At 44.3% G+C, this 72,089-nt stretch overlaps 1 protein-coding gene across 1 annotated transcript; it reads left to right on the forward strand.

Moving 5' to 3' along the window:
• Positions 1-783: 783 nt before the first annotated feature.
• LOC147896535 (uncharacterized) lies at positions 784-60,506 on the forward strand. The gene is made up of 4 exons (XM_087381276.1): positions 784-4,390; positions 9,832-10,025; positions 40,748-40,983; positions 59,063-60,506. Exons 1-4 carry the CDS (start codon positions 1,251-1,253, stop codon positions 59,801-59,803), a joined length of 4,311 nt encoding a protein of 1,436 aa, XP_087237402.1. The 5' UTR covers positions 784-1,250; the 3' UTR covers positions 59,804-60,506.
• The last annotated feature ends 11,583 nt before the right edge of the window (positions 60,507-72,089 follow it).

Raw genomic sequence — 72,089 nt, forward strand, 5'->3', positions numbered from 1 at the left:
CCCCATTGTCTTCACTAAAGCCTCCCTGGGGCAGGCCAAAAACAGATTTTCCCAACCCAAGCTGAGAGGGCCAAAAAATGAAGATGACAGTAATCAAAGAGTTTGATAGTATTCAAAGAGTTGAAAATGAAGGTTGATGTGATTCAACGATGACGGTGAATGTTTGAATTCTGCAGGTATCAACGCGTCAATCAACTCCTTGGAAGAGTCGCAAACCCTCCAAAATCCTTCTCGCTTCTTTGTAATTGCAGCGAGAGGGAGGCGGCTGCTCAAAATTGAGGGAAATATCGAGAGAGAGCTCTCGAAATTCGAGAGAGAATGTATAGACAGAGCGGCGGAGATGCAAGTGACGGCAAAAGTATGGATTCTAGGTAGCGATAGAGGATGTAGTATGGTGGTGAGGAACGAGCAAGGACGAGGATGTATGAACGCGTCGATCAAAGTTCTTCGCTTCTGTTGCATGATACCCTGCAATCGGAGAGATATAAGGGAGGCGGCTGCTCAAAATTGAGGAAAGATCCACAGAGAGAGCCCGGAATTGAAGAGAGAATTTATAGAGAGAGCGACGGAGATGCAAAAGTGACGGCAAAAGAACGTGATTCTAGGTGGCGATCGAGGATGTGGTAAGGAACGGGCAACGAGGAGGATGGGGTGGCGGTGAGGGCGAGGGCGGCATCCCGAGGAGAACGATTTGAGAAATTGACAGGCATATTGGTCCATGTGCTGGTGACACGGGCATTCGCCATCGCCAGGATCTCTGCGCGTCTTTGAAAATTGCGGTCTCCGCGTGAGCTGCTTCCAGCTGTGAAGCTTCCCGGTGTCGTTGGTCGCCCAAAGCCAACAATCACCGGGGCAATCCGCGATCCGCAGGATTGGCAGCAGCAGCAGCGACAGAAACAACAAGAACCATCCTCACGCTCTCTCCCTCTCCAGGTATGCCTCGACGCCCTAGGCTCTAGCCATGAGCTCGCGAAGTCTGATTGGAGGTGGTGCGACTCCAATTGCGAGAAAGGCCGCAAGTAGAGCCAGGAAGGAAGGACTGGGTCGTTGTTGAAGGATGGGGAAGATGATGTTGCAGGTCAGCTATGGTGGAACAAGAGCAAGAAGGAAGGCATGGGTTGTGATTGAAGGAAGAGGAAGGAGACGATGTTGGTGAGCTTTGGTGGTTCGCAGAGCAGCAGCACAGCCGTCTCCTCGTCGATGTTCGTGTTCGTAAGATCTTCTCATCATCTGGGAATCCTTGCAATTCCATGGCTTCGCCTGCAAGCGCTCCTACTTTTGCACCCTCTCTAAATTACCCGCAATCATCCAGTCGGAAGGAAATCATCACGGCAGTGGTGGTTACCGCTGCTGTCACTTTGCTCATCGCTTTGGTCATTTTTTACATATATCAGAAGCTCAGGCCTCGACATAAGCTGACATCTGAGCACTCCTACAGTTCCAAGTACAATAACCCTCTTCTAGATACCAGCATTCGCAGTCACGTTGGGAAAGTCCAGGGAGATGAATCCGCCATCCTTCCCGAATCGTCAGGCAAGGCGGATGGCACTTCAACTTGGTCTGCTATCCCCCAATATAATCATGACATTCAGGCGTTCAAGAGGGAAGGGCGCCAAGAGCTGGGGAACCCGGAATGGATAGGTCCCGTTGGTTTTCGGGCTTTCTCGATGCCAGCGTCTCTAACAAAAGCACTTAAGGTCACCACTTTTACTCTGCCAAGCGATGTTGGAGCTACCGTCACCTCTAAATCAGTTGTAGCTTCGTCTCTGGCAGTCTCATCAACCTTACCACCTCAAAATGCGACTGCCTCTCCTACCCATACACCTCTGTCGTCACCCCAAAGCATTTCTAAGGCATCCGCCATTACAATCCCTTCCAAAATACTGGAAAGTCCTCCACCAAGCTTACCACAATTATCCGAACACCTACCTGCTGGAGAAACTCAGTTTTCTATTTCAAAACAACCATCATCCGGAAGACTTCACCCCCCTCATTCAGCTGCTCTTTCTTTCACAAAGGCTGCTTCCTCGTCAGAACAACTGCCTACTTCAGCAACTGACATTTCTATTTCACATCAAGCATGTTCTATGATGCCGCACCCCGCCATTGCTGCGTTTGCCCCGGGACAACTGCCTGTCAAATCTGAGGTTCACATTTCGCAGCAAGTACCATCCGTGAAAATGCATCCACCTTTATTTACATCGTTTTCTTCTACAACGGCTGCTGAACTTTGTCCTACTGTTGGTGGCCTTGCTTCTATGGGTGAGGCTGAAGTAGCTGCACCATCCATCATTGGTGGCATAATTCCATCCACTGAGCTGTCTGTGTTGTCATTTTCTGCTGATTCCTCCACCTCTAGGCTACGGCCAGCACCCAGAAAACCTCATCTTACTTCCTCAGTCTTCTCTTTTACTACAGCTTCTGTGCCACCGCTCCCTCTTCCTCCTGCACTTGTTTCAGCCGCCATCGTTAAGGCTAGGCGAACATCCCCCTCTCTTGAACCACAGTCTTTTACAACGGTAACTGCTGTTTTGGCTAGTCAAGCTTTTCAAAACCATACAGCACCACCTTCTTCTCCTGTGCTTTCTCGGGAACCCTCCCGCCGACTTGTCTCCAGCGATCAGCAGCTTGCTGCTTTGGTCAACAAGACTGCTCAGATGTCTTTATTACATCCCTCTGGATCTGATATTGCTGTTTTACCTAGTCAGGCTTTCCTGCATACATCTCCAGATTTCACATTTCCCCCCTCCATTACTGGAAAGTCTCATGATCCACCCATGGTTGTTTTCCCTTCTTCGGTTGATGATGTGCAGCTTACTTTGACCACAGCTCATGTGCCACCGCTTCCTCTTCGTACTGCTGTTCCTGAATCTGCTGGTGACACCCATATATCACTGCCTCTCACATCTGCTTTGGCCAGTCTGACTACTCCAACATATAAATTACCACCTCCTGCTCCCATTCTATCTCAAGAGCTTTCACAACGACTGATTGCTCCTAGTCAGATTGATTTCACAGCTTTGCCTAGTGAGACTGCTCAGACATCCTCACGACCTACCCCTCCCTTTGCTAATGATGTTTCCTATAGTCAGGCTCCTCAAGCATGTGCACCACCATTTCTTACATCTGCTGGAAAGTTTCCTGTTGCACATGCTTCAGCTGCCATTGCTAGCAATGCCCAGCAAACATCAGATTATCTTGAGGTAATTCATGCTTCTTCTGCTGGCAAGATGTGTTTTTTACCACCTTTTACATCATCAGTGGCTTCTCACATACGTACAACAGCACCTTTTGCTTCTGTTCTATCTCGTGACCCTGCCCAACAACATATGTCACCTAGTGCGGCTTCTCAAGGACATACATCACCACCTCTCACAGCCCCCTTTGTTTTCACTGATGAGGATTATGCCCCTTCCATCGTTGTTTCAACTGCTTCAGCGGATGAGGCTCAGCCAGTAGTACTACTTTCGGCAGCTGGTCAGGTCTCCTCAGTACCACCCCTTCCACCACTGCGGCCTCCACCTTCCGAAATGAAAACTCATGCCCAGCTAAAGGCAGCATCTGTCGTGTCCGAATCTAATGTCACAAAGGGAGGGCCCCCTCCCCCTCCCCCTCCCCCTCCCCCTCCCTTTAGTGCACACCGTTCACCTCTGCAACCTGTTTCTCCTCCCCCACCTGGCACCAAGGTTGCTACACCTCATACTGATGTTAAAGGGCCATCACCTGCACATCCACCTCCACATCCACATCCACATCCACATCCACATCCACCTCCACCTCCACCTCCACCTCCACCTCCACCTCCACCTTTACTTGGCACAAAGGGCAATTCAAGCTCACCTTCTTCCCCTCCAGTTCCTGTACCTGTCATAAAGGGCCCTCCTCATCCATCTGCTCCTCCTCCACCACCACCTCCTCCTATACCCAGCATGATAGGCTCTCTGTGCCCTCCAATGCCTGCTCCTCCTCCTCCCCCTCCTTTACCTGGCACTTCACGTCCACCTGCTCCACCACCTCTTCCTGGTGAAAAGGCTCCTCCTCCTCCCCCTCCTTTACCTGGCACTTCACGCCCACCTGCTCCACCACCTCTTCCTGGTGGAAAGGCTCCTCCTCCTCCCCCTCCTTTACCTGGCACTTCACGCCCACCTGCTCCACCACCTCTTCCTGGTGGAAAGGGTCCTCCAGTACCACTGGCTCCACCGTCTCTTGGTTTAAAAGGTCCTGCATTTCCACCTGCTCCTCCTCCTCCTGGTGGTTCCAAACCTTCTCAAGCGCCCCAAGTTGTTTCAGTTCAAAATCCTTTAAAGCTTAAGCAGTTGCATTGGGACAAAGTTCGGGCAGATCCATCCCATTCGATGGTGTGGGATAAACTGAGGACAGGCTCTTTTGAGTGAGTATTTGGTTGTTTTAATGCTTGTTCCCTCTATTCTTTCTTACTCCTTATCAGGTATTGTTTGTTCAAACTTAAATATATGTGGGTGTGTGTGTGTGTGTGTGTGTGTGAGAGAGAGAGAGAGAGAGAGAGAGAGAGGCCTATGGGACAAAGTACATCAAGAAAGGGAACTCATACAAGCCTTTGTGGGCTGAAGCAATGGGCATGCTAGGGCCCTTTGTTGAGTGCTATGCTAAGCTAAAGAGCTCAAGAGCTCAAACGCAAAACTGAAAACTGAAAACTGAAACTGAAAATGCAAAACCTAGTGTCGTGGTGACTCTCTGGTGGGCTGCAAAGATGTCCCGAATTTGTGTCTATTGCGTTGTCTCTCGTTGTGGCAGAGGACGTGGTCTTCTCAACCTATGTATCCAATGGGTTATGTCAAGAGTGATGATTTGTCTCTGGCAGTCTCCTCTGAGGAGAGCTGAGATAGACCGGATTTCGATCGTGTGTGCTCTGGTCACTCTCTGTGTTGTGTATGGTCTTTGTGCCTCTAGCTTGGCAGCATCGTGTCATCTTTGATCCACACTACCCCCATGTCAACTAGCTCTTCCTCCATCCCACTATGTCGTGGAGCTGACTCAAATGCATAGCCGTGACATGTTGCTGTGCTCGGTCACCTCCTGCTGCTGTCTGATCTATTGCAATAGTGTCTCTTTGTGCTGTCGCACCTCAATTAGATAGAGCCCCGTGCATACGTGGTCATGGAAGTGGATCAACAGTGAGAGTGGACCAAAGTTGTGCCCCTCTTGAAAGAGACAGTGGTATCGTCCCCGAAACCTCATAGTAGGTGGGCAGGTACACAAAAGTACTCCTATGTCTTGACCTCCCTAGCTTGCGTAACCTACAGATCCCCTGCTCTCTGGGTTGCCTATAGAGATGATTTCCCATTGATGGAGTCCTCATGCGATCACAAACATCACCATGAATTAGCTGCAATTTTCTAGAAGCCCGAACAACACCATCCTTTGGAAAATATAAGCTGTGCATTTTACAAGAAATGCAACCCTCTCAAACATGTTCTTGGGAGCCTCCAAATGTGGGAATTCATCAACCATCTGATATCTTTGTAAAAGAATCGACATGCCCAAACTTGGCATGCCACACCTTTGCATCATGCATGGAAGTGGTAGAAATAGTAGCAATACAAGCATTATGCGACTGCTTCTCAAAAGTACCAAGTTGAAACAGTCCACGACAAAGAGTACGAGACATTACCAAGGAACACTCATTTTCTCTATCGCAAACTATGTAGTTATCATCTTCAAAAATGACACGATATTTCCTATTTGTGAAAGAGGGGATAGATAACAAATTCTTATCGATCCCAAGAACAAACAAAATGTCATGAAGATGGAGATCAGAGCCATCAACGGCTGTGAGCAAGATCTCCCCGATTCCACTAACATGATACGAGGCATTGTTGGCACATAGCATAGGGCAATTTGTCAAATGGGTCCTTTCTAGACGTTATGTGCCTAGTTGCACCATTATCAAAATACCATGATCCTAACAGTAACACTGGGATCCACATACCTAATCTCAGTAGCACTTGGAGACGCCACTTACAAAAGTTCCTCTTTTACCACTACTAGTTGAGTTGACTCCTCTGACTCTGAGCTGGTGACATGACCACAATTGCTCCTGGAAATCGAGATTTGTACACAAGCACAAACCACGAATCATAGAACCACAAAGAGAGGCGCAGGCATGGTCACCACCCAACTGTGACCGTAGAATCCGAGCACCCCTGAGCCACAAGTTGGGCTGCTGGCACGAACGTCTACATCCAACCAATCAATCCACAACCTCTTGGCGTCCCATACCACCAAAAAGAGTTCGTAGGGCCTCAAGACTGTGCTGGGAATCCAGCCTATGCTAGAAAGCAAGTGCGCATCAGGATCCAGACCAACAGGGAAAAGCTAGACCTGCTCTGACTTGCGTGAATGAAAACTGAACCCCCTGGTCCCTTCATATAGGCTTTGGCCCATTGCCTCTAAAAATAGCTGAAACCCTAACTCGTCCAGCGATCTCTGAATAGACAATAGATTCGCCCCCTGATCTCATAGTAAACGGGGCATTTGAAGATGAAATGTTCCTCCTACTCAACCTCCTGTAGGCTACACAGAGTACAAAAGCGCCCCTCCCTGGGTAGACCCTCTACTCGGCCACTCTCAATGCGGAGCCTATGTGAAGAGACCCGAAGTTGCCCAATCGAGATCCTTAATGAATGGGGTAAATGAACCCGTGTATACCCTGGTGAGTCAATAAACCCCTCATTGGAGATATGTAGGCAATGATCTTTGTAGAAGCTAAGCTTCACAGGGAGCTCAGCTGGTTCCAACCAGGTCCAGAATGCGTGTAGCTGTAGAAGATCCTCACGTATGACCTGGTTGACCTCATGATATTGTAGTGGGGAGAATGGCGCATCAATGTTGTACTGGAAAGGAGGAAGTCTATCCATATGTAATGCCAGTTGCTCAAACCATCTCACTGTGTGTGCATACCAGCATCTCTGGTCACCGGCCACAAATAATGCCATGGAGGAGGATAGTGCTAACCACGGTAGTCTGTTGTGACCAGAGGTACGATCTCCGTATGCCCTAACTCGATATAAGTGGGTAATGACCTGGAAAGCTGCATCAAGCTGCAATGGTGAAGACTCAAACTTAGCCTGAATGATCTGGTGAGGTATTGACGGCTTATTCTAAATCATCCGTGATAGCATAAGAACCTGTAGCCGCTCCACACAAGCCCATTCCATAACTGTGAGGCCTGGCCCCCAACAAGGGCTGCCATACATCCCTGCTGGTTGAACCAAGGAGTCAAATAGAAGACATTTGGTCCAAGGGTCCTGAAAATGTGAACGGAAGCACTACCTCTCCAACCTAGCTAAGGAGCACACCCTCTGCTCAGCCGAGCCTACATTGCCAGTCTCATGGTGAAAATGGGTCCGGAAAAGATAACCCCTAAGTATGTATATGCTGAAACAATCTCTACCGGTGACCCGTCAAAGGTAAATCTCTCCTGATGCACACGACGCGAGATTTATTGAAGATCATAACCTTGGTTTTACCAAGGTTGGCCTTCAAATCATGCGACTCATAGAAAGATTATAGTGCATCGAGATGTCTCTGTAGCCCCTCTGTTGAGGATGATAGAAGTATTGCATCATCTCCATATAGCAATATCTGAATCAGAGTGCCAGCAAGAGAGCATCCCGTCCCCCCTAACGTCTGCATGACTGTCTCAAGCTCATCGATATAAAGGCCAAACAAGGTGGGTGATAAAGGGCATCCTTGTTTGACCCCAATCGTACTCGGAATCTCATCTGTCCATCCAGCCCCTGTCCGAACCCTGCTTGAGACTCTCATAAAGTGCCATAACTGCCCAAATGACCTCTTGATCATAACGCAAGTCCTGCATGTGTTTGATGAGGCGGGCCCTGGGAACGCCGTCAAAGGCTTTGCAGAAATCCACAAAGCAACAATAAACCCTCTGTCTCCATGCTTTCGCCTCCTCAATGATACATCTGAGCGGTTTCATGATCATGTTGGAACCCAGCTTGTCCATATGCTCTGAGCCCCCGCATCTCTGCAAATCGGCTGACCTCAGAATCAAGGACGGATGCATAGATCTTGGATATGGCATGCCCAGTCATAATGGTCCTGTAGTTCCTGGGGTTCATGGGATCCCCTGCCTTGTGGATAGGTGAGATAGTGTTAAGAGTCCAAGTGCATGGGAAGCTGAGACAAACGGCTTCATTAAATAGATTTGTTAGGATCGGGGCGAGGATATTAATCCCATCTGCAATGAATTCAGTGCATAGACCCTCATGATATTTCGCTTGGCCATTACGAAGCTTCATCACCACATCCTTAACACCCCCCTTAGTGAAGAGTGTATGAGAAGTAGGGCAAGGAATGTGTGACATGTAAGGAGTGGGCTGATCAGGGATGTCGTATAAGGTACATGCATAGTCCTACCAGTATTTGTGAGGGGTGAAGGGGACCGCTTCTCTAGGAATCTCGCCAAAAGTCCTTGGAGTTTTTACTAAACAAAATGTTTAGTAATTCCTCCTTGTTTTTGCGGATAAACTCCTGTTTCTTCTTGCGAACCAATCGACGATACTCACGTATCGTGTCAGGTTTGGTCGGAAGATTATGTTTGGTCTCGAGTTTGAGTTGGCGGCGTAAAGTCTTACATTCATCATTGTACCAACTGTTGCAAGGGTCGGTCCCCAATGGTGGTGGGCGGGTAGAGCGAGTAGTGTGAGGAAAGGCGTGAAGTGCAGCTTTATGGAGTGAACCGGTGATCAGGGCAGCACGATCCTCTAGTAGGGGGATGAAGTCAATATATGTGAGGAGAGTATAAAGGCGTGCTGTGTATCTAGGTGAAAGACTACGATCGAAATGTATGTCCTGAAAAGTGCTGTGAGTGATTGGAGGAGTGAAGGGTATAGCGAGGTGGGGTGTAGAAACACTAAAGAAGAGATAGGTATGGTCAGCCCCAGGGGGCAGTGGCGCGATGGAAAAGTCAATGATGTGGGAGGCAAAGGCAGGGGATCCCATGATATAGTCAACAACACTGGAGCCCCCTCCATGAGGGAAGCAAGTAAAACCACCCGAGGATGGCCATCTGTCAAGACCATTATAAATAATGAGTTCGTGCATCTTGCCGAGATCAAGGAATGCCTGACCATAAGATGTGACCGGGGCTCACCTATCTGCTAACACTCGCAACAAGCCTGCATCCTCTAGGTCAATATCTGGTAACATAATAGAGCCATCTATGAAGTCAAGGAGTGATACATGACGTGCCCCTGTCGTCGCATTGAAGTCCCCAACCAAAAGGACTTCCCCTCCGCGACTCGAGAAATCAACGATATCCTGATAGAGGGTTGCGAATGGTGATGTCTCAGTCTCCTCTCGGACGTCTCAAGCAAAGTGTGAGGTCTGGAGGGGATAGTAGCATACTACTATAAACAAACACGGTAACATCACACTGTATATGTACTTTTCATGGGTTTTAGATATTGTGCTAGTCTTGGGTGTGGATGCTTGGTTAGGGCCCCACCCCTTCATGTTTTCTCGTCGTATTTGGTTTTTCCGATCTGATAGATCCTTCGGTCTTTCGTAAACTTTCTTGCTTTCTTCTCTCTCTCTCTCTCTCTCTCACACACACACACACACGCGCGCGCGCGCGCCCTGGCGCACTTGCATGCATGCACTTATAAATAGGCAAATTGTTTTACGAATAGTTATTATATTTTCAATGTTTTATGAGCTCTCTAAAAATCATATGAGAATTTCCTAAAAAAAGTTGCAAGAGTAATTTGTTATGTGGGCATGAATTTCATTTCTTTTCTTTTGAGTGTGTAAGTTTTCTCTTCATTGCAGGCTAAATGAAAATGAAATTGAAATGCTTTTTGGCTACACTGTAAACTCTACCTTAAAGAAGGAAGTTGCGAAGTCCTCAATGCTAGCGAAGAAAAAGGGAATTCTTGATGCAAAGAAGTCACAAAACATTGCAATTCAATTGCGAGCTTTAAAAGATATTACAACTCAGGATATTTGTGATGCCTTGCTCGAAGGTAAGTTTTCTTGGACATATGCCCTTGTGAAGCATTAGTTTTTTTGGATGGGCTTGCCAACAAAAGTAGTGTTTGTCATGTGTTTCCTTGGTCCTCTGTTTGATTGGCCGATTTGTTGCTAATTGAAAATAGTGTGTGTGTGGTGTTGCATATATATTTATTAACTAGAATTTCTTCAAGAGGGGTGGTGTGGACCTACTGAATCAAAACCAAACATTTGCATGCTTGATTCACTTTAGTCCACTCAAATTAATTGCATGAATGAGAAATTAGCGCTTGGACAAGATACTCCTAGTTGCTTAATAAACATGATGTCGGAATTAGTGATTAGTGTTCTTATTTTACTCTAAGTTGCCATCCACGTTTTGTATGTAACTAGTTGACTTCTTACTTTGGGATTAGCCGTGATTACGTAGGCATTATTGGTACATATACCTCTAAGTCAGCCAAGTTGGCCTTTTGTGTTATGAAAGCGGAGGTTAAAGTTGTATTATTTTTCATTGGGATCAAGGAGAATGGTTAATTTGAGCTCAATTTATTGCTTCCATTAAGATTTTTAAGAATAATCTAACAAAAGATCTAGTGTATTTATAGAATCCATACCAGTGTGCCACATGGCACGAAGAGAGCACTGTGCATTGACCCTACCCATAAGCCATGTTATGCCACCTTTGAGCTCTAGAAAGTCTTGAAGATGAAACTCAAAGGAGCTCATGTTTGCATTATATATCCAAGGCTATGATATTCACATTATTGTATATGGGATTGCATATCCATGAGTTGACCATCGCCTATGAGCCTCTTTCTGCCCTCTTTTAAAGATTTGGTCCATAGGGTCCGAAGTGCATACCATGCTGTGAGGAGGTGGAAGCATGTGTCCTAACCTATCAAATTGTGATTGCTCACATAGGGCCAGGCCACCAAACACAATGTGAGCACCCACACAAGGCTAGGTCACAAGTTCAAGATTAGTTGTCAATGAGACAGTTGACACACATAGAGATTGAGTTGATCACTGATCACATCAATTGTCATATGCCATTGACGTAGCGAAGCCACATGCGAGGCCACCATAACCAAGTGGAGGTCAAAAGCTCTAGAACAGTCCACCAGCGAGAAACAATTGCCATGAGTCACTTGTGGCTGCCACCAACACATGTGTTGCTAGAAATACCATTGTTATCAAACGTTTTGCCAGAGATTTAGTACATGGCATGCATGTGTGCTACCTCATGTATATGCACAGTCTTGTTGGTACTGCCTGCTTTGATACCACTTGTAGAATCCACACATTATTGTTCCACATGGAATCAAGAGGGCACTGGGCTACACTTCGTCCCTATCCATGCTATGCCACCTTTGAGCTCGCAAAAAGTCACTGGAGGGATATAAAGAGGGGCTCATATTTGCGTATATATCCAAGGCTACGATATTCAGATTATGGTATAGGGGATTAGTTGATCCTCTCGTCCACATGTTTACGAGCGCCTAATGGCTTCTCTCTATCCATTTTTACATATTTGATCGTCCCCATACCATACAATGCCATGAGGAGGTGGAGATTGATATCCCCAACAATAAGCCAGTATTTCAAATGGCAATTTTGATTCTAAGGTGGATTGCCTCCCACATGTTGAAAATGTAGTGCAATCAAGTTGTCTTTTAAACTATTTTTTGCTGTCTAGATCCCGTTGATTTTTTGCCATATGATGCAATTTGCTCACCCCTTAATAGATCCTTTGATGGAGATTTAAAATACTATCTAATAAGCAGTAAGAACGAACATAGTTTCTTTTGAATGTTTCATTTGAAGCTTGCTAAAATCTAAAGTTGAGATTTGTATGGAGGATTTGTGTACTTGATGCTTGGTGTGCTTGAATTTTTAAAATAATTGAATATAGAAAGTTGCCAAATTGCTTATGGATTTGCCATTCCCTGATTTTCTTCATATGTGGATTTTTAATTTGTGATAGTGTTCATAATGGTTGAATCTACCTTGGGTCTTTTGCAAATAGATGAGAATTTTACTAGTAGAGGTTAGTATACATAATGGGCATCAATTAATTCATATTATTTATCCTAATTCATATTAATCTCCCCAAGACTGGGCCATCTATTCTAGGTAAATTGGTCAGGGAGGAGCTCTTTATTAACTTATTCATGGGAATCAAGGCTAGACACCTTAATGGTGGCTACTGTAGTAGATAAGGTCTTTGATTGTTAGGCTTGCAAGAGTTGTTCTCTTGATAGTTGCTTTGTTCATCCTAGCCCATGTGGATGTATGGAGGTGCTTGTTTTTTGTACACTGATGTCATAGATCCATTTTATTTCTGGATTTTGTAAGAGTTAATTACATCCTTGCCAAGCCAAATGCTTATGTGGGAAAGCATAAGCAAATGGATTTAGGACATGAAGGGAGCATTGATGATGCCTTGCATGCATGGCATTCGCACATCTTGACAATTGCATTGTTTGCTAACTATTTGGTGCTTCATAGACCATATATGTCAAGGGGTAGTTTTGAAAGCTTCAGCATGGAAGTGAAAGACAAGCTCATTGTACACAAATTCAAAGGGGGAGCAAGTTTTCTAAGGAGTAAGCCATATTGAAGGATTACTTGAGTTTCCTCGAGATCACTTGTGGAAATGCATTTGTAGATTTGCTTCCAAAATTGTTAGAGAGCAAGATGAGATATCCTATGCAAGACATATGCTGTCTTTATTTTCGAAATCCCATGGTACCCATTTTTGATCCCTCGATGATTCATCCTAAGTTCAAATATGTGAGAGTGTATGATTTGACCCAAAGAGCTTTGTTAGGAGTATAGTAACCATTTTGGAGGCTCTCACACTTTGCTTAGAAGGTCCTTGAAAGAAAAAAATAACAATGCTGCAGTTAGTGATTGCATTCCTATTGCTTGTGAGATGAGTGCCTATTGTTGTCTAAGTACTGGGGAAGGCCGAGAGACTTGCTAAGTTGCAAAAGCCTAAATAGAGTGGCAAGCAACGACTTATTTGGGCAGCATACAGTGCGAACAATTTGTGCATTTAATGGTGACAAGAAAAGTAGGACAACCCTTCTCTTACTATACCTTGAGGTCATCTATGAGATTTAAAATACCACATGGAAGCCCTCTACAAGATTGGATCCAAATGTAATGGAAGTCCTCTACAAGATTGCATCAATACACGGGAAATGTATTTGGAGAATGAAAAAGTTCTTATGAGCAGCCTTATTGGGACCTCATGAAATGGAATTTGAAAATGAGAGTTTTTATTAAACACCTTAGTACAACGGGTTATTTTGTATGGCTGCTAAGCATGAGAATCTGGCCTAGCACTAGAAGCATGGAAAAGAGTTGGATCTATACAAATAGGCTTACAGTTGAGGAACTGGGAGCCAGAGCTCAAACTCCTTATCCAATGTTGCTGATAGAGGTAGGAATGTTAGCTAAAGCACTTTACCAATTTATTCACATCATCTTCAAAGTGAACAAGTTGGACTCAAGTAGGCTGCAATGAAGGGATCTAGAAGCACCAATAGGGAAAGGATGGTACAAAATGGTTTGCAAATGGGGAATTGATGATAGGGAAATACTGGAGGAAGTACATACAAGAAAGGAGCTAGTGAAACAATAATATGATGATAAACGGCGGAAAGGAAAAATGGCCTTGTATTGAAGGGAGTTTGACCGCATGATTGTTTATAGACAAGCTCCGAGATGGAATCTTGATGATATTAGGGTAAGCATCATTTCTCATGATCTAGATTTGAAAACGGTCGATGGAAGAATGCTAAGATGAGAGGATTTGCAAGCTATGAACATGGTAGAGGATGAACCTCACAACTACGTTATTGAAAAACTATGATTATGCACATACTTATAGCCTCTTACTCTCTAGTATCCTTCTAAATTGGGAGCTACATTGTTGTAGTTTGAAGCACAAGAAGAGTGAGTGTTTCATCAATTTGATAATCTGTGCTAAGTGGTGTAGCTAATTAAGAGGTGCAACACGATATTAGCTTCATTTCATTTTTTCCATTGATCATTCGGGGTCTCTAGAGGATATTATTAGAACATGTTATTTCATTTCTATAGATTTCCCAATGCATACATGGTAGCAGTTGGGGCCAAAAGATGATGAGTGGGACAGCATACAAAACGTGTGTGAGAAGTACACACATTAACAAGACTCTATGTAGTTACAAAACTAGGGTTTTCAGTTCTCGTGATGGCATAGCAATGCCATGTGGCAGGCCAAAAAATTTACTGGCTATTGTAATGATAAGCTGCCCTAGCTAACCTTAGCTGATGCTAGATTTTAAAAACGGCCACTGGTGGTCCATCAGAGAATACGTGAATTGAGCACTAACGTCTCACACACTTCCTTAAAGCTCAATTGTCTTGCAGTCCAAGGATGTCTTTGTACCATTCAAACGTCCTTCTACCCAATGGCTATGTGAAAATATCAACAACCTATTGATTTGCAGTGCAAAATATGAGATCCATCTCCTGTGATGCAAACCTTTTCTAGGTGAAATGAAACTGCACTTCAATGTGCTTAATCCTTACACTATTTTTTGCCAAACAGATTTGCTAGTCTGGTTTTCAACCATGTCAACAAATTCCTTAGATCAATTAAGGTCTCAAACTTCTCCTTTAAGAAGTACACGCACGTGTTTCTGGAATAATCATATATGAATGTTACGAAGTAAACCTTACCTCCTACTGATTTGACATGCAAAGGACCACATAGTCAGAATGTATCAGTTCAAGGAGATCCTGTTCCTTGAACCTTTCTTTGGAAGCTTTTCACAGCTGTACTTTCCCATGATACATTCTTTGCAATCCTCTTCTCCTGTCGTTCGCAGATAAGGCAAGCCATTCACAAAACATTTCTTGATCATGAGCACCCATGTATTGGTGGCCAAACCTTCATGCCACATGATTTTGATCTTGCTCACTTGAGAGATGTAGACCTTTAAATCAGGTATAGATGTCAGTTCATAAAGGCCTTTGTCCTGAATTCCCCTGGCTATGATTTTGAAATCATTAACCTTGTCTCGAATGAGATATTCCCCTTCATCAAGTTTCATTTTCTTGTTTTGTTAGTAATGGCACTAACAGATAGAAAGTTTTTCCTTGGATCAGGACCATATAAAGCAAACCATGTATCTTTATTCAGGATGCGTATTGCTCTATTACCAATACTCTTGACTTAATGAAGTCTGGACTCTCCTAGTTCTACATGAGACAACTAAGGCTTTTATAGCTACATTACCGGTGTCTTTACCGCTAGGTTTAGACCCATGTTTAGCTATATCTACCATAAAATCAAGGTTCTTGTAGTGCAGGTTCATGAGAGAGGCTGTTGGTTCTTCTGATCATAACTCTTGAAATTCCCTCTTGCACTTCTTGATATCATTAAAAATGCCTACGACTTTTGAGCTTTAACGATGTTCTCAAGCATGATAGGGGAGGTGAAGGCCAAGCTTGAACGTGATAGGGGAGGTGAGGGCGCAAGTGGTGGACGTTCCATTGAATTAAAAAAATGGAAGAATAAGCCAATTTTTGTGTTCGGATTTATCACCTTTCTTGCCATATCTCCACAAGAAGGGCTGGTAGTGAACAATATGCTTGTGCGCTTAGAATGATCTTGAGAGAAAATATGCTGATGCACAAGTAAAATTTAGGCATGTGGTTGTGTGTTTTTGATAAATTTATTTTGTGATATACTCTTTTTATATGATTGAATTCATAGGGAGTTACAGGCACAAGTTACAACATTGTTTGCTAGTTTAGCTTAGCTAGACTGTTTGTGCTGAGACATTTTGACAGCTTACTAAACATCTCAGTCCAAAATAGTAGTACTACTAGCTGTAATACAAAACGAGAAGGACCTGATGGCCCAAGCATATCCAGATCCTCATGGATTGTGTGGAGGAGGTCATAGAGATCAAATTATAAAGAAGAAGAAGAGAAGGAGGCTCTAACAGATTTAGAAGTCTTGCCTCCATCACCTTGCCTTGCCAGTGTGGCGGGGACAAGCTTGCCAACATCCTAGGCAACGCTTAACTGAGATGCGACTTTGATGGCAGTAAACATGGAGCATGGAGCACAAGATCCATAGACCAAAAACTGGAAACCCTAATGTGCATTCTTTGAAGGAGAGTATGAGAGTGAGGTTTGGGGATGAGATGGGTGCAGAATGATACGTTCAATTTCTAATCTCTCGTTCTCTCCGTCGATTCACGGGCAAATCACAGGCACTGGCATCGTATATTTCCTCCCAGCCTATCTTGTGAATGGCATGCATACAAAGATACGTAATTTCTATTTTTTCGTGCCTATCCATAAGCCCTCAGTTCCCTAGATGGTTCCCCTTGCCACATGTCATCATTTTAGACCTTTAGCTTGGTACACCATTACCCCTCTCTTGGGGCACAATTAAAACATTTGCCCCTTGGCATTCTTACACATTTAGGTACCTAGGCCTGAGCACTCAGAACCACCTAGTCGATGCCAATACACCCTCACCTAGGACCTTGGCAGTTACTTCCCTTGACCATTTTATTTACGCACATAAAATATTACAAAAAGTCGGTCATCTAAGGGAAATTGCCCACCGATCTTTCCGAGGTCATGCTATCTCGGCTAGAGCATAACATTCCTTTCCTCTTCAAGCATCAATGTCCTCGATGATGAAATCTGGGAACACTCTCCGTAGCTGGTATACGGATTCTCAGGTAGCTTCTGATAGAGGTAGACCATGCCATGCAACCAACACCGTGGGTATCTTTCGATTGCGCACTTGCATTGTTCCTTGGTCTAGGATTCCTATTGGTTTGCGTCTTGCATTATCCTCTATCTCCTGAAACAAAACAACACCTTCGATTAGTGAGTTACCTGTATGCAAAAATTTCTTTAAACAAGAAACATGAAACACTGGGTGCACCTTACACCCCTGTGGTAATTCTAATTTATAGGCTACCTTGCCTATTCTTTTTAGAATTAACCATGGCCCACAATATCGAGGTGATAACTTAGCACACTCTCTTACAGTCAAAGACTTAGAGTGCGAAGCAACTCTGAGAAAAACTCTTTCTCCTTCCTTAAATTCTCTAGTGGATCGATTTACATCCGCATACGCCTTAGCTCTATCCATAGCTTGGCGAATGTTAGCTCTCGCAAGTGCTAGCATCTCCCGCATCTGAACCACAAAGTTCCGCGGCAACTAGGCACTTTCTGAGGTATTCCAACTATAGTTGGATTCGCTGGTCTATAACCATAGTTTAGCTCAAATGGACTGAACCCTGTAGAGGAATGTTTTCTATCATTGTAGGCAAACTCTAACAATGGCAACCACTTGTCCCATGTATGTTGCCTCAATGACACATATGCTCTAAGCATATCTTCTAAAATTTTGTTGATTCTTTCTGTCTGACCATCCATTTCTGGATGATCCCCACTACTCATTCCCAACTCAGTCCTTAGTGTCTCAAATACCGCAGTCCAAAAATGACCGGTAAATTTGACATCTCTGTCTGACACTAAGGATTTGGGTAATCCATGCAGACGAAATATATGTCTAATAAACAAATCCGCCACTTGCGGGGCACTAACAGACTCTCTAGTTGGAATGAAGTGAGCCATCTTGGTAAGACGATCAAGCACCACAAGGATAATATCATATCCACCTTGTGTCGTAGGCAGTCCTACAATAAAGTCCATGGAAATGCTCTCCCACTTACTTAGTGGTATCTCCAAGGGCTGTAAAAGTCCGGGTGGCTTCACCTGCTCTGCCTTACTTACTTGACACGAAAAACAACGTCACATATTCATGAATATGCTTTTTCATCTTTGGCCAAAAGAAATCTCGCTTCACGAGATCATATGTCTTCTCGACTTCTGGATGTCCCGCACATGGGCTATCATCGCATTATCGAATGACTCTCTGCCCGAGATCATTCTGATTAGGTACTACTACCTTGCCATTCCTTTTCAGCATACCATCCCTTATGGCATATCTTGCATAAGTTTGGCCTTTTCTGGATGCCAGGTCATCCTTTTCCCCGGGTTTCAATACATGAGCCTTAGGCCATAGACTCTGGACAAACTTGTCCACCTTTTGAGTTTCTCTAATCTCGGCCATTAGAGCACTCTCTAACACTGTGAAACTCATGTTATGCATAATGCGTGACAACGCATTAGCAACTTTATTATCCTTCCCTCTTCGGTACCGAATCGTCAAATTAAACTCCTGCATGAGTTCTGCCCACCTAGCTTGGCGGCCTCTCAAGTCATGTTGTTTACAAAAATGTTTCAGAGTATCATGATCAACATCCAAATAAAACTCTGATCCATACAAATAATGTCGCCATGTTTTCAAAGCATGGACAACAGCATACAACTCTAATTCATGAGTTGGCCAATTTCTTTGAGAGGGAGAAAGCTTCTTGCTTTCAAAGGCTACTGGCCTTCCCTCTTGGAGGAGAACTGCTCCTACCGCAATGCCACTTGCATCGGTTTCGAGGAACAATGGTTTCTGGGGATCAACTATTTTTAACACCGGTCCTGTGACCACAGCTTGTTTTATGGTGTTAAAACTTTCTTGTTGATTCTGTCCCCATATAAAAGGTACTTTATCTGAGGTCAGATCAGTCAATGGCGATACTATTTTGGAATATCCTTTGATATGCCTTCGATAAAATTGGAAAAATCCCAAGAATGATCACAAAGCGGTCAAACTCTGAGGGATTGGCCAAGTCAGTATCGCAGCCACTTTCTTTGGAATTTACATAAAGATTGGCTTCCCTCAAAGTACTGAACACTATTCTTAAGTGTTCGTGATGCTCAGTAATACTTTTACTGAATTCCAGAATATCGTCAATAAAATGTACTACAAACTTTCCGATATACGGACGTAGTAAATCGTTCATAAGCATGACGAATGTAGCTAGAGCATTGGTAAGTCCAAAGGGCATTACCAAAAACTCATAATGACCAAACCTGCTTCTAAAAGCGGTTTTATGCACATCCTCGGCTCTAATACAGATCTGATGGTAGCCACACTTAAGATCTATCTTACTGAAAATTACGGCTCCATGTAATGCATCTAGCAAATCATCGATCCAAGCCATCGGATACCTGTGCTTAATAGTGATATTATTCAGTGCTATGAAATCTATACAGAGGCGAAAAGTATCATCTTTCTTCCTCTTTAATATCACTGGCGAAGCAAAAGGTGAAAAACTGGGTTGAATCTGCCCCAGCTTGAGGTATTCTTCCAGTTGTCTTCGCACCTCAGCTTCCTCTGTAAAGCTTAATCTATAGGGAGGTCTATTTACAGGTCCTGCCCCCGGGATAAGCTCAATTTTATGTTGAACATTCCGCTCTGGAAGTAACCCATAAGGTAACTCATCCCTAAAACAATCAGAGAACTTCTCCGATATCTCTTTAGCCAACTCGGCCATTTCCCCATCTTGGGTAACCTCGGTGCTAGCCGATGCATCATCAATCGACTCTGCCGATGCTATACACAGACACATAAACTCTTTCGGAGTCTTCCGAATTTCCATGGCTGAAATCAATGGTCCTCGAGGTAAATCCTTTTCACCTCGCAAAACATATTCTACCTCGTTCATCTTGAACTGGTAAATATGCTTTTTCCAATCAATGGCTGGATTTTTTCAAAAATGCCAAGCCATGCCTAGGGCTATATCTACGTGAGCAAGCTTGGTCAACTCAAAGTCCAGCTTCTCAACATAGTCCTGTATTCGAAGTTCCAACTCGGCAACCCTTTGGTCCCATACTTCAGTTGAACTTCTGTCCGCCATCCTGACCGTATAAGCATAGTCAGACGGACTAGTTTTCAACTTGAGCCTCTTAATAAGCTTCGAGTTAATTACATTGTGTGTTGACGCTGAGTCAAACAATACAATCACATCATGATTGGCTACTTGCCCTTTCATTTTAATCAACTTGGGCTCATCGAAAACCGTATACCCCGTTGTTGCGGGCTTTGAAAGGATGTTATCAGGTGCACCGCTTACTAACTTAGTAACAAACACACTTAACAACACAGGTACTAACCTTTGAGAAGGTCCCACTAATTGCATCTGCATATGTTCCGCATTGGGACTCTCCTGCATTTTCGCGTCGCATTCAGATATTATCATATTGGCCGTGCGACGGTCTTTGTTTAGTGGACAATCTTTCCACTGATGTCGCTGAAGGCAGCCGAAGCACAATCCTTCTTTTCTAGCTTTCTCTTTTTGCTCAGGGGTCAACGAGGACTTTGACCAAGCCCGGGCTGCCATTGGAGTTACTTTTCTTTTCACCCCAATGGTGGTACTTGTCTTTGCTTGTCCCTCAACCGGCTTCACCTGCTTGGTTTGGCCACTTGGCTGCGAGACACTTGTCTTTGAAGTCCATTTCCTCTGAAATCCCCCTTTTCTCGGGTACTCATGCTGAGTCCCTGCCTGCACAAACCCACTAGGTCTGCCTCTGGCATCCTCATAGTTCAAGGCTACTGCAATAGATTCATCTAATGTAGTCACATATCTAGCCCGAACTTCCATTTTAATCTTGTTGTTCAGTCCATAGATATAGTCTTTCAACTGAACCAACATAGGGAGAGGGTCTGTTATTTTCATAACACATTCCTTGAACTTGTCAGTGTACTCTGCCACCGACAAATTCCTCTGGCGAAGGTTTCTATAAGCATCCCAAGCTCGGGACTCTTCGTCAGGTGGAAGGAAGTGCTTCTTAAATTCAGCCTTAAACCCTTCCCAGGTGGTAGGGGCAACCTGATCTTTCTGTTGCTTTATCCACCACCTATCCGTTGCCTCAATAAACAAGTGAGTGGTCTTGAGGATTTTCTTTAGATCAGATCTGATTTCACAAATGGCGAAGGTTTCTTTCCACTTGTGTAACCAAACCTCGATCACATCAGAACTGTGCTCGGTCATCCAACCAGCGTACTTCTCCGGTCTATAGTTGGCAATATTAGGTACCTTGACCTTCGCACGCTCTGATGAGTGTATACTGGGCTCTGGCTCTGCTGGAGCTTTGCCCTTTTCATTTCTAGATGGTCTAGCCGATAAGGCTTGCACCATTTCTCTAATTTCATTTTGACCAGCGTTCACTTGAAGCTGCTGGTTCATGATCTGTTGTAAGGCATCTTCTATTACAGAAATCCTACCCACCAAAGTAGCTGTGGTGTGATGGGACACTTGTTGTGTAGACCGTGCTTTAGATTCACCAGGATTCACCCTAGAATCCTGTCCCTCTGACTCCATTCTTTCAAAAAGGAAAATAGTTTTTTTTTTTTCACTTCGAATTTCCTTTTGTTGTACAGGAATAAATCGACTGTAAACTGGAAACTAAAATTTATATCATAGGAAAAAATAATGCTCCCTAGAAGCTCCACGTAATTTGAGTTCCCGTCAATCTATTTCTCCCAAGACCTTTCGCTTCAAAGCATAGACAACGTCCATTGCGGTGATAGCCTTTCTGCGGGCATGCTCGGTGTAGGTAACAGCATCACGGATGACGTTTTCGAGGAAGATCTTGAGGACACCACGAGTTTCTTCGTAGATGAGGCCACTGATACGCTTGACACCGCCAACACCTCGCTCACGGGCTATTTGCGTGACCACATCCCATCATCGCTTATCGCGTCGAAGGACTCCCCGTTCACGAGCCACTGTACCCTGGCCCTACTCCGATTTACTGTCTTGAGGAGCTGCTAGATGCCCCGTCAACCACGTATCGTCGTTGAGCCACCATATAGTCATAACGCTGCCCGTACGTCGCCCATCGCCATGCCTTCTCTAATTTCCCAGGTCTCTCAGACGTAGTCCCATCCTGCTCTCCTGTAGCGAATCCATCAATGGCTCAGCCGCTCCATCAACGGAAGCCCGCACGAACAGTGCCACCTAAAACACACGTCGTTCGCCTCACACGCCCAATACGTCCTACGCCTTCTTGATACGTAACTCGTATGAGTCCCCTCGTCTAGCTTGAAAGCTAACCTGGCTCTGATACCAAATGATACGTTCAATTTCTAATCTCTCGTTCTCTCCGTCGATTCACGGGCAAATCACAGGCGCTAGCATTGTATTTTTCCTCCCAGCCTATCTTGTGAATGGCATTCATACAAAGATATGTAATTTCTATTTCTTCATGCCTATCCACAAGCCCTCAGTTCCCTAGATGGTTCCTCTTGCCACATGTCATCATTTTAGACCTTTAGCTTGGTACACCATTTACCCCTCTCTTGGGGCACAATTAAAACATTTGCCCCTTGGCATTCTTACACATTTAGGTGCACCTAGGCCTGAGCACTCAGAACCACCTAGTCGATGCCAATACACCCTCACCTAGGACCTTGGTAGTTACTTCCCTTGACCATTTTATTTACGCACATAAAATATTACAAAAGTCGGTCATCTAAGGGAAAATGCCCACCGATCTTTCCAAGGTCATGCTATCTCTCGGCTAGAGCATAACACAGAATGTGACATCCATTCACACGATGGACCCCTCTACTCTAAAAATGTCTAGCAAGACACCAATAACACCTTGAAACCCTCAAATTGGAACACCCAAAAGGACCTTGGTCCTTTCAAGATGCCTCTACTCTAAAAATGTCTAGCAAGACACCAATGACACCTTGAAACCCTCAAACTGGAACACCCAAAAAAACCTTGGTCCTTACATACTAAAAGTCTTTGGCGTGCACAAACAAACCAAACCTTTGTTGTGCTTGCCCTACGGTTGGAGATGCATACAAACAAAGTTGGGTCTACTTGTTGAATGGAAGGGGTGTCAAATAAATATTCGGTTGTGGCCTTTGCTTGGTGTCGCTTGTATGGCATATGTTTTTGCTCTCTGTTAGGGATGTTCGCCGTACTAGGGTATACCCTTCTTCTTATACCCTACGTATCTCCCTAGTCTAGCACATCATTGCATGGTTCACTCTGGTCAGGATATCAGAGTATCTTTGCTCTTTTAAAAAAAGATTGGTTGGGCAAGGTGATGGAGGCAAGGCTTTTAAATCTCTTAGCGTCTCCTCTTCTTCTTGTTCTTTATTTGATCTCTACATCCTCTGTACAATCGAATAAAGGATCCTTGGCATATGCTTCGGCCATCAGGTCCTTCTCGTTTTGTATTACTTCTACAACTACTACTATTTTGAACTCAACATGTTTATTGATCTGTAAAAAAAATCTCTTCATAGATAGTGTGGCTAAGCTAAGGTAAGCTAGCAAACAGTGTCTGTGCTATCATTGTTGGAGAAGCTTTGAAAAAGGCACAAACATTAGAAATGGGTTAGCATGGTGAAAAGACAAAATTGAGGATTGCATTTTGAGAGTTGGCTTCAAATCTTCAATGGCCTTTTTGGATTTTTGGGATTACTTCAGATTCTTATTATGTTCTTTCTTCTTCCCAACATAGGACATGGATTTGCAAAAGGCTGATGGAACGAATCCTTTGAAGGGAGGAAACTTACATGCCTGGGAGGCAAAGAAGAAGCAAGTTTGAACAGAAGGCCCCTTGGTGATGGGAAGACACCATACATAATTGAGGAATGGGTTTCCTTCAACTCGGAGGTCAAGATGTTTTGGTCTGAAGTTAGACCAAACCTTTTCTAGAAGAGGGAGATGTGCACAACTCTGACAGAGAGAGTTCTAGTGGGGACAGGACGCGTGGAGAGCATTGCCTTCATAACTTTGAACTCAAGGAGGAAATGATCCTAGCTGAGGTTAAGCCTCCTTGGCATTGTGTTTCTATGCAGGAACACAACTATAGTGCAGAAGATGTCCTCTGTGCAAAAGATTGCAATTCGCAATGTTTTGTTAATTATACATGGTGTTGGAGCAATCATGCTATGACATCCTCACAACCAAAGGCAGGTTGGTGTTCTTGAGGTAGACTTTGGACAAAACATTTAAGGAAGCCTCTTGTTAAATTTGTTATGATGTCACAATTGGGTAAGAAAGTGCTTCTTATTTTATGCTCATGAAGGCAAGGAAGGTAGATATATGTCAATGTTCTCAAACATGGAAAACACTAGAGGGTGCCAAGTGGATTTCACCAAATAAAATGTCTCCTCCCTTAAGGGTCAGAATGGAGAAGTTAGCAAAGAAGAGGAAGAAAGCCTAGACATTAAGAGGAACATGAAGGCCCAACAAGAGGACGAGAGCGACGAGTTAGGGGACAACAATAAAAGAGGCTTTTGAGATCTTTTTTGATGAGGACATTGTACGCTGGAGTGTTGAAGATGCCTCAGAGGATGTTGGTTCAACGAGCAATATTGCAACAGAAGAAGAATATATGGTTTGGACAAAGTTCCTCAGATAGTTCAACTTAGGACACTTGCACCTTCTTCACATTGTCAAGAATTGAGAAACTTGCAGTATATGAAAAGGAGAGCCATCAGGGATGGAAGGTGCCATAAAGGTCTACAATTTTTGCAAGAGTTTAGATGACCTTTCAAGCTTCTACAGGGAAGTTTGCATTTATTAGAAGTTGGGCAGTCTCCAAGGATCAATTATTCCTTGTCTTATTGACTATGAACGGTATGGGAAAGATTTTAAAGGGTTTTGGTGGTGTCATGTGTGGGAGTAGAGGCGTTTTCGGAAAAGCCTTCTATAAAAGAGAAAGGAAACTTACTCTCAGCATTGCACGCTTCAAGGCTCAGACATTGTACATGGAGATTCACATTTTTCAAATTGACTTCATTCTCAGTTACGAGGTGGATTTGTTTTCATCGATTTTGAGCACAATAAGCTTGCTGCTTCAAAAGAAGAATTGGAGGAAGAGATGCAAGATTTTCCAGCTCTGTTATGCCTTTAAAGCTTAGATTGTTCAGCAAACTCATCTGATTATGTGTAGAACAGCATGATTGGATGAAAAGAAAGCTCAAGTTATGCTTGCAGCGGCTTTATCTATGTAGGAATTGAAATAGGAAGTATTATCATGAATCGGTTTTTATCATTTGGTGACGGACATTAAATTTTCACATGCTTGAAGAACTGTGAGATACAATCATCTCTACTATGCATTGCTATGTGTGTGCTTTTTTGTGTGGATGGATTTATGTGAAGAAAATGCCAGGCTAATGTTGGTTGTATGACAAATGTAGAGACATTATGAAGTTAGAGGCCCACCACTATGTTCTTCTACATCTTGTTAAATTGATGGTGAAAGATGTTGTGAGTAGCAGGTCTGACGTCTCCTCCATCGATCTGCTGCATGCAAGGATGAGCTACAAAGGAGGTCTCATTCCCCCACAGTGCTGGGCACCTATATAGCCTCCATCGATCTGCTGCATGCAAGGATGAGCTACAAAGGAGGTCTCATTCCCCCACAGTGCTGGGCACCTATATAGCCTAACTTATATATATATATATATATATATATAACTTCTAGAAGGTAGGTAGGAACTTGAAAAGGTACTCAAACAAGTAGCTTGTGAATGAGCTCCCTTTGTTGGGATTATATAGGTCACCTCCCCACCCTATGAGCCGCCGAATGAAGACATTGGGAAGGTAGACCAGTGGTAGATAAGGGGACAGAGACATGCCATGTGGGCTGCTAGGAAGGCTGTCACGGGGGCAGATCTGCCAGGGATTGCAGCTGCCACATGGGTAGCATGCAGGCTGCCATGTGAGCAGCATATATGATTGTGTAGAGGGACTGCTTCATAGAGGGTGTCTTCACAAGCCCTCGAAGCGAGGCGGTTATGGATATCAAAGAGCACAAAAAGCGTCCTTGGATGGTGAGGCTAGGGGGAAACACCTGATGATGAGGATAATATTGTTGGAAATATTATAATATTTAAGGTAGTGGCCAATGCATTGGTTAGTTACGAAGGTTAGGACACTTTCTCTTTCTGTGGTTCCCCCCTAACCTTCTTATTGGTACTATTCAAAGAATAGATTCTCATTGATACTATTCAAAGAATAAATTCCGTTAATTCAAAACGGATATATTCAGGCTGCATTTGTGTAGCCAAGTATCAGCTTGTGGAACAATGTTCTTTTGTTGGTGCAACATAATTTCATAGCATCTGACTTGGGACTGTTTGTGCATTCGTCTTTGAAGATGGCTCATAATCAGAGTCGAAATCCGGAGTTGTTTTTGGAGCTTGGCCAGGGGGATAAATTGGATGGCACCAATTATTCCCTGTGGATCTTTATGCTAAATAACCTTTTGGGTGCAAAGAGTCTACGGGGTTTTGTTACAAGTGAAGATGCCCGTCTGGGATATGCAACCATTGCCCCTTGTTCACTTTAGCAAGGATGTAATCCCCGTGTTGACAACACGCAGAAGTGAGGCCAGTTGCACATGTTACCCCTACTCAGGATTACAAGAGTTGGGATGCCATAGATGCCTTGGCTTTGTCACTTATTGCCTTGTGTGTTAGGGGTTTCATCATACTTCATATCCGTTCTAGGACTTCGAAGCAAGCTTGGGATACATTGGAGAATATGTATCATGAGGCCAATGGTCTCTTTCTTGAAAAGACAGCTTGACAATACCAAGATGTTGAAGGGTGAAGACTCAATGTCATATTATTTGACTAAGGTTTAGGATCTTAGAGAATAGTTGCTAAATATTGATGAAGTGATACCTGATAGTCAACTTATATCTAAAACTCTGAATTGTTTGCTAGAGACTCATTTGTCTTTTCTCTCAGGCCACACTCAGCCCTCTCTACGATGTTCCAGATCAGCCAGCCATCGATTTATCCCATACCCCTAGGCCAGCTTCATCTAGTCTCTTCACACCAGAGAGTGTCCGTGCAGCAGTCCACCGATTGAAGAACGGGAGAGCTAAGGATCATGATGGATTGCAAGCGGAGTATGTAATCCATGGGATTGATGCCTTAGATTTTGTTCTTTCCCGTCTCTTTAATGAGTCTGTTTGTACAGGCCTACCACAGTCCTGGTTAGGCAATACCATAGTACCTATCCACAAGTCGGGGGACCCTATGGAGCCGTCGAATTACAGGACCATCATGATTGGCCACGTTATGGCCAAGATCTATGCATCAGTTTTGGAAAGCCGTATAAATGACCATGCCGAGACGACAGGACTCAGAGCCAGAGGGCAGGCTGGATTTCACAGGGATCATTCGACACTTGACCACATCCTCACACTCAAGGCACTGGTAGAGGAGGCGAAGTCACGAAGGCAACGGCTTTATTGTTGCTTCGTGGACTTCAGGAAGGCATTTGACACAGTTCCGCGGTTCAGATTGTTTCAGAGGATTCGTCAGATGGGCTTCAGTGGAGAGATACAGTCGGCTATCATGGCTTTGTATGAGAGGGTCACTGGTCGGGTTCGGACACGTGAGGGGCTCTTAGAGGAGGTATGCAGCACGATTGGGGTGAAGCAGGGTTGCCCGCTCTCTCCTACTCTCTTTGGATTATATATTGATGAGCTAGAGATGTTTGTACAGACGACAGGCGGTGTGGGCTCTACTCTCTCAGGATCCTCCATTCCTATCCTCCTGTATGCGGACGATGTGGTTCTCATTTCCTCTACTGCTCAGGGCCTCCAGGCACATATTGAGGCACTCCACAGGTTTTGCCACGACAGGGGGTTGACCGTAAACCTTGGCAAGACCAAGGTTATGGTTTTCAACACCTCTGATCGTATTTACAGCACGGATGAGTTTTGCTTCACTTATGACGGACAGCCCATTGAGCTTGTTAGAGAGTACACTTATTTGGGGGCAGTTTTTAGGGGACCGGTCTTCACCATGACATATGCAGCACGATATAGGATTAGTAAAGGGTATGCTTCGTTGGCTCATCTTGAGCGTCAGTGTTTTCAGTCCCACTTTCAGCATTCCGATACGAAATCCTTGCTTTTTGATACATTGGTGAGACCAACTGCGATGTATGCAGCTCCTTTCTGGGCAGGAGACCTCGGCGCTGCAGATTGGAGACGAGTAGAGAGGTTACAGATCATCATGTTCTCTCGGCTCATTAGGGCCAAGGCTACAGTTCCGCACGAGATCATGCTAGCAGAGTTTGGAGCTACTCCCCTTGCATTGGATGCAGCGTTTCAGTCGGTCATGTATTTCCACAGGGTTAGGGAGTTTGGAGACTCAGCAGCAGGCAGAGCTCGGTTGCCATGGTTAGCACTTGCATCTTCTATGGAGTTGGCACGACCTGGGCCCCGATACTGCTGGTACTTCAGACTCACTAGGTGGCTCACATCTCTTGGACTAGACATGGATAGACTGCCTCCCTTCCGATACAGCATGGATGCCCCTCATCTCGAGTTGACTTGCCACGAGCTTAGCCAGGTCACGAGAGCAGACTTGCTGCAGCTTCATACGTATCGCACTTGGATTTATCCCACGCAGCTTCCGATGAAGATGGCCACATATCATGACCACTTCCTTCGGATCTCAGAGGATGGGTTTGTCATTCCACCAGGCTATACAGGTATCCACATGTCCCACTCACTGAGGATTGCCCTTGGCCAGCTTAGAGTCTCTTCGCATCAGCTCGAGATAGAGGCTGGTAGGATGCGACGCATGGAGGATGGACGGCGACCAGGCCGAGAGACCAGGATCTGCCCTTGTTGCACCATGGGAGAGGTGGAGTCAGAGGAGCACTTCATTTGCAGATGCCCGCTATATTATGAGCTCAGAGGTAGATTCCACTGTCTCTTCACGGATGGCTTTGGACCTCTCTCACGAGTGATGGACTACGAGGATTAGCATTGCCTAGCTCTTTATGTCAGGGAGGCCACTATGCTTCGACGAGACTACCTCAGAGACCATCAGCACAGATCGGAGCGTGATAGAGCCCAGCCTGATAGAGCTCAGGCACACGCTATACCAGAGGACAGAGACCAGGAGGAGCATGAGGAGGTCAAAGCTCACACAGGACACATGCCTCCACCCTGTGGATGTACATATGAGATGGTTTGTAGAAGCCGCAAGATCTTGTTACATAGGGGACGTACTTGCCGCTTCATCTCCAAACGATCCAAGATGATGGCAGCTTTTCGGAGGAGACGGACTCATGGAGATCTCACCCCACCAGCCGCTCACCTCACCTTTGCTCAGATTTGTACTCTCATAGCAAGAGGCAGAGTCGATGGACAGGATTTCCAGTATTATTTTGGTTCTCAGACTCCGTGACACCTGGACTTGTATCTTTGCATTGGCATATTGTACTCATCCCCCCATTTTGCACCCAGGGGCGGTTTTCTTGCATCTAGTTTACTTTGTGTTTAGGCTCAGATTTGACATTATGTACTTTCACTTGCATTGTATTGCGTAGCACTTAGATGATATTCGACGATGCCTCTGAGAGTTTGAGTGAGAGAGGAGGAGAGCACAGTGACACACAAGTTAGGGGATAAGCAATGAGTAATGTGTGTACCTCCCCAAGCACACGGTAGACCTTTTATATTAATGGATAAGGTTACAACCACTAAGTACACTGTACTTAGTGTACCTAGCAAACAAATGTACTAACTGTACTTAAGTGTACTAACTGTACCAGGGTGGCATTAGTGCCTTTACCCCCACAACCTCCCACTTAAAGGCAAAGTGCCCTTAAGTAAATAAAAAAAACAGCATATACACAATGGAGTACATAGCCCAGTTGGGCTCATCCTATACCCATCAAGTGTCGACAGTGTGCTAACCGCTCTGCAGGCAAACCTTTTGTCAACAGATCTGCTGGATTGTCATCCGTATGAACCTTGACAAGCTGAATCAGCTTATCATCTATCACCTTTCTGATGAAGTGATACTTCACATCAATGTGCTTTGTCTTTGCATGGAAGACAGGGTTATGTGCCAACTGAATAGCACTCTGGCTGTCACAATGCAACAATGGAATATCACCTGTAATGCCCAAATCTCCCACTAGCCGAGATAGCCATAAGGCTTCCTTGCATGCCTCTGTAGCTGCAATATATTCAGCTTCAGTGGTGGACAAAGCTATGCACTGCTGTATCCTTGATACCCACGACACTGCACCTCCTGTGAATGTATATACATAACCGGTAGTAGACTTTCGGTTATCGGGATGACCAGCATAATCTGAATCAACAAAACCATGCACCTTTGCATCCTGCTTGCCAAAGCATATGCACAACCCTTGTGTGCCCTTCAGGTATCTCATAATACCTTTCACTGCCTCCCAATGCTTCTTACCAGGGTTTGCCATATACCTGCTAACCATTCCCACTGCAAAAGCAATATCAGGTCTGGTAGCAACCATGGCATACATGAGACTGCCACAAGCTGAAGCATACGGAATTTTGGCCATCTCAGCCCTGTCAACATCTGACTGTGGGCTGTCCATTGCACTGAGTTTCACATATGGAGGCAATGGAGAACTAAGAGTCTTCCCCTTCTCCATGTGAAACCTTTGCAAAACCTTGCCAATATATTCTGACTGAGACAAGTACAACAACCGCTGTTTCCTGTCTCTCCGTATCCGCATGCCCAGTATGTGATTTGCATCACCAAGGTCCTTCATATCAAAGGCCTCATGCAATCTCCTTTTAAGATCATCAAGCTCTTTACGAGCTTTACCTGCAATAAGCATGTCATCCACATACAAGATAAGGATGAGTAAGCTGCCATTTGCAGCCCTTTCAGTATAAAGGCAGTGATCAATATCACTTCTCTTGAAACCTTGGGACCTCATGAAGGTATCAAACTTTTTATACCACTCCCTTGGTGCCTGTTTGAGCCCATAAAGACTCTTCTTTAACTTACATACAAGTGACTCCTTGTCCTTGACTGCAAATCCCTCTGGTTGCTGCATATAAATCTCCTCTTGAAGATCTCCGTGAAGAAAAGCTGTCTTCACATCCATTTGGCATAATTCCAAATCCTCACATGCAACCAAAGCAAGTACAGTCCTGAGTGTAGTCATCTTGACCACTGGAGAGAAGATCTCATCAAAATCTACACCATATTCCTGCTTAAATCCTTTGACTACCAACCTGGCTTTATACCTTGGCTTAGCATCAGGTGTGACTTTCAATCTGTATACCCACTTGCATGGTAGTACTTTCATACCCTTTGGCAGATGCACCAATTCCCAAGTACCATTTTTATGGAGACTGTCCATCTCGGACTTCATGGCTAGTTCCCATAGCCTTTTATCATGCATTTGCACAGCTTCCTTGTAACAGGAAGGCTCCCCACAATCAGTAAGCATTATAAAGTCTGCCCCTGGAACAAACCTTTGTGGCTGCCTTGTCCTCCGAGTGGACCTTCTGACCCATTGGTCTTGCTGTCCAGCCTGGTTTTCACCTAAAACAGGTGGCTGTTCCATCAAATTCTGTGGCAAAACAATGTCTGGAACATCTTCCACATGTGGTACATCATTTAAGATGTCTTCCGCCATAGCGGGCTGTCCATTTGGACCTGCTGCAGCCTGTTGTGGCTGATTTACAGCTTGCCTGAACTCTACAGAATGTCCCAAATCATCAATGTCAATATCTGACACATGTGAGGGCTGTTTTACAGCTTTAAACATGCATGATTCATCAAATAAGACATCATTGCTGCGTACAATTCTTCTACTGACTGGATCCCATAGGCGGTACCCCATCTCACCCTTGTCACCATATCCAAGAAATATGCATTTAAGAGACTTAGGATCTAGCTTGTTGCGCTCTTCTCTGCGTATGTGCACGTACGCAGTGCAACCAAAGACCCTTAAGTGCTTATAGGACGGAGATTTCCCTGTCCAAAGCTGTTCAGGCACTTCGCCTGCTAGCCTCTTATTAGGCGACCTATTTATGAGATGTACTGCTGTCTTCACAGCCTCAGCCCAAAATCCATAAGATAAAGCAGCATGTGACATCATAGAGCGGACCTTTTCCTGTATAGTTCTATTCATGTGCTCTGCTGTACCATTTTGCGGTGGACTGTAAGGAACAGGGAGTTCCCTTTGAATACCTCTAGCATCACAGAAATCACTGAATGCTTTAGATAAATACTCCCCTCCATTGTCTGAACGCAAAACCTTCAGTGTTTTGCCTGTCTGGTTCTCAACCATGGCAAGCCATTTCTGAAACACTGTAAAGACCTCACTCTTCAGCCGAAGAGGATACACCCACACCTTCCGTGTGGAGTCATCAATGAAAGAAACAAAATACCGTGCACCTCCAAGTGAAGGACTAGGCATCTCACACACATCTGTGTGTACAAGCTCAAGCTGAGCATCCTTATGTCCTATTTTCCTTTTATGAGGGCACTGTAATTGTCTGCCATAAATGCAATGCTCACAAAATTTAAGATCAGAAAATTTGAGAGACGGTAAGTAGCCAAGACGAGCCAACTGCTCCATTCCACTTATGCTCATATGTCCCAACCGGCTATGCCACATAGAAATATTCGGCAGCTCGGTTGCATGAATATCAGCATGATTACATACATTGGCATGAAGAGAATACATAGTGTCAACCTTGGGACCTTTGGCAATAACCAAGGCACCTTTGGTGACCTTCCATAAACCATGACCAAAGCTGGTCACAAAACCTTCATCATCCAACATACCAGTAGAAATCAGATTTTTCTTGACTTCAGGAACATGCCTGACATTGTGTAGCATAAGCTGAGTACCATCGGCAAATACAAGCCTCACATCTCCAATGCCAACAATATTGCATGCATGATTATCTCCCAGAAACACGACTCCATTACTGCCTCCTGTGTACCTGACAAACAACTCTCTGTAAGGTGTAACATGGAATGAGGCACCTGAGTCAATAATCCAAGAGTGCATATCTGCAAGACTGCCTGCATGAAGAGAATGAGCATCCAAAGTAGAGAGAAAGAGAACCTCTCCCTCACTGTCATCACCATGTGTAGAATGAATTTCTTCAATCTTCACTGTACTCTTGCCCTTGCTTACTGGTACTATTGCCTTTGCATCTGCATCAGATTCCTTGGCCTTGTCTCTCTTATCATTCTTCAGCTTATAGCATTGCTTCTTTGTATGTCCCTTCTTGCCACAGTAGTGGCACTCAATATCTTTGTTGGAGCGGGACTTGCTCCTACTCTTTCCCTTTTCCTGGGATTTACCCCTTTGCTGATTTCTTCCCCTTGCATTCAAGGCATTGTTAGGCTTTGACACATTCTGAGCTTTCAGCTTTTGCTCTTCCTGCATAATCAGCCCTGTAATATCTGCAAAACTTATAGAAGCATTTGCATTTGTAACAGCCGTGACGAACGTATCCCAACTCTCAGGAAGGGATATCAAGAGTGCCATACCCTTGGTTTCCTCGTCCACCACATACTTCTGATTTGCAAGCTGAGTTATGATAGAATTGAACTCATTCAGATGTGCATCAATGGAAGTGCCTTCCTTCATCTTCAGGTTGAAGAACTTCTTCAACCAATATATTTTTGTTGCTGCACTTTGCTGCTCATATGTGTCCTGTAACTTTTTCCACACACCCCAGGCAGTATTCTCACCATCAACATTCCAAACAACACTCTCATGGAGTGACAATTCAATGATGGATTTTGCTGACAAATCAGCCAGTGCCCAAGCATCATCTGTCATGCCCGTGGGCTTTACACCTTTGTGCACTATTGGAGCATGAAACTGCCTGAGAATAAGAACATTCAGGACCATCTTTTTCCACATAGGGTAGTTAGCAGCACCCTGCAACTTCTTGATGTTAAGAAGTGAAGACTCCGATGATGAAGCCATTATAATCAGCAAATAAACAATTCAACCCAAGTTTGGGTGCCTGACTCACTGCAAACCAAGTGCACACTTGCACTTGAACTGTGCTCAAATATTTAATTCCCGCAGCGGAATAAATAGGAACTGAAATGCACACAATATCTCCCACTTAAACAGAGATGTATCACTGTTTACTGCTTGCTGCAGTTTCAGTACAGCAACTCTGTTTGCATCATTTAATGCACTTTTGTACAACCAGCTTATCTCTGAAAAATCAGAAGCATTTGCCCTTGTAAAATCAGTAAAAATAGCAATAATAAAAGCTTTTTGTACCGCTGTACGCTGACTGAATTCAGTCAAACCTGTTGACTTTTAACTGTCCTTGACTGTACCAGAAAGTACAGCAACAGATTTTCACTGTTTAACAGTTCAATGTCATGAATTTCAACCTCCTTGACACTCCTAAAACTGTATTTAACAGTTTAGGACAGAAATTGGGCAAAAGCCCCTTGACTGGAGGTAAAAAAAAATCACAATTTCACTGCATTACTGCTCTCCTGACATTTATAAGGCATATGCATAAGTCTCTGGCAAAAAAAAAACATTCCCTTTGCAAAAGCCCCTTGTTTGACTAGCACATTCCGTGCTGAAGTCTGCATTCACTTCCTGTGTACCATTGGTCACAAATGCATTTAAATCTGCAAAATTCAATCTCCAATGTGGAGTCAGAGACGCAATTCCTGCGTACACAAGCCCAATGTAGGCTCTGGCTACAAAAGCCCCCTTGACTCTGCAAAGGAAATTGAGGATTTCCTCACACAGTGGCATACAAGCTCACTGTATTTGCATCTGACACTAAAGATGCTCAGTTAGAGCTCACAGGACCCTGTGGCTGTTCCTGCACCTGCAAGGACAATTTTGTACCTGCTGTACAACTGTACTACTGTCTGTACCTGCTTGCACGCATCCCAATGCAAAAAAAACTTCTGCTTCTATCCTGTCACTTGTTCTCTCAAATCACATTCTTATCCGCAAAGAACAAAGATGTACCTTGCTGTATTTCTGATTTTTCAGACAAAGAATCTGATTTTCATTTTCTTTTTCTTCGTCAGGTGCGCTATGAAAGGGAAAAAGCCTCTATACCAGAGGAGGTGCGCAAGACGAGGATTGAAGAGGGAAGGCTAGTCGGAGGCAGATGGCTGTCGGCCCACAGCCGACAGTCGGCAGTCAGCTGTAGGTCGACTGTCGACCTGTTAGAGGTCGGCCCTGTCGGCCTTGCTCCTGGCCGACAGAGATGCGCGCGACAGCACGCCTGTATTGCGCGCTTGCCTGCAGTAGATGCGCGCGACAGCGCGCTTCGCTTGCGCGCTTATCTGCTCCTCCACACCTCCTGCTGGCAGTCCTTGCGCCCGCGTGCTGCTTCTGACCTTGCCTTAGGCCAAGACTAGTGGCCTTCGGCTGCTCTTGCAGATGTCCAGCCGCAGCTTAGCTGCCGGCTGCTGTTTGCCCTTGCCACAGCAGACGGCTGTTATGCAGCCGACCCCTGCTCAATCCCTCGCACGACCTGATGTGACAGCAAGCTGCACGCCTAGCTTCAAAACGCGCAATGAGGTAGATAGACTCGTGCGCAATGCAGCCGCCTCGATGGCTCCTGGAGAGCTACTCCTTCGAAGAAACAAGGACGAGCTGAAAAATGAGATAGACGGAGAGAAGAGCTAGAAGAACTCGGAGGGAGAAGGGGGATGGGCAACCCGGAGAGGGAGAGATTGTGTTCCTCGCTCTGATACCAGTTGAGAGTTTGAGTGAGAGAGGAGGAGAGCACAGTGACACACTAGTTAGGGGATAAGCAATGAGTAATGTGTGTACCTCCCCAAGCACACGGTAGACCTTTTATATTAATGGATAAGGTTACAACCACTAAGTACACTGTACTTAGTGTACCTAGCAAACAAATGTACTAACTGTACTTAAGTGTACTAACTGTACCAGGGTGGCATTAGTGCCTTTACCCCCACAGCCTCTTCTTTGTGGCAGGTTGATTTTGTGCTATCTTGTATGCAGAGTTCTTGATGTCCCATGGGCCCATTTTGGCCTTCATCAGTGGACAATAATACACTTTCTTTCTTTCTTTCTTTCTCAGCCCTTGCCCTCTCTCACATCCTTGAATGGTTCCCAATGCTCTCTCATTCCCTTTTCCGCTTTGTCAACTCTCTCTGAGTCCCAGCTGCTCCTTCGTTCTCAGCGCTTTGTTAACCCCCTTGCCTCTAGCTCATCCCATACAAATGTACTTTCACGATGACTTCAATCTCTTGTTCTCGTTTTTTTTTTTTGGGCCTTTCGTAGATGTTAACAATCTCTCTCTCTCTCTCTCTCTCTCTCTCTGCTCAAGGCTCAAGGGTCAAGATCCTTAGACAAACCAACAAGCTAAAAGGTACTAGGATTTGAATATCTTAAGAGCTCACTATGACCCAGCTCAAACAATGGGCAAATGAACTCATTAAAGTGAAAGAAGCAAGGAAGGAAGATAAATGGGTGGTCTACCGAGATGGGGAAGCACTGATAAGAGATTTCAAACCTAAACCCAAAGACTCTCAGTCTTAAACTGATGTTATTCAGATCACTCTTATAATACATGAATGTAGTTATGTTATGCTATTATAATAATATGGGGCTGAGTTGTTGTACTCCCCCACAGAGTCTCAGTCTCTAACTGATGTTGTAGTTTTTTGGTGTGTGTATTTTGTCCCATAGACCCGCGAGGTCTTCCGAGGACGCTAATATATCTTTCTTTCTTTCTTTCTTTTCTCTCTCTTTGTCTTTGTCTCTGTCTCTGTCTCTCTCTGTCACCAAGTTGTAAATACTCCAAAGGCAAAGTTCCAGTTGACCATTTATTTGATCATAATTAAAGAGTTCTTCATTTATTTAATATGTTCAAATAGTTATCTTTTGGTCAAAGTATTGACTACGGTCAAAGATACTTAACCCCAATTGAGTAAGCCTAACTTCGGTTAGGGAGACTTGGCTTAGGCCAAGAGAGTTAACTACGGTTAACTACAGAATTATAGAGTTGACTTCAGTCAAAGAGGCTTTGGAGGGTACTCAAGTTCATCCCTGGCACACATTGGCTAGTATCTGGACAGACATCTGGACAGACACCGTACATACTTTGATGGCCCTATGGACGAGTATGCAGGGAGACTCCCGTGTAGCCTCAGCTAGGAGGGCTTCTTTCTTCAGGGAATGGAAGGATTCTCCTTTCTTCTCTGAGACTACTACAGGGTTGAGGTGGCACTTTGAGCCTGGTTATTTTCCTCCTCACTCTGAGAGGGTTTTATTTATCCTCATGATTTCATGATGTATTCCGCTTTGAGCTTGCTCTCGCGGGTTTTTTCTCTTACTTGATAAAAGTCTCTTTCTTGAAAAAAAAAAAAAAAAAAAGAGTGTTGACTTCGGGCAACAAGACTTGGTTTACGCCAAGAGGGTTGACTACGGTTAACCAAGATGTGCCAACTTCGGTTGGAGAGACTAGGCATAGTTAAGGCGCCTCAACTGGCGGTCAAGCCCCTTAATTATTATCAAGAGGGTTGACCTTGATCGACCAGAGAAATTGTTCTATGTTATGTTCACATGTTTGCTTGGTGGGGACACCCACAATGACTAGGATTAGTCCACAGATTATTATTTGTATGCAAAGCGCTAACCATTAATGGGTGCCATGGTTGTGCGCTTTAGTTAATTGTTTGTAGGTACCAAGAGGTATTGAAGACCCAAGCAATATGAAGCTTAGCAAGCATCTAGGAGATCACCAGTGTGACCAAGTGCTTCGAAGACTCCAGAGTTGCCCTTAGGTGACATGTAATTAGGAAAGTAGTTGAAAATTTGACAATTGGCATGTTGCCAAAGAAATAAGCTATGAGCTCTTTGTAGAAAGGATTTCACGTATTGATTTTTGGTAAGTAGCTAGCACGCTGAACTCATGTACTTTGAAATTCTGTTGATAACAAAAACCTTAGGGGGGGTCCCAACCCCTCTCCCTGCTTTGTTGCTCACTCCCCGCCTTGATCCCTCCCTGTGCTCTTCTCCTCACCACCACGCCTCCATCATTCCCCTTGTTGCAGTCTCCTCCACCGTGCCTTTGCCCTTCTCCTCCATAGCTGGTGCTTTGTCCCTTTTGTCCTCCATCGCAGCTGTCTCCGCCTCTTCGTCGTCGCTGCACTCCCCCCGGCTCCTTTCTTGTCCTGTCTCCCCTCTTTTGTTGCACCTTCTTGTGCATCATCCACCCCTTGTTTTGCGACTAGCTCGTTGTTTGCCCCTCCATTTTAGAGTGGCCCTCTGCCTGTCCCTCCACATTGCCTCGCTGCTCGAGCCTGTGATGTGCTTGCCCCCTCAAAGGAGAAAGTGCATGCTCTCGTGCCTCTATCTCACGGAAGGCATCTCCATGCCCCAAAGGGCCTAGCTCGGTTGATGTCCCAGTGTGCCCAGCCAATGTGTGTCTACAGTCCCATCATACGCCCATCTTGATCCCTATGAGTACCAAATGAGTGGCTGTCTCTCAAACTCCTCTGGGCACGAAGGGTATCCTGAGTTAGTCCGCTAGACAAACACTGTCAAACCTGATGAAGGTTCCACATTAGGGGGGAGCCCTTCCAACAGAGCCTTTGAGAAAATTTATCTATAAGACTGCTGCCACTGTCCCCCTGTGGTGCGGGGGGTGTTCTTGACAAGCCCTTGCTGGAGGAAGAGCTTCCAGGACTGAGAGTCTGGGATGAGACCTTATACCACCACCTTGCGCACAAGGGCTTTGCTCTTATCTTTGGGTCGATGATGTCAAGTCCTCCTTGTGATTGGGGTATTATCATTTTTTGCCAGGCAACCTTGGCTCTAGTGTCCCTCATACCATGTGATCCTACCTACAAGAAGTTGCGCACTAGGCGCTTGAGCTACTCTTTGTAGAAGCACCTTCATGAGCTATGTATGATGCCTTCGCTAGGAGGGCGTGATTGACCATGAGGGCCCTACTTGCTTAAGAAAGTTGGTCGAGCTCCAACACAAAATCTTGCGCCACACACTCTCCATTACTGGAGCAATTTGCTGCTTTGCTCAAATGTCAATGCCAACCTGGCAGTCTAAATACCTCGTTTTGTGACCCCTCGCAATCCAACAGAAGCCAAGCGTTGCTTTGCAATCCTGGATCTTTTGAAGATCCTCAGTTGTCGTGAAGAAACCAACTGATTTATCTAGATGATCGTGGCCCTTGAAGCTAAAAAATACATAGCCAAGGCTCCTTGTACCCCCTCTAAGCTCTCCTAGGTGCCCTTCACAAAGAGTGCCGTGTTCTGCAAACTCTGAATCCCAAAGCTGCTTCTCAAGTTGGAAAGCCATATCTCGGTGAGGCGTGTTGTTGCGTACTCAGACAATATCCTGGAGCCTTTGCAACAAAGAGAGAAAAAGAGAAAGAGAAAGGAGGCAGCCCTATCGAACTGAGTGAGAAAGAGCACAGGGCTCACCCCACCCGTGGCGCCACCAATCAACATCTGACTGGTGCTCCTTGCATTGTGATAAGTTGAGACTTCTCTTGTGCCCAATCTATTGCCTCCCAAAAGGTGAAGATATGCTCCAAGATGCTGTGTTTTTTATCAAAACTTGTTTGCATGTCGTGGATGATATTAGTGAGGTGAGGCTCAACTGCAAACTCAAGACCTTGGTTAAGATTTTGTAAGCGGTGTCCAACAAGGTGATCAATCTCCATTGACAAATGTCAAACTGGTCCTCTCTCCTTTGGCATCCTTGACTTTAAGACTGTGGGAGAGAGTGTGCTCGAGATCTACTTTAAGGACCCAGGACATCACGAAAGAAATCAAGACTCCTAGCTTGTTTGCGCATTGGTTCTGGGGCCAATGCGTCCCACCTAGTTGAGCTTCTCACTCCTCTGTAAGTAGATCATGCATATCAATAACCTTATTTGCCTATGGAAAAACCATTTTGAAAGGTGGCATTGTGGCTGCTTAGGCACAATTTTTGACCTGTTTGTCTCAACCACGCCATCATCTTCATCATTTGGACTTTCAACATAAGGTCAAAGCGAACTAGGAACCATGGCTCCTCTCCTTTGTCCGTGAAGTTGAAACCTCAGAATGATGAGAGGAGCTACTTACTGTTCCAATGGTGCGTCCCTCAAGGTGTTGCAAGATTAGAACCAAGATGTCTAGGGCGAGAGGGTAGTCTTCCGGTACGTTCTCTTAGTTTTAAGACCCTGTGTGCCGGAATCCCTCTAGGAGTGGTTGGCTTTGGCGGGGCTTGCACCTTGTAAACTAAAAGAGAGGAGCTGAGTTTGGGGAGGGCAAGACTTGGAGCTGGAGAGGGAGAGCTTGATGAGGCTTGGGTTATGCTTGACGAGGAGGGGGAAGGGGCGGGGGGAGGGAGCAAAGGTGAACCCTGAGTGTTGGGTGAGCTACAAAGCGGGTGATGAGGGAGTCTTCGGGGGGGGGGGGCTTGCGAAATGTGGGTAGGTTTTGACCAAGTGACCCATTTGTTTGCAGAGCGAACACATTGTTGCCGTGGTAGGCTTGAAACCTTGACCTATTGCCCGAAGGCATCTCCAACCAAGGTCTCTAGAAGTATCTCCTCTGGTAGTGTATTTGGGTCATCCACAATGAGCCACACCTTCAAGACTGTGTCGTCTAAGAGCACTAAAGCTATTGTGGTTAGGTAATTTGTAAACGTCCCTTGACAAGGAACCAACCTCTAAATTTAATGCTTGTACAAATTGTGACACTTTAGCATGAAGGTACATATATTGATATATACGTATATATATGTATGATTGTATATATGTGCGTGTGTGCGCGCGCACGTGCATTTGTGTCCATTGAATGCCTACAAGAGGAACTACTGGAAGCATCTAAGTGACTCGGTGCATGTCTTCCTCTTGATTATTTAGATTGATTGAGTTTTGATCATGAAGGACTAATGCTTGCCTGTTTTTCTTGTCTGTTTTATGGTATTTGTATCGTGTACAGGAGATGGTTTGAACGCTGAGTTACTTGAGGTGTTGGTGAAAATGTCTCCAACACAAGAAGAACAAAGAGGGCTGCTTGCTTATCAGGGTGATCGGTCAGAGCTTGGTCCTGCAGAGCGATTTCTAAAAGCAATTTTAGAAATTCCTAATGCTTTTCAGCGGTTAGAAGCCATGAAATTCAAAGCTTTTTTCAAAGAAGATCTTGCTCAAGTTCAAGAATCATTACAGATTTTAGAGGTAAACATCCTAAGACAGCTATATTTTTGTGTGAGAGCATCTGTTTATACTTTGGTCTACACCCACCGTTGGGTGCTAGTGGATGATGTTGGCGGGGATGTCATACTAACTAGTCCCTGCTATGCGTGATGGAGTTTATGGTTTTTCTTTGAACGTGAAGCTTTATGAAAAATTCTTTATGTTATCCTCTGAATAGCAGCATTTAGATTCATGTTAAGAAAAAGTATTGGGAATGTGTTACCCTGGATATGCATGTATTGAAATGCTGGTAGAACAAGGTCAGGTATGCATTGGTGTACGCTCCTGGTGCGACCTTGATAATTCAAAACAGTAGAGATCACATGGAGTAATAATGGCATCTAGAAACCATTGGTACAAAATCAGGATGCAGATTGACACTAAAGCCAGTACTACTTTGACCTCAGTGATTGTCTTTTGTACTTGTTTCTCAGGAACTAGCAGAGTGCAATGTATGGATAAGCATGATCATGTCCTTAAATTTTACAGTCGTATCAACAATTCTTATTTTTCTATTTGTGATTTGTAACATGGAAAGATTTTGTGGTAGCACATGATTCCTTTGTGACTATTTAAGTTAATCTGTCACATTGCTTCTTTGTCAAGGAGATATCTGTCATATTGCTTCTTTTCAAGGAGAGTATTTCAGTACTTGGCTTACAGATTGTGCTGTCATTTTGGCAAATCTTATCCTATCATTTGTTTGGTTCATGGTGAATTGTGTGGATTGGTCCCTTGAATGTTCATCTATTACACTGCTTCTTTCCAGTCCTTCGGGTCTGTCATTTCAACATCGACCGACTCCCCGCCTCCCCCCCCCCCCCCCCCCCCCGGCGCCCTCCTGTGTGTGTGGGTGTGGGCGCCTGCGCTGTTTGGTTGGGGCTTTACCAGTGCAATCATTCTTGGTTGCCAGGCGAATTGCTTCTTTGACTTGTCCCACTTGTTCTCATCCATGAGAGACAGTCGTACATATGTTTTGGACCTGTCGTCTGGCCGAGATTTCCTTTTCAGATTGATGACAGGGGATTGAGCCAGTTTTCCCTCCACTTCGTTTGGCAAGTAGTTTTGGTTGTTTGCAAGACGGGCTGCCATCCTGGAGTTTGATCAATTCTTCTCCCGGTGTCGCTATTTGGCTCTTTGGTCATGTATCGTGCTTGTACCATTCGCCTATATGAGCACTCTTCTGTGAATGTCTTTCCCTACTTTTGAGCTTCTTTGCTTCAGTCTCTTCAGGATGCTCATTCCCTTGGAGACCTTCCTCAGGCCCAGATGGAAGTATTTTATTACTGTTTTCAGTTTTGAGTAGTAGCTTTCCCACTTTGGGACAGCTATGAATGTACATTCTTCTTAATGCAAAGTTTCTTTGAATTAAAAATGTGTGCGCACGTGTGTGCATTTTTGCATGCATACTTGTGTGTGTGTGCGCGCGAGTGTGCGTTTTTGCATGTGTACTTGTGCATCTGTCTGCATGCATATGCACACTTTCGTTCATGCATATTTGCACAAGTATGGATGAGCTTGCCATTGTTTGCAAGGCCCCTACGTAGCAGCTCAACGCACTTTGAGGCTTCAATGATTGCACAGTTTTTAATTCAAGGAGACTAGGACAGCTCTTGGCCATATGTTGCCATGACTTCTCTTCAATTTTTAAGGGATTTAAAGATATGTTGCATCAGCTCACTCTTTGCACTATTGTGTTTGCAAAATAGTAACTTTAGTTGCACAATGTGTGCATGTGAGACAATGCAAATATAGGTTTATCTACCATCTTACATGCTTGGGTGTATGCTTGCATGTGCATGAGTGCACACGCATGTTTCTGTTTGTGCATGCGTGCGTGCTATTGGCCTTGCAGGTGCGTATGTAGCAGGCATGTGCATCTGTGAGAGAAAGAAAGAAAGAAAGTTAATGAAAATTATTTGAAAGATGGAAGGGTCTATGAGACTGAAAAGAAAAGAAAAATGAGCGGACTCGGTGGAGCCTCTAAGTGGGCATCTACACCCAAGACAAATACAACATACTCGTAAAACGGTACATAAAATGTATGAGCCCACGGAGAGGATGGAAGCTATGGTGTGGCATCACTGTCTAGTCCTCTAGAGGGGTCACGTCCAATTGCGAACTAGATGATGTACTAGGGTGTGATGGCATTAGCCCCTAGCTCTAGCCCCCAACTTGTCTATGTACATGCCACACATGGTTGGCGATAACATGCAACCTTGTTTGCCTTACCCCCGATGGTGCTCATCATCTCTGTTGAACTTGTGCCCGTTCGAACGTTGGGTAAGACCTAGACCATACCCCAACTCTTGCAAACCTCTGATGAGGCGAGCTCTCGGCATTGTGTCAAAAGTTTTGCAGAAATCCACAAAACAGCAATCAACACTCTGTCTCTGTGCTCTGGCTTGCTCAATGAGGCCTCTGAGTGTGAGTATGTGATTTAGAGTCGTGTGATCGTATTTATTGCATATGCAATGAATTTAGTATGTAGTCCCTCACAATCTTTTTCTCAGCCATATGTTTGGCACCACCGGCTGTGAAAAGTGTGCAAGAAGTGGGACAGGGTAAGTGTGAGGTGTGGTGATGGATGGTGAGGAATGTCATACAACGTGCGTGTGTAAGAGTGCCATATTGTGATGTCCGTGAGAGATGGGGCTCGTCGCTCAAGAAACTTCCACTAGGTCCTTAAAGTTGTTACTAAGAGAATGTTTATTATTAACTTCTCGTTGTGGTGAACAAAAGCTTGTTTCTTTCTACGCACCAGACAACAGTATTGGCATATCGTCTTTTGCCTCACTTGAGAAGGTGATGCTTGGTCTTGAATTTGAGTTGATTGCGTAGAACCCTCATCATTGTACCGGCTATTGCATGGTACTGAGCCAAGAGGTGGTAGGTGAGTGAACCGACTGGTGTGTGTGAAAGTGTGTACGGCGGCCTCATGGAAAGGCAGATAATTATCAAGGTGGCTCGATCCTATAGAATGTCATCGATTTATGTGAGTATAGTGGAAAGGTGTGTGGAGTCTCAGGTGATATGTAGTATGCTTGGGTGGTATCGCGGTGTGCGTCGTAAGACGGAGGATGGATATATTGAAAAAGAGATAGGTGTGATTTGCTCTTGGAGGTGGTGGCAAGACATAGAAAACAGTGATATGCGAGGCGAAGGCTGGTGATCCCATGAGAGAGTCAAATACGCTAGAGCCCTTGCATGTGAGAAGCTGCTTTGAATCTCATAGACAACGCTCCCCTATGTAGGGGAGCCACTAGATGCCCATTGGGGGCCTATTAACAACCATCCATCTCGAATCATTGCCCACTTGGCATCCTTGTGGAAATATCCCGTTGTTGTACAAGGTTGTGCTAGCACTTAGCCCTGGTATGGCCTTCTAGGCTAGTTAGGACATTTCATCCTAATCTCGATTAACCAGTTGACTTTGGGGCCATATCATTTGCAAGCACTTAGTTTTTCTCTCACATGTTGTCTACTCCCTAGCATTCCACTTGCATTTCCATTGCTCACCGCACCCAACAGTGGTATCAAAGCACTTGGTATACTATTTCTATGAGCATTTGCTTCAGTTTCCTTCTAGCTTCATCTTTCATTCGACGTGTAACTTCATTGCCATAGTCAGTGCCTGCTCAAATGTACTACTCAACATATTGCTTCATGCCTGCTAATACATCGTCGTACAATTGCACGGTTTCTTGCTCAACATACTGCGTCAGCGTTGGTGCATCATTCGTATTGCACATCGTTTGTACAATTTGCATACATGTAGCTTTTTGTGAGATTTGACCATACAACTTATGATTCACATAAATCAGCTGTACCTATGTGTGTCATCCGTATAGATTTGCTGAGGTTTGCCGTACCTTTGTTCCTACGTCGCTTAGCTGCGTCAACCGTACAATAGCAAGAATTGTCGAGTTGTCACACTAGCAGAATCATCAAGCTCACACTTCCTACCGTACTTTCAAATTTGCAGGTTATTGCTACTTTCAGATTTGCAGGTTATTTTGTCACATTTGCCTTGATAGCAGTGACATTTGGGTGCTTTGATTTGAAATTTTGACATTGGCAAGGAATTGCGTAGATTTGGTCACATTTGCAAATTGCAGCTTAATTTGGGGCATTGAACATACATTTTTTTGCAGGTCATTTTTGGGGACAGATTGTGCATTTTGTTCAATGTTTGAGCAGCCTACTTGGCATTTACATTTGTAGAGTTTTTGCTTTCATTTTTGGGTTGGTATTTGCAGATTTGCAGTCAGCTTTGGAGCAGCCAGCTTATGCATTGTAGGCTTGAGGGCTTGACATTTGCAGGCCATTTTATTTTGGGGATTCTCTTTTGCAATGGCTCGCCATCAGTCTCTTGGAATGCTTGCGCATGAAGACAAGCTTGATGGTACCAAATACCCCATGTGGTCGTACTTGGTGCGCCACTTGTTGATATCCCAGAACTTTTGGGTTATTGTAAATGGATCAAAGACTAGACCTATCTCTGCACCACAGGCACCTGCAGCCACTTCTACCACTTTTGGTTCATCTACCACTACTTCCATAGTGCCTGCCAGTAGACCCTCCAACACCTGAACAATTTCGTTGGGATCAGAGAGATGCACATGCACATGCAATGATTGCTATGAATAGCACGACACTTGATGGGCTTCCTGACTCATATCAAGGATTCAATATTGAGGCTAGTGGCCATGGGTAACCCCAACCACTATAGCTTCAATCAGCTTGTTGCCCTACTACTGTAGGAGAAGCAGAGTCGTCAAAACAGGGTTGCTTCTATTCATGCAGATCAAGCTTTAGCTACAAATCACATAGGCAAAGGTGAAGGAGGCAAAAATTTCAACAAGCCCAAACCTTCTGGCACTTCATCTACTTCTGTCCCGTCTGATAGGAATTAAAAATCAAAGCACTGTATTGCAGGAAGTATGGTCATGACATCTCAGAATGTCGCAAGCATATTGCTAAAAAAAAAAGAAAAAACAGCAAAAAGGTCTCGCTGTCACAAATGCTCCTGCTGCCCCTGAACACACTCACAAGGCAGCAAACATGGCTCGTGATGAGTGGGCATTTGTTGTGACATGGCAATACCATCCCGAGAAGCATGCTTCAGCCTTATTTGTTTCAGATTCTGAGTCAGATTGGTATTTTAACAGCGGTACATCTAAGCACATCACTTCCTGCAAATCTCTTGTAATTTTACCAATGTGACCAAATTTGCTGCGATTTCTTGCGAATGTCATTGAAAAACCCCTAATTTCATATGTAGTAATCTATCTGACGTGTGTGTGCGCGCATGCCCACCCACATGCCTGCGTGCGCACATACACACACAGAGTTTGATAGGGAGAAAGAGAGTTTTTTTAAAAGAGGGTACAAGCCAATAGCCGAAACTGCTATTTGGCATGTACATTGACAAGCTGCTCCACATGGTGGCACTGTCACTTGTGCCAATAATGCATCCTATCCCGTGAAGGGGATTGGCCAGGTTGAGGTCACTTCTATGTCAGGGGATATAGTCACACTTCTGGAAGTGCTTTATGTTCTAGGTATAAAAAAGAATGTGATTTCTATCTCAGCCATCTCCCTAAATGGCTTCAGGGTTCTTTTTTATGGTTATCGTTGTGCCGTGAATGACAACCGGTATGATGACTATACTTACTAGGTCACTTTCTAGTGGGCTGTACCATCTTGATGCCTATGAAAAACAGCCAGCTATTGAAGCAAATTTGGTCTCTGAGTCTGTCATTTCAGATTCACATTTGTGGCATGAGAGATTGGGACATTTGAATTACAAAAGTCAGGTGAAAATGCATTCAAAGGATATGATGGTAGACCTCCCGCCCATGCATGCACTTGCCAAACATGTCTGTGATGGCTGCTTATTGGGCAAAATGCATTGGTTCTCATTTCCCAAAGAGGGGGCCGTTGGTGCATCCAGGAAGTTGCATTTCGTGCATAGTGATGTATGCGGGTTGATGCGGACAACATCACTTGGGGGTGACTTATACTTCTCCACTTTATGGATGACTTCATCAGATTCACTTTTGTTTATCGCATGAAGGCCAAGTCAGATGTCCTCTCTTGTTTCTCAAGCACTTTCTTGCCATGACTGAGAATGAAAGTGGAAACAAACTCTTGACTGACAGGGGGATTGAGTATTTGTCTTGTGAATTTTCTGATTTTTTAGCAGCCCGAGGCATAATTCATCAGTGTGCAGTGCCATATACTCCGCAACAGAATGGGCTTGTAGAGCGTAAAAATAGACCTGAAGTAGATGCATGCTTAAGGGCGAGTCTTTGCTAAATAAATTCTATACATATTCACTCCACGAGGGATTCACTGGTTGTATAGCCCCCCCAGCTAGCTGTTAGCCCTAGTACCAGAGATCCCCTAGGCAGTGCGCTGGGTTTCTCTGGAACAGGCTGGTTTTTCTTTCAGCCTTTTCCCAGTTTTTTTCCATACTCGGCACCTTCGGGGCTGCTGTTTTTAGTGAAGTCTTTCAAGCATTAATAGAAGGTTCTTTTCTTTGCAAAAAAAATAAAAATAAAAATAAAGAAAATCTGGTAGGATGCCGCTGTGTGTTCCAGATATGTACTCAAAAGAGTATCCACATGGGCATTGAAGACCATTACTACCTATGAAGTGTGGACTGGTTGGAAGCGTGTGATTTCCCACATGTGGGTATTTGGGTCATTGACATATGCACATGTTCCATCTCAGTTGAGGCATAAGCTAGAGGATAAGGCCATCAAATGCATTTTCATTGGCTACAACTCACGGAGCAAAGGATATCGGCCTAGCACAGGGAAGGCTATCATCAGCAAAGATGTTGTTTTTGCTGAGAATGTTGCTTTACCTTGGCTGGACTGTAAAAAACAGCCATTTGTTGAAGCCTCTGCTGCCCTTCACAACTTCAGATGAGACTTTGCAGAATTCGGCTCCAAATGCTTGTAGCAGCTCACAATTTCCTCCCGTTGCCAATATTCAGCCTGATTTGCGGCCACATGATGATCATGCTATTGAACAAGCAGTTAGAGAGGAACGGGCCGTCATTAGACAGTAGAAACGAGTTCCAAGGGGGCTCTTGGATACTCTACGGGACAGCAAGCAAGCTGAGCCCTTGGCTGCTTGCACATGAGGTGGTAGAAAAGAAATGGATGCCAATTTGCTTCATGTTGCTTTGATTGATACAGTCTGCAATGAGGAACCCCTTTGTCATAAGGATGCATTTGATAGTAGAGAATGGATGGATGCCATGAAAACTGAGCTTGATTCCATTCATTCAAATGGCACATGGAATTGTGTCACTTGCAGGCAAGCGTGCCATCAGCACTACGTGGGTCTACAAATTGAAGTGAAAAGCTGATGGCCGTGTTGAACGCGACAATGCCCTCCTTGTTGCGAAAGGCTATGCTCAACAACATGGCATTGACTTTGAGGAGACTCGCTCCCACTTCACGCATCATGACTATTCGGTGCGTCATTGCTCTTGCATCCCAAGGCATTGGGATGTCCACCAGCTGGACATTAAGACCGCTTTCCTTCATGGGGATTTACTGGAAGAGGCCTATGTCACCCAACCTCCAGGATTTGAGGTAGGAGGTTCTGAAAATAAGGTATGCAGGCCCTCTATGGTTTTAAGCAGACACCGTGAGCATGGTATGCGAATATACATTCCTTTTTGTTATGCCTTGGATTTCAAAACAGCCCTACAGAGGCCACTCTTTGTGTTCGGAAGAGTGAAAGAGAATTTCTGATTTTAATTCTTGATGTGGATGACATGCTTATCACTAGGCCAAACACTCAAAAAATTGCAGATTTCAAGGAAGATTTGCAGAAATTATTTGCAATGTTAGATATGGGCCGATTGCACTACTATTTGGGCATCCAGTTTGCTAATATTGAGGGGGGCATAGTGATGAGTCAATCCAAATATATTGGACAGCTCTTACAACGCTTCCAATTCGAGGATTATGAGCTGGTTTCTACTCCATTGGAACCTGGCTTCCGTTCCTTCTCGGAAGATGGGAGTGCCCCATTTGATGCCACTCTTTACCAGCAGGTTGTAGGCTGCCTTATTTACTTATGTTGTACCTGGCATGATTTGTAGTATGCCGTTTCCTAGTTGAGCATGTACATGAACAAGCCCAGCACGCGGTAGTGAAGTTGGTCTTTTGTTACTCGAAGGCCACGCAGCATTTGGGACTGTTTTATAATGATCATTCACTGGATTTGCATGCATTCACGGACTATGGTTGGCCAGGTTGTTATGACACCCACGTGTCACATAGTGGCAGCTTTTTCATGCTTGGCTCTTCATGCACCTCTTGGTTCAGCAAGAAGTAACCTATAGTTGCCACTTCTAGTTGTGAAGCTATACAGGGCAGCCTTGACAGCTACAATAGAGTGTGTTTGGCTCCGTAGGTTACTCTCAGATCTTCATGTCAGCCAGTACACTTCTACTATCGTCTGCACTGATGGCGAGAGTGCTTTAGGAGTTGCGTGAAATCTGGTGTTTCATGTGCATACGAAGCACATTGAGATCCATTGTCATCATGTTCGAGAGTGACTGTCAGCAGCTGGAGATATAAAGTTGTCCTACGTTCCCACAGTGGATAACTTAGCAAATCTCTTCACAAAGGCTCTACCACAACCTAAGTTTGAGGCTTTTCGTCATGCCTTACACTTGGCACCATTTATTACACGATGTTGGTCTCCCTGTACTATCATAGGTTGCTATATCTATCTTGGATGAATATGTGCAACCATGATATGGTTTCCAGGTCTACTTGAGATTTATCCAAGATACTTCAGCCATACCATAGAGGCGGGTTTGTTAGCACTTAGCCCTGGTATGGCCTTGTAGGCTAGTTAGGACAATTTGTCCTAGTCTTGGTTAGCCGGTTGACTCTTGTACTTTCTTCATTATTTATTTGCAAGCACTTTGTGTTCTCTCACTTGTTATCTGCTACCTAGCATTCCTCTTGCATTTCCATTGCTCCCCGCACCCAACAAGTTGCGCCTCACCTCTCTGTGTAGAGGGGTGAGGTCCTCATCTAAGGAACCCTCATCTACGTAAATCTTGGTGTGATTATGAGGGTTGATCGTTTGTATATTGCTACAAGGCAACCCCGAGTGTCCCTAAAGCAAATTGTTGTTTAACCATTGCTTACATTGTAGTTTTTCAATCGCATTCCATGAATTGACCTTAGTTTGGATTCATCCAGTTTCTCTAGGTCAATGAGTCTTTCTGTGAGAACACTTAACTACTAATTTGTTCTTTAGTGCAATATGTAGGATAGGCACTAAGAATTCCATTGGCACGACTGCCTCTAGCCCAGAAGCCAGAAGCTGGTCACATCCTTGATGGGGATGGAGGACATAAGAGGGAGCCCCCGGAATTTGATGTTGAGAGCCTTACTAGCTCTCTATTGTTGTTCTAGGATGGTGGCTGAAACGGTGGCGTTTGCAGGCTCCTGTTTCGTGACATCCACCCATTTGGAAGTCTTTGCAATAGTCGACTACATTGTGACTTTCTGTGCCTCTACTACTAGCCCATTGCTAGAGGCTATCACTACGGCTGCCACCTCCTTACACGGCTGTAATGTCTCATGGTGAAGGATGTGTATGAAGGCGATCCTACTCCATCTTTTGTGCATGGAGGTGGACCTACATGACGATCTACTTCCAAGCCTCGAGTGGAATCAACTGTTTCTGAAGTGATGAGTATGGTCATGGCATGAATGGGGCTGACTAGTGGGAGATAGGGACATAGGGGCAAAGGGTTTAGAGTGGTGGGGAGAAATATGGAATGTAGTTGAGGTGAGTCCAACAATAGAGGGGAAGGTGGCTGGCTGAGGGGTAGGGGTAACAAGAAGGAGGCATACTGTGGGAGGCATAGAGGGGTACGGTTGCAGTCGGACTAGGAGGTCATGTTGAGGCCATCACTAATGTCGACATCAATATCAGTGTTGATGTCAATATACTGGTATCAGATGTCGATGATGGTATTGCTGTTTTCAGAGATGCTGACCATGATGATGAAGACAACGATGCTGATCATGATGATGCTGAAGTTGGGGCTGAAGCTGAAATTGTTGAGGCTGAGGCTTTGTTGGATGCCTTAGGTACAACCGTGCTATCAGTCTGTAGACCATTGCCGTTGTTGCGCTTATTCATGTCCTTGATCTCTCCTTTTGGATTCTATTTGAGCTGCTTTTGCTAGTCGTGTTCCTTCTTGTCTTCTCTCTCTCCTTTTGTCATGGTTCTTGTTGTCTTTTGGGCTGTTGTTTTCTTGATTCTTGATTTTCTCCCCTCAATCACAGGGGAGGGCAGGACACATTGCCCTCTTTGCCCATGAGTGAAATGGGCAAAGAGGGCAATGAAATAGTAAAGCGGCGACAACAAAGTAATGGCAAGCTTGAAATGGTAAAGCAATGGTTCTGTCCCTTGAATTGAAATGGTGTAACCGGCCTTCAGTTTCCTAAAGGGCAGTAGACCATAACTTGCATTGCACTTTCATTATTCACAGCCACATTGCATCATTTCCAACCACTTAACTTTAAACAATACCACTTAGAAACAACTCGAGAAATAACTGGATGGAGGCTAGAGTGCCCCTGCTCAATGAAACCAAGTACAAGACACCACACTAGCCCCAAACACTTGGCGCCCCTTCTCATATTTATTTATTTCTTTAGGAATGAAGTTGATACATACAACAAGGGCTCTCCCTTGTGCTCTGCCCCACGGGCAATTCCACTGTCCAAGCCAAACCTTGGCTATAAACTGCATTCCGTCCTAGTGCACACACTAGCACCCAAGTGCCAAGGCAAAGCTAAGGCATTCACCATTTGTCCATGACCAACTGTAAAAGTAACCAAGCATTCCACAAAGACTGTAACCAACTGTGAATGACCAGGCATCCAGACACTTCCCAAAAATTTCCAAATGCAATCACATGACAAGGATAGCGACCAGAGGACTCAAACCAGCTTCAACTGACTTCAATCCAGCTCCGAAACACCTCCAGCAGCGACACATCCAGTGTTGATGCTAGCAAGAGGAACTGGCAGCTAGGAGAGGGGAAGGCAGAGAGGGATTACAAGCTGGAATCAGAAAGAGAGAGAAAGAGCAAGAGGATCACGGTTAGGAAAGGGAAGCTGAGCAGGCCATACAGCAGCCTTTGGAATCCGGGCAGCAGCAGCAGCATTAATGACGTCCGTACAGCCAGCAAAGAAACGCCCGTACTGCCAGCAAAATCACTCGTACTAGCAGGAAAATCACCCGTACAGTCCGACTTGGATCCCATACACGTGAAAAGTCCGTACAATCAGCCTAGAAAAACGTGCATCTGTCCGTACAGTCAGCAGATTAACATCCGTACAACCTGCCTTGGGAGTCGTGAAACAGCACGTACAGCAGCGATGGAAACTCCGTACAATCAGCCTTGGGATTCGTGCAACTTGAAAGATCCCGTACAGCATGCGTTGAAAGGCCGTACAATCTGCCTTGGATCCTATACAGCAGCACCAATGGGCCGTACAGTCCGTACGAGGCCTTTGATGAAGCACATGCAGTCCGTACAGCTGCCTCGAAATGCATGACAAACCCTAAGAAATGCGAGGGGGGGGGGGGCGGTGGGGGGGCTTTGGAAAGCGTGCAAAAACCTTTTTCCTTCCAAAAACGTAGGAAGAACCTCGCGTAACGTTGAGGAGAGGAGTAAGGAAAGGAGAGGTGGTAGGTAGTGCATGAGGGAATGCCACGTGGCCCCCTCATTAAAGCTCTAACCCTTGCAAACCAATGGAACATTGGTTTGTCCCTCACACTTAAATTCTAACCCCTTCTAACCAATGAAACATTGGTTTCCTTGGGCCTAACTTTAAGAGCCCTCTAAACCTTGCCTTGCCCCTAGCAAGTAGGCCTAGTGTGTGCACCTAGGGACTTCTGGGAAGTGTCTCTGTCCCTGGGCTAGCCCCCAAAGCCAAAGTTAGTCATGGTTCATATCTTCACGTCCCCGTGACATACCCTCCTCTTGAAACAGCAAACTATCACGTTTGCTGCTATAAACATAAACCACCAGCAATGATGATATGGTCTAGGAGAGCGCGCGTGTCCATCCATATATCAATGCATCATCCGTGTGGAGTGACTAGTACACTCATCATAGAAGTCCCGTAGCAAATGTATTGTCAGCAAACGATACCTCGGGTGAGACATACAGCGTCACCAAGCGACTTCTAGATACCGTGAGCCTGTCTGTTGACAAGGGGGTGGAGGAACTACCCCCCTCTTGAGCATCAGGCAATGCTCTAGACCTATGCTCTACTGAGCCTGAAAGAGCTACAACCGAAGTCAGCTCAAAGCACAACAACTGAGTGGACTACACCACTTAGAGTGAAATCTGCTAGTTCACTTGCCTCCAATAACTTGAACCACAGTGTACACATGGCAATAATGGATCCTAGGAACATAGATCCCGGTACTCGATATCCTTTCAGACTTGCATCACCGCAAGCTGAATCGGTTCAGCCGATCTATGCTAGACTCGGATCCCTGTCTCATGGTTCAAATCAAAAACCAACTAGCATGTACTAAATGGATTTACTGCTCGAGCCATGCCGGGCAACAAGAGCATCCAAAACAGGCATGTGATACATGGATGCGCTGCTCTAGCCATGCCGGGCAACAAGAGAAATCCAACAGTAACAAGGACTACTTATTCTGCAATTTACCATTCAGCCTAGAAGAGGAGACTCTCCATCTTCTGATTGATACAAAAATCAACAAAACTAGCAAGGAAGAACCATCCTGCAAATTACCATGCAAAGCTAGCAGGGAATAAAGATCCTGCAAATAACAAAGCGGCCTAGAAAGAGGAGACTCTCCAATTTCTGGCTGTTACAATTATTCATATCAATATTACTGCTTTTTACCAAAGGAAAACAAATCTCCTAGCGCGCGTGGCTGTCCTTTTTTGCTTCTTGTGCTCCCATAGGTTGTTTCCGTTTATGATTGGGGAAATCTTTGGCTTGATGGCCCTCTTCTTTGCAAAGGAAACACTTTCCAGCTTCAAATAGGGCTTGCCGTTCCTCAGGAGACAATCTCTCTTTGGTACTGGGCTTACTATTAGGTCGCTGGTCCACATCAAACTTGACTTTGGTTGTCTTGACAAATTTCCTTTTTGTGAAAGAGTCATCCTACTGCTTACCTTTGAATCCTGGAGTCATCCCTTGCATGAGAGCATAGGCTGTAGTAGCATTCTCAATCAGTTGAGATATGTTGGAGACCTTTGTCTTGGTGCAATAGTCACGAAGCTCCTTTGGCAGTCCACAACAATACTTTTCCACCTGCTCAGACAATGATACGGTCCTAAACGAGCTGACTGGCAATAAGGTCTCCCAAAACTTTTTGTTATACTCTTCAAGATTCTTACAGTTTGCGGCATCCAGCCTATGCCATGCTGTCATTATATCTACTTCAAAAGTGGTGGTGAGCCAAGTAGATGAGAAAACTTGCTTGAACTCAATCCAAGTGTTAGGGGCTTTACCCTGCAAAAGCAAATTGGTCCACCATTGGAGTGCGTTACCCTTCAAGAAGGTGGCTGCCTTTCGTACCTTGGAAGACTCTATGAAATGACCACCGGAATAGGCAACATCAAACTGTTGCACAAATGTCAGAGCCTTCAATCTATCCTGCATCCCTTATAATCTTTCAGCTTACCTTTGGGAGTAAGATTATCATAAACTGGGGGCTGTAAATATGGTGGAGGTATCATGGATCCCATATTTTGTACCATATCGCCTGTGCCCATGGTGGGGTTGACCATTCCGGATCCCATTCCTTGCATCTGTGGCACACTCCAAGTGTTGCTTATCATTCCTGGCATCCCTGTCTGCATACCGGACTGCATCCCTATGTTTGCATACATCATATTGGCTTTGCAGGGGGCATTCCACCCTCCATATGCTGCTGCAAATTCTGCATTCCTGGCTGGAAACGACCCAAGTATGTACCAGGCATACCAAGCCCTTTGGTGGGCTGTCCCACCATTGACTGAAAAACCGATCCTCCGCCAAAATATCCTGGATGCTTCATGGGCTGAGGAGGGACTTGCTGTCCTTGATTAACTGAATGAAAAGTATTGACATTACCCGCTACAGGGATGACTGTGGGCATCTCTGGTGGCTGTTTACTGAAAGATACACGCCTCTGAGTCTTCTTATGCTTTGTCTGCTTCTTCTCAGCTGGCTTTTTGCTTCCAGGGGGAGCATTACCACCAGAATAAGCTTGCATAATCTCCAAGAAAGTCTGTTGCAGCTGTGACAGGGCTCCCACTGCGCTTTGCATTTGTAACTGAAAAAGGGCATTGGGATCAAGCTCCTCTGTCTCATCATCCTCGTCCTGCGAATACTCAGTGGCATGCTCGAGAGAAACATGCTGTCCCTCATCATTTTGCTCTTCTTCACCCTCACTGGTATTGTGCTCCTCATCAAAGCTGTCTATTTCCTGCTCAGAGATAGTCAGTGATCTCTCGCGGTACGACATGATTGTTGATGGTATGGCTGTAACAAAAAATGCAATGGGGCTTTCTTCACCCACTACTCCCAGGGCTCATCTTTGTAAGAAGATGGTGATGTCCCGGCAACGGAACCACTGTAACCGGCCTTCAGTTTCCTAAAGGGCAGTAGACCATAACTTGCATTGCACTTTCATTATTCACAGCCACATTGCATCATTTCCAACCACTTAACTTTAAACAATACCACTTAGAAACAACTTGAGAAATAACTTGATGGAGGCTAGAGTGCCCCTGCTCAATGAAACCAAGTACAAGACACCACACTGGCCCCAAACACTTGGCGCCCCTTCCGATATTTATTTATTTCTTTAGGAATGAAATTGGTACATACAACAAGGGCTCTCCCTTGTGCTCTGCCCCACGGGCAATTCCACTGTCCAAGCCAAACCTTGGCTATAAACTGCATTCCATCCTAGTGCACACACTAGCACCCAAGTGCCAAGGCAAAGCTAAGGCATTCACCATTTGTCCATGACCAATTGTAAAAGTAACCAAGCATTCCACAAAGACTGTAACCAACTGTGAATGACCAGGCATCCAGACACTTCCCAAAAATTTTCAAATGCAATCACATGACAAGGATAGCGACCAGAGGACTCAAACCAGCTTCAACTGACTTCAATCCAGCTCCAAAACACCTCCAGCAGCGACACATCCAGTGTTGATGCTAGCAAGAGGAACTGGCAGCTAGGAGAGGGGAAGGCAGAGAGGGATTACAAGCTGGAATCAGAAAGAGAGAGAAAGAGCAAGAGGATCACGGTTAGGAAAGGGAAGCTGAGCAGGCCATACAGCAGCCTTTGGAATCCGGGCAGCAGCAGCAGCATTAATGACGTCCGTACAGCCAGCAAAGAAACGCCTGTACAGCCAGCAAAATCACTCGTACTAGCAGGAAAATCACCCGTACAGTCCGCCTTGGATCCCGTACAACAGCACGTGAAAAGTCCGTACAATCAGCCTAGAAAAACGTGCATCTGTCCGTACAGTCAGCAGATTAACATCCGTACAACCTGCCTTGGGAGTCGTGAAACAGCACGTACAGCAGCGATGGAAACTCCGTACAATCAGCCTTGGGATTCGTGCAACTTGAAAGATCCCGTACAGCATGCGTTGAAAGGCCGTACAATCTGCCTTGGATCCTGTACAGCAGTACCAATGGGCCATATAGTCTGTACGAGGCCTTTGATGAAGCACATGCAGTCCGTACAGCTGCCTCGAAATGCGTGACAAACCCCAAGAAATGTGAGGAGGGGGGGGGGTGGGGGGGCTTTGGAAAGCGTGCCAAAACCTTTTTCCTTCAAAAAACGTAGGAAGAACCTCCCGTAACGTTGAGGAGAGGAGTAAGGAAAGGAGAGGTGGTAGGTAGTGCATGAGGGAATGCCACGTGGCCCCCTCATTAAAGCTCTAACCCTTGCAAACCAATGGAACATTGGTTTGCCCCTCACACTAAAATCCTAACCCCTTCTAACCAATGAAACATTGGTTTCCTTGGGCCTAACTTTAAGACCCCTCTAAACCTTGCCTTGCCCCTAGCAAGTAGACCTAGTGTGTGCACCTAGGGACTTCTGGGAAGTGTCTCTTCCCCTGGGCTAGCCCCCAAAGCCAAAGTTAGTCACGGTTCATAACTTCACGTCCCCGTGACAAATGGTAAAGCAGTGGTTGGCTAAAGCAAAGCAATGGCAAGCTTGAAAGGCTGAAGCAAGTAGGGGAGAGAGCAGCAGGGCGAAATGGTGGGTGGCTAGGCGGAAAAGTTGGGCAGCAAGACTACGGGCAGAAAGCAGAGGTATGGTGTGGGATTGAAGTGGGATGAAGGCAGAGAAAGGTAGGGAAAGAAGGCTTGCAGACGGGGGAGCTGTGCAAAGGTGGGTAGGAGCATGTGAAATCTTGGCTATATCTGGCTTGATCAGATGGATGATAGTGTGGTTGGAGAAAACTTTGGCAACCCAACCCGGGGGTTAGGTTAAGCCAGGGGGTTCAACATACAGCCAATTATGGATTGCCCATGCATCCTCTGGTATATCAGCACCAAGCTGCTCAAATCATTTACCCAATTATTCCCCCCCTCCCCTACTCTTCCATATTTCTCCCCCATGTCCCTAGATTCTCTCCTTGCCCCGTCATCACCTCCGACACTACTTGCGCTGCCGTCATCAGAAAATGACACAGTACTTTGAATATCAGGATCCGGATAATCCAATTCATACTCCCATGCCAAATTCCAATGATGGGTATGATTTTGATGAGATACCACTTCCCAGTAACCCCATCAAAGAGTTTTGGAGCAAATATCCTGATATGAAACCTCGAGGTGGATGGACTCTGGACAACTTCCCTACCAACCTTCGTCAGCGTCAAATTAGTGAAGATTGGATAAGCAAGTTGGATCCCCAACCTGATTGGCACCGTCCCAAGCTCTTTGATGTAATCTTCTTGAAAGAGTACCTGCATGCATCTCCAGGTCTCAGAACCCATCAAGTTCTATGCAGTTCCATGACGTCACAGATGGGAAGCCAACATACACAGTTTGGGTGAAGATCGCACACCGTTATACTCCATAATTCCATTGATTTCATCCCTTCTCAGTGCCATCGAGTGGTTTGTGTAGCTTCCAATGCCTTGTGAGGTTTCTTGCTGGCATCCATCTTCTCAAAAAATTGGTGTAATACTTCCCCTCGAGGAATATTTTTTATAAAGTTTCTATTATGTTCAAGTAGGTCTTAAGAGTCCTGGGAGCCCATGCTGGACACCCATAAAGTATGAGTGTTTGTATAAACATGGTGTATAGAAACTTTCTCATTTCCAATTCCACATGTGTGCTGAATCTTCTTTCTACACATGCATTCCACTTGTAGTTGTCAATAAATTCCTGCCCTAGATATTTATGTGAGCTGACTGTTTCCAAAGGCTTTCCTTCGAAAGTGACATCAATTTGTTTATCGTGAGTTCCAATCACCATAAACTTTGTTTTGGCTTTGTTGACTTGCCATTCCTGAGTGTCTACATAAGCTTCCCAGTGCGTTCAAATGTGCTTGCAGTTTCTGCTTGCTCTTTACTAAGAAGGCTACATCGTCTGTATAAATAAGCAATAGTAGAACATATACAATGTGAACGGCTTCTCTGCTGTCTTTTCCATTATTTCTCTGCTTCCCTACATCTTCTTCCATTATGATGTTGTTTACTTCTTTGATGGACAATTTATTTTCTCTTCTCCCTCCATTTTGTAGAGATCTTTGATGAACTGTTTGATTTCTCCCCATGTTACCTTTCTCTCCTGAGGTTTGTTGCCATGCAATGTCTGAAAAAACTTCCTGGGTTTTTGTTTTAACTCCTCAAAAATTTCAAGCTGCTTGCTTTTAAGGAACAATTCTTTTTTATTTTTCACCACCTGTTTGTATATATATATATATATATATATAGAGAGAGAGAGAGAGAGAGAGAGAGGACTGAAATTTTCTGAGATTACAGGCTGCATGCGGGGAAGTGAGAGAGAGTCGCCTTTTCTTGAAACTTTTGGAAGCAGTACTGAAGACAGGAAACCATATGAACAAGGGCACGAATCGTGGTGAAGCTGAAGCCTTCAAGCTGGACACACTGTTGAAGCTTTCTGATGTGAAAAGCTCTGATGGGAAAAAAACGCTTCTCCATTTTGTAGTTGAGGAAATCATTAAAGCTGAAGGTCTCCGAGCGCTGCGTACACATAATGAAGCTGGCCCATCTTTGAAGACACAAGAAAATGTACAGGACTCAGAGGGTCACAAAATCGATCATGAGTTGAAGTGCAAAGGGTTGGAGGTTGTCCGAGGATTATGCACTGAGCTGCCAAGTGTTAGGAAGGCAGCTGGGGTTGATGCTGATGCATTGAATCAATCTGTGGTAAAGCTTGTAAATGGGTTATCCTCTATTCAGGGAAGGTTAAAGACCAGCTTTCAAATGCAATCACATGCTTCTGCCATTTTTGCTTCTGCAGATTCCTTTTGTGAAAACATGGAATCATTTTGCTCTCAGGCAGAGGATGATGTAAAAGAGGCAAAGCGAGAGTTAAGTAGGGTGTTTGATAAAGTAAAGCAAGCAACTTCCTATTTTCACGGGAATCTGAGGGAGACACAGCCATTACGAGTCTTTGTGATAGTCAGGGATTTCCTCTCTATGCTTGAAAACGTCTGTAGAGATCTGGCAAAGCCACTGAAAATGAATGTTCGTGGCTAAGGGCTCAATATGATGTCAGTTTTCCTGGGCTTGTCACCTAAGACAGCTATGTGATACTGCTGCTAATGATTATTTGAAAGTATTACACATCGTTCAAAATGCCAGTGGGTTATGTTGTGGTGCCTAGGTTCCACCTTTTAAGAGAAACATTGATGGTGTCATAACCAATGCGTTGGGGTGCAACGAACGGAGGTGGCTGGATTTTGTTGGATATTCACGATGCTATTCTTTGAGTTCAACAGTTTGGATCGAGCAGAAGGCAGATGTGGTTACCCTGAAATGGCAGGTTTTGCTGCATGCTTGATGAGACTCCAGGTGAAGGAATTTGGTTTGGCGCTGAGTCATGACATAATTACTAAGGGCAGGGCTCTGCAGTACCACAGAGGTTTGCGCATTTTTAAGGCAGGCCACTGCAATCTACAAAAGATGTGCATGCCTGCTAGGTTCATCATTTTGATATCGAAGAGGTATTGGGATGCTTAATGGTCTTGTATGCAATGCTTGGGGGTCTTGTATGCAATCTTCCACTGGATGGAGCAAGATTTTGAGAAGCTCTGGAATAATCAGCGGCTTTTGCCTGATATTACTTGGGAAGAGTCTTGTATTCTATATTTCTCATTTCATGATTCTTTGAAAAATAAAACCAGCAGGCTATTTTATATTTCTTCTGGCTAGACTCTGGCACAGCCTTGTTATACCTTACTGGAGCAACTATGAGCACGTTGGAACGAAGTTACATTGTGGAGATCTAGAAGCACAAAATGTTGAAGGTAAAATTCACTGTGATGTTTCTCTGACTTCAAAACGTGACAAGTGATGCAGCTGTTTAGAGCTGGGACAGGAGATTAGTCTGCTTAGCTCCTATAGTTTGTCCCATTGAACATGTCCTTTCATTTTTAGCTTTCAGTAATTAAAATTAATGAATCCAGGAATTCCTAGATTTAAAGGTCTGTTGGGTTTGCAGGCCTAGCAAGGCTCCTTTGGTTGGATGGTAGTGCCATTTTACTCCAAAAGAAGTTGCTAAGAAGAGATATCCTTGTTGGTGAGACGGCACATTATAACCTATGCCTCACTTATAAATGCTTTTTCTATAAATGTTTATTCATAATCTGGCATGAGTGGGTATATCTAAATCTGAAAGTGATTGAGAGCTTTGAGCGCTCAAAGTTATTGAAGATTATCGAGAATTTCCTTAGTTGTTCCCCTTGTGGTTGAACTCGTTGCCACTTGCTTTGTGCTGTGCACTTGATTAGTACTAATTTATTCCAATCTAATTACTAGCCCATCTTTACATCACCACTAACCTAGAATGCTAATCATATTTATAATTGACTATAGCCCATCTGGGCATTGACCTTTTAAAAAAAAACCATCTTTCCCCGGACCTGGAGAAGGTCCAAAAATATTAGGATCCTAGTGGTCACCTTTGTCCTTCTAGAAAAAATGCAATGCAACTTTCTTTTTTAGTGCCACTTTCAGTTCTCTATAACAAAATAGTATTTTGCAACTAGTGTGAGCAATGGAGCACATGGCACAAAATCAATTACTGGTGTAATGTGCTCTAAGAATGGCACCTTGACATGATGTTAAATAAGAAATGTAATAAGAAGCATTGATTGTAATGAATGTTAGTTTATAGTAAGGCAACCTTGTGTTAAAATTTCACAAATTTTAGTGCCAGCTTTCCTCCACTTCCGTCCAATATTTATTGATATCAGCCATGGACCCAAGGGCCCCTCTTCTAGATCCGACGTTCGGTTTCAGAAGACCCTGTACGGGAATGTACTTAAGGAGTTCTCTTCACCACCCCGTTTGCCAAGCAAATGAATTGTATGGGAGGGGAAAATCCCTTCGAAAACGCAGTCCACAGAGGTGGTGGGCGGAAGAGGTGGACCTTTCCAAGGGGGACGAGCGGTCGACCCCTCTATAGCACTCTGGAAGAAGCTAGAGCCCATTACGCCGAGCTTGAAGTTGAGAAAGAAATGAATGGTACATCCACAAGACTGGAAGAACCTCCTAAGGGAACGGAAACCATAGCTTCAGTCGAGCAGAACACGCAGGGAACGACAAACCAGGGATCACTAAGAGATTCATCTCAACTTCGAACAAAGGGCCGACAACCTGAAGAGAAAACACGCTCAAATCCTCCATGTAAGGTTGTATGTGCCACATGAAACGAAAGCTGCATGAAATCCCAGCTACTCATTGCATATGCAGAAGCTTTGTATATTTCCATGAGGAATTTTGGGACTCGAATCTACACATATTTACTAGGCGACTTACTCTGCATGGAAGGCTTCAATTCTATATGGGCTTCACTTCGGCAGCATATATCAAGAACTTGATTAGAAAAGGATCGGTTGTAACTAGTGTGAGCTTCGTTAGAAAATGTTGTTGTTTAACAAACAAGAGATGGCTTTTAAGGCTCTTCACTTAGACCCCTCACTCTTAGAAAGCAGCCCCTCTATCTAGCATGGTGGTCTCTTGAATTCTCACTTGATAACCAAAGATCAATAGTAATCGTAGAGCTCCTAGATTGCCTTCCTCCTTGTGTAACCAAGCTGCTAAACTGTGTAGCAGTACTAGGAATGTGGTTGGTGATAGGGGACACTTCATTAGTCCTTGTGGAAATATCCTCAGGTGTATGTACAGTCGGACATAGCCTACACATGAATGGAGACATATACAAAGAGCACGCCTTAGTCTTTAAGAACCTCACCCTCCTTTCCCTAAAAAGAAATGGGTGCATAAAAGTAACAAAGCTCAAGAGGATCCTAGCTTACGTGACCATGAAGTGTAGATATTATTTCTTTTCCCAAGCCTAGGGTACAAGAGGACCTTCCTATGACAGCAAAGAATGCTTTTGATGCTTTTGTGGATCAAGAGATGTTTGATTGAGCCAAAATGCAGAAGATGTTGAGGGAAATATAGACAGACCTGGTTGGTCTCGGGAATTCGAATAAGAGCTTAATCAAAGAGATGCAATGATAACAGATTTGGGGGAAGAGGACCAACCACCCTCCACCCCCTCGGGAGTCAGAGGGAGAGCTCCCTCTCCTCCCAATGGCTCAATATCGAAGGATGTTGTGCTAGAGGCCAACCCCTTGGCAACGATTCCCCCTTGGCAATGATTCAAAACAAGAGACGTCTCTCCTAGGTCAAAGGAGACACTCTAGTCCCCAAGAGCGTGCCTCCAAGGCTCAAAAGGGGAATAACAAGAATGGTAAGTAAGCCTATATCCTTTTTAACACTCAATGTGTATCAGCTGACTGCAATAGAGGGCTAGAGCTAGTTGAGAAGTGACTCACTTTCTTCAACCTTTCTTGCCCTGCAGGAGGTTGAGGTTACTGGTCACATGCTGGAACATAGAGGAGGTACAACTATTGGTGCCCTTTCTCACTGTTGAGATATGGTGCTATGAGCACATATTAGAGGCTAATGTATGGTATAGGAAAGAATTAAAGTAGCCACCCTAGGATGTGGACTACATAATGTGGAGATGTGGATCGAGGACCTCCACAAGGAGAGATGTGGATCAGAGGATCCCACGTGTTGACTATTCTAAGGACACTCTCTATATAAGAGGCCTATCATGTATTGTTGAGAACACACATTACAATAGATTGAGTGTTTCATAGTTCATGTCTCTCTTCCCATGGCTTTTCGTACTTAGTTTGATTCTCCGTAATCTTTATGCTCATTAAGTGATAGATTAGGCTAGTACGATCCGCACTTTGACATGGTACCAGAGCATAGGTTTAGCTCTCCTAGTTTAGCTCACTAGTAGTTCACTAGGATTGCTCCCATTCCTAGATTATTTTTAGAATTATTTTTAGAATGTAAGATTAGTTTTAGATCTCGAGAGTTCTTCATTTAGAGAGTTCAATTCATTGTGAGCTTGCATGTTCCTTGCTTCGAGAGAAAGAGAGATTTTTCGTCCCCATTGTTCTTGTAAGAAAAAGATAGGGGGAGAGGACCAGAAATCTGATTTTGAGAGAAAGGTAGGCTTCAGACCTCATTTGTGTGAGAGTAGATTACTTCTTGGGCCTCCATAGCTCTACTCTTGAATCCGCGCCTTAAAGCTTGAGGGCAACGCCATCCTAAGGACCTGAAGATGGAGCTGGACCTTCTATGGTGTGAAGCTGAGAATCCCACAAACTAGGCGAGCATGCACAGGTTGAGATCTCCGTCCACGAAATCTTTACGAAGCTGCTTGGCAAAATTCCTCGTTTAGCGTCAACATATGGTGTTGTATTGCCTCTGCCTTCAACAATGTCTAAGCCTCACGACCCGACCAATGGACTTAATGCGCCACACTTACACCAAGGACAACAACCTCCAAAGTGCATGGAGCTTGAGCCACTCCTAAAGCAAAAGTATCTAGCCTATCTTCATGCAGCGCACAATGAACTCGATTCTATGGCGAAGACGCCAACAAAGCTCCAACAAGTTCTTCTCAGATTCGGTCGGTGCAAAGCATACGAGATAGTCAACAGCCATAAGTGGCTCAATCTACGCTCACGGCTGCCTGCAAGGTAACCAAGCGACGCCATCAACAAACGGGCAACCTCAACTCTCGAGCGACTTCCGTGATTTCTACGCTTCCTCGATTGGAAGCCTCTATGAGGGATGACAACAAGCAGATCTAGCGTGAAGCCAACGCTTATGCATAGCCTTTCTTAATGACATGTATGCATCTTCAAAGAACTGCCTTGCTTCAACGCTAACATAAACGATCACTCCACGACTCTTCTCCAACAACAACTCCTCACACAGCCGCTTCTTCACGGACTTCCACAACGCTCTTCCATGAACTCCCATCGACCAAGCAATGATTTCCTCTACAGCCTCCCTGTGCGCCAAGCTCTCCAGTCGATGGCCCTTTCCAAAAACTTCATCGCCTCCAAGCTCACGGGATCGTCTGCATCACAACGCTCCCTACAAACAATGCCCTAAGTTTCCAACAACTCTCTCCAGCATGCTCACGCTCGCTCTCAAATCCTTCAATCAGAATCCTTAGGACACTTGGCAGATAAGCCATAGTCAACATAACCTTGGATTAAATTGTGGTTAGATTAAATCTTACCATAGTTGAACTATGGTTAGATAAAAGAATACCATGGTTAGGTTTGCTGGCTTGGTTGGGTTAAAATATTACCACGTGGCATAGTGCCACCTCAGCACAATAACCCCTTGCCAAGCACAGCCCTACAAGCAGCATGTGAACAACCAAGCCACATCATCAAAGACCCCTCTTCTTGATCAAAACTTTGACAAGCCATAACTCGCAATCCAGGAAGAATTTGCACAAGCTTCAAAAAGAAAAAGTGATCGTCTTTTCAAGCTCTACGCACCTGACAAGTCAGAATCATTGTTAGCAATTAGACACTGCCAATATTGAAAGAAATCAATTGCTAAGACCTTTGCAACAAATGACAAATCAAAGCATGAATGCACACATCGTTGTCATAAGCATGCCAAAGCACAAGTGCATGAGATGACCATAGCACAAAGCATTGCATCCGCACATAAAGCATTAAGGCACATGAAAGAACAAAGCATCATGCATCATGCTACATTAAGCAAAGAAGAGAACGCCATTGACATCAAGAATTGAGAAGCAACAACCTTGCCATCTTTAGCCCACATGTTTGTAAATCAAGCCTGACCACCTGAGAGTAGCTATGAAAGCACCCAAGGGAGGTATTGACATGTAAAAACCACACTTGACCACCTCAAGTAGCAATGCATGCACTAAGGGGAGGTGATGGATTTGTAACTCACATCTGATCACCTTGCGGTAGCCAAAGAATCATGGTCCAACACTAAGGGGAGGTGTTGAGATATGGTGCCATGAGCACATATTAGAGGCTCAAGTATGGTATAGGAAAGAATTAAAGTAGCCACCTTAGGATGTGGACTACATGATGTGGAGATGTGGATCGAGGACATCCACAAGGAGAGAGATGGATCAAAGGATCCCACATGTGTTGACTATTCTAAGGGCACTCTCTATATAAGAGGCCTATCATGTATTGTTGAGGACACACATTACAATAGATTGAGTGTATACATCGTGTCTCTCTCCCCATGGATTTTTGTTCTTGGTTTGATCCTCCGTTATCTTTCTACTCATTAAGTGATAGATTAGGCTAGTACGATCCGCACTTTGACACTCACCACCAAGAAGGAATCATCAAAGAATTCAAAGAACTCTTCAATGGAGAATGAAAGGTGTGTCTTTTTTCGTTATTTTTGTTTGTGTCCTTACAGGTACTTAAAGGAGAAGGAAAGTGTGGGAATCAGTTCTAGACCTTGATGAGGATGTAATAAAGCTAGGGGACTTCAATATGGTCGAGAATGCTAAGGACAAGTCATTAAAAGCTTCTGTCTTAAGGAGATCAGAACTCCAACATTGGGACCATCTTAAGAACCATTTACAGCTTGTTGATACTGGCAATTTGGGAGAAATTCCATTTCTTGCTCTACTAAAAAATAAATATACTCTTTGCCTTTCAAATCATAAGCATGTGCATACAGTGTGATTTTGGAGTGGGTAAGAGGCCCTCCTCTTGATTCAAGGCAGATCCTTCCCTCTTTCAATTGAAGTCTGCTCATGAGCTCATTAAGAGCATCTGGTGTGATGCTTTCTCTGAATGCCTATCTCTCTGAGTCCATTTGGACATTGTATATTGATTTTGGAAGAGCATTTATTAATGGCAGATGAATTCCCTTTGGACTTTGAGGAGTGGAAAAAAGCCGAGTCTTTCATAGGGAAGTTCACTACCATTATGAGGGTCTAGGGAAGCAAATGGATGTTGCAGAGATATCTTCCTCTTTGTGAGAGAGAAATTTGTATTGGTATAATCCAACACACATTACTCCAAGGATTGTAGCAAGCTAGGCCATCATCAAAGCATAGCAGTACCACAACTTTAAGTAGCATGGTGGATTGAAGGACATTGCAATCACACATAAACAAGACTGCAAAGGATGTAGGCATAGCCGTGAAGTTCACATTCGGCTCCAAATGGGGAAGGTTTTTTTGGTTTATGCCCCACACAGTTTTGCAAAGGATGTGGGCATAGCCCTGAAGTTCACATGTGGGCAAGATTTTCTTGGTTTATTCCTCTACACATTTTTGTTTCAAAATATCTAGATGCATTGGAATAAAACCATGTGGTCATGCAAGCACGTAGATGAAAATGCTCTTGAAGTTTTTCTTAAGAGACAATTTTAAATACCGAGATTTCTCTTAAGACAACCAAAAAAAATAGGGCTACCATTAGAGAAAAAAGGATGGACAGGATTAAGACTACTGTCCAAGAAGCTGAGAAAAGAGCTAGACAAGGTGATATTGGAGCTCAAGACGAGCTCACTAGAGCCAAAAGAGATTTCAAGAAGTAGGAACATATTATTTTAGAGGATTCCAAAGTCTACTTCAGAGATTGGTGGATAGGCAAACTGGATAGATGAACAAAAGAGAGCTAAGGGTTAAGTTGCCCTTCTCAGAAAAGAAGAAAACTCTTATGCCAACTCCTGTGAAGAAAATCTTCAAATAGTACATTCACACTTCCACAGGATACTATGCACTTCAATTGAACCAAATGAAGAAGTATTAGCTGCAAGAATGAAATGTCAACAAGTCAGACAAAGACTTGTGCAAAACTTTGAGTAAACCCACTTGGAAAAACCCTTTACTCTAGAGGAACTAAAGGAGTGTGTAAATGCCATGGCCGATAGTAAGACTCTAGGTGAGGATGGTCTCCCAATTAAATTCTATAAATTCATTTGGGAATTTGTGGGACCTGCTCTTCTAAAGGTATGGCAAGAGAGTTTTAATCCAACAACTTCCTGGTCACATCAATGGAGGAGTTATTTAGTTTAAATTAGCAGGCAACAAAGAGGACGTCAAGAATGAGAGGCCCCTCATAGTGTTAAATTGCAGCTATAAGATATTTGCCATAGCACTTGCACTAAGGATACAAGAAGGAATGGGTACTTGGACTTTACAAGAATAAAAGGGCTTCATCAAAGGCAGGCACTTGCTAAAAGCCATTATCAACATTTGGGAAGGATGTGAATATGCAAATGAAATGGGACAAGAAATTTGCTTCTTGAAAGTAGATTTTGATAAGGCTTATGACTTGATTGACGATTGCTATTACAATCTCTTCTTTAGGACATTGGGTTGGGGCATAGTTATGTTTTTGCAATTAAGCTCTTATTAAGCAATGATTACTCTAAGGTTTGTCTAAATGGTGAAATGACAGAATCCTTCATTTTGAAGAGGTCTATCATGCAAGGCTGCCCTATAGAACCTTTACTTTTTGCCATTGTTGCTGCTTCTATGAGCTCGCTACTTCAAAATCAAGTAAGCAAGGGAATTATCAAGGGCATAAAACTCCCCAAAAGTAAACAACTCTTATGCTACCTTTTGTAAAGCCTCTGGTTCTCTAATCAATCACTCCAAAATAGGTTTTGTACTCTAAAAGGGAGGGATTATGAAACTCTAATGCAGTTGGGGTGCCTCAAAATTTAAAAGGGAACTCTTTTCAGGTTGCTTGGCATACCAATTGGATGTGAAGTTTCCATGAAGGATAGGTGGGACTGGTTGCTCAAAAGATTCAAGGAGACTTGAAAAGTGGAGAGAGGGCTCCAGTCAAATTTGGATGGTGGAAGACTTGTCCTTAACAACACTGCATCTATCATATGATCATTTTCTATCTCTCTTGTTGGTCTCCCTCCAAGTCTTATCTTGACAAGATCATCAAGTTATGAAGATTCTTCCTTTGGGGTGTACTACCATAAAAAGAAGAATCCCTAAAGTCAAGGAGTCCTTCTACACTAGACCCAAAGAAGAAGGGGGTCTGGGAGTAGTTGACATAGAACAGGCCTTTAAACTAGCTATGACTTGGATAATCAAGTCCATTCTCAATTGTGAAAAGGATTGGTCGTCTCTCCTCCTTAAAAAAATCTCCACATTTAGACCCTTATGAGCTCCTAAGTGGAAAAATCACCCTAGCCTTGCTGCTATATGTAACCTTGAACCGTGCATCACCGAAGGGAAGCCAGTTATGGAAATCTCTTTGGGCTTCCTTTGAGGCTATCGAAAGTCAAATTGTCTTCTTAGGAAAAGGTGTCTTTATGGCTTTGCACTCTATCTAGGTTTTAGCCATTTTAAAACATAGTTCCTTGAATGAAAAGGATTTCATATCAGCTAGTCTGATCATCAAAAGGGGATTGCAATCTTGGGGTCAATTATGAGTTAAGGAAGAGTTAGGTTGAAATCTTGGCTAGCAAATCAGAAGGAAATTTAGACTATCAAATCAGGAAAGAACGCTTGTGATGGAGAGAATCCAATTGTGGTAAGAAGAAGTGCAATGGAAAGGGAGCCGCTCCTTAGTTTAGTGGAAGGAATTGAGCTAGGTTGGTTTGGTTGGGAAGGAATTGAGCTAGGTTGGTTGCAATCATTTTCTCCCTATCCCTACCCGAAAAGGGGACTTTGAGGAGGTGTACGTAACTCTAAATAAAAGGCGGGCAACAACGGACAGTAGACACAGATGGAAGAATAGGGTATTGCAAATCTGGGACAGGGGGATCCCAAAAAAAGAGTCCACCTGCTTTGGTTAATCTTATGCAAGGCTGTCTGGACCAACACTAAGAGTTTAATGATTGATGGATGATGTAAAATATGTCTAATATAGGGTATGACACCTTATGAAGCATTCACTAGACACAAGCCACGCATTGGGCATCTCCGCATATTTGGTTGAATAGCGTATGCCCACATACATGATGATCAAGGCTGTCTGGACCAACACTAAGAGTTTAATGATTGATGGATGATGTAAAAGATGTCTAATATAGGGTATGACACCTTATGAAGCATTCATTGGACACAAGCCACGTATTGGGCATCTTCGCATATTTGGTTGCATAGCATATGTCCACATACGTGCTGATCATCATGAATGTGGGCATATGCTATGCAACCAAATATGCAAACTAGTGCGCATGAGCTTCCAACACCTGCAACTCCTATAAGCCGGTAGCTTTAAAGCCCTAGCCTCTTCAACAAATGAGCTCACAAGCTCACGGGAGAGGAGCGATGCCTTGCAACGTAGCACGACTCCTGTGAGAAAGATGATGCCACGTGGTAGATAAGGCCACATGGCTATTCAATCCATAGCCACCCATCAAAAGTTGGTTAAAATAGTGCCACATGGCACCTCATCTACCACATAGGCCCTCGCTACCACACCATGAATGGGGCTGGTCATTGCCACATCATCAGCATAACTGCCACGGTGGTAGACTCTATCCTGCCATGTCAGCAAACTCGGGTCCAGTTGCCATGTTAGCATCGACAAGACACATCAGCACCAACACGTGGCACCATGCCACATCATCATTACCAAGTCAATCGAGCCACATCATTAGGGTTGACCTGTAACCTAGGTTTAGCCAACTTGACCTTGGGTTAGTCAACTTGACCCTGGTTAAATCAAATTGACCTTGGTTTAGGTCAATCAACTACCACCTCACACCAATCAACACCGCCCCTTGCAGGCACACTGTATGTGACCACCTGTGCCACCTCATCACATAGTGCCCTTGTCAGGCACACCCCTACATGTGAACACAATGGCCACATCATCACTTTGCACTCCTTTTCCCCCTCCACCTAGATCAAGCCGTATCTCTTGATCTAGAAAGAATTTAAGGGCGCCCCAAAGGAAAATTGCTCGATTTTTTGTGCTCTATGTGCTCGTCACATCATGCGCACATTTCGGTGCAAGTATCATTCACTTTTGAGCCTCGCCGTCGACAAATCCACTTCCTACATGCACATCAGCCTCTACATCGACGCATCTGACCCAACACATAAAAAGAACAAAAGAAAAAGAAATTATTTGCAGTTCTTTTCTTCCATCAACGGTTAGTCTAGATCTAGATCAGAGTGGACTAGATTGCCATAGAGGAGATGATTTGAATTTCTCTAAATTGCCAATCGAAGACATGCCCAAAATTCTTGACTACGTTTTACTCGGAGTCAGTCCTTATGCTCACATATGGTTTCACATAATCACATTACCTGAAACCTGATGTCATCAGTTCAGTGAGCAAACTTCAGAGTGTTCAGAGGCATTGACAGATTGATCAATGGGTAGATAGCACATGATTTGATTTCTCACACACATGCCATCATTGTAAAGCCTATTTGGCTATTTCACGGCATTGTGCACTTTTTTTCAGTCTTGTAAAGCCTCTTGGCTATTCCCGGCATCATGCCTTGTAATAGATTGGATTATGTATTGCAGTTCTACCTTCACTGACAGTTCAGATTTCACTTGCTCCAGTCAGTGTTTTGCAGTTGATTTAGACAATGATTTTCATGACACTTTAAGTACATTTCTTGCACCATGTTACGACTAGCAACCTCAATCTAGAGGCATCTACTAAGCTAGACAACTCCAATCATAGCACATGGAAATACCGAATGGAGACCATTCTTGTACTTTTGGACAAATGGGAGTATGTCGATGGATCTACACCTAGACCATTGGACGTTCCAGCTACTAGCAGTAGCTCTACTCCACCTATTGTCACAGCACCAGTCTACAGCGGGATCTCCAGCTACACCAAAAGTTTCTGCACTTGTAGAGTAGATCTTGCCATTGCTCGAGTAGAAGTAGAGTGGAACAAGAAAGACAAGTATGCATATCATCTGATCAAGCAGAATGTGCAAGATGTCATGCTAGGACAACTCAACACAGTCAAGACATTAAAAGAAGCATGGGATATGTTCGCAGCTCTCTAGAGTCTAAGAACACTTCCAGGATTCTCATACTGAGAAACCAAATCAAGTGGAGTTTTGCAACAACAGTCAATGAAACCAGTCATGCTTACGTACTTAGTACCAAAGACTATGACAATCAACTCGCAGTAGGAGAGACCATGAATCCAACAAAAATGGTTTAAGTTATACTGAATGGACTAGGAGAGGGATACAAGAATCTAGTCTAGAGTATTGCCATTCAATGGCAAATTTTGACATTGGAAGAACTTCAGTCAGTCTTACTTGGTGAAGAGCTCACGATGCAAGCCATTCATGCATGCAAAGTTCATTTCAATGATCAAGCATTCACAGCTTTAGATAGAAGCAGAGGTAGAGGCAGATCATTCCAGTGAAGTGGTCATCATCAGCAACAATAGAATCAGCATCAAAGTCAAAATCAACATCAGCAACATCAGAATCAGATAAGAGAAAATCATTCCAATC

The sequence above is a fragment of the Dipteris shenzhenensis genome, chromosome 11, assembly GCF_047967505.1.
Source record: "Dipteris shenzhenensis isolate YYH24624 ecotype China chromosome 11, Dip_SZ_1.0, whole genome shotgun sequence".
Lineage (NCBI taxonomy): Eukaryota > Viridiplantae > Streptophyta > Polypodiopsida > Gleicheniales > Dipteridaceae > Dipteris > Dipteris shenzhenensis.

What these genes read in the sequence shown, in the direction of transcription:
- LOC147896535 (XM_087381276.1), top strand. Translation starts at nt 1,251, where the DNA reads ATGGCTTCGCCTGCAAGCGCTCCTACTTTTGCACCCTCTCTAAATTAC. An exon ending in CTGAGGACAGGCTCTTTTGA is followed by an intron (nt 4,391 to 9,831) that starts GTGAGTATTTGG and finishes TCTTCATTGCAG; the next exon opens with GCTAAATGAAAATGAAATTG. An exon ending in TTGTGATGCCTTGCTCGAAG is followed by an intron (nt 10,026 to 40,747) that starts GTAAGTTTTCTT and finishes TATCGTGTACAG; the next exon opens with GAGATGGTTTGAACGCTGAG.